Source organism: Eretmochelys imbricata, chromosome 10, assembly GCF_965152235.1.
Source record: "Eretmochelys imbricata isolate rEreImb1 chromosome 10, rEreImb1.hap1, whole genome shotgun sequence".
In the NCBI taxonomy this organism is placed as follows: Eukaryota; Metazoa; Chordata; order Testudines; family Cheloniidae; genus Eretmochelys; species Eretmochelys imbricata.
This window is the reverse complement of record NC_135581.1, coordinates 82,143,937-82,216,025: the sequence shown is the minus strand read 5'-3', so window position 1 is coordinate 82,216,025 and position 72,089 is coordinate 82,143,937.

The window sequence follows — 72,089 nt, the reverse complement described above, 5'->3', positions numbered from 1 at the left end:
TTGAGGGTTTCCCCGCTTGCCTCTGTCAAGGCCTATGGGAACTTTTGGGGAAGGGCTTTTCTCCGTTCCCCCAGGCTGAGTCCTCCCCCTGTCATCGGCACAAAGACTCAGCCAACCCATGTGGCCTCATGTTGAATAATGGAACCTAAATCTCACTGTACAGTAAGTTATATTTTGGGGAAGGAAGACATTTGTCAGTTAAAATCTGCAGATGCCCTTTGTCAGGACTTCTCAACCACCAGACTTACCATGGCTTCTGGAACAGACAGCATGTTACTGACTACCAAACGTGAACCAGCATCTGATGTACTATATCAGGGTTGTGTACCCAGGGTAGAGGCTTTTTTCCCCACCCTTGAGGAAGAAGAGATACAATCACTTAATTGCACTGAAGTTGTGGGCAAGCCCTAGAGGTATCACAGAAATCCAAGCTGACTGTGTCTAGAGTGACCTATTTTTCTGGTTCAGCTCAGTTTTCCTGCAGAACCTTGCAGGCTGCCTCCTGAGTGAATTTCAGCTAGCGTAGGTTACTGTGCGGCAGTGGTTCCATTCTGTGACCCCACGTTACAATAGGAAAATGTTTCAGGAACCGCTCCTATCCATTAGGAAAGGTAGGGTGGTCTCTTCTCCTTTGGATCTATACACACCTTCCCCGGGGGTCGCGACCCTCTGGTTGAGATCCCATACTCCATATCGATGCAAAATGTTGCTAATGATGCTTCTCCCTAGGCACTGCAGAAAAGTGTTTTAAAACAAAATATGCCCTACACTGCAGTGTGTGCTCTCCATTGTGTTTCTTCTGGCTGGAGGTGTCTTTTCAAAAACTGCAATGTCTTGAAGGTTCCTGGCTAGCTTAGTTTCAGGCTTAGCCAAAAGAGAGACTAGAATGGACACCGATTCAACAAAGGAACTGTAAACACCAAGGGAGAATTTCACTATTCTGCAGCCCTGGTGCAAAACCACTCCTGGGCCTACCACAGAGCTGGTAGGAGGAAGCGCACGTTTCCACTATTGTGTTCTCAGATGTGTGCATCTTCCTGATCTGTATGCAGGAATGCCCCTGTGCACTAAGTGTGGGGGTTTGCACAGGCAATGAATTTGCATGCACTGTCATGGGTTTGCCCATTGCACCAAAACTGCGTCAAATGATTGTTTTTCACTTGCTTGGGTCTGTGTGTGTGTGGCTGGGGGGAATGAGGGAAAGAACATCGCTCCGCTCCCCTCTGGAATCTGCTCAAGCATCCATGACTTTCAGCTCTGTCTCATAAAGATTCTTCCAAGGAGCTGATCTTTACTTTGCACCGGAGATTACATTTCCAGCTCTGTTCCCAGGAGGAGATACCTTCGAACAGCCCCACTCCCTTCACACTCTGCCAAAGTGGTGCTTAGTGGTGTGTTTTTGTTTTGGCCATATACAAAGTCCACATTTGTTTCTGGGGTTTTAAGATTTAAGCCAGAGAGAGAAAAAATTAGTCTGTTGATGCTGCACCACATTCCATGCTGCAGAGACATGACAAAGAGGGAGTGGAAAGGGCCTTTATCCCTTTGTTGATTTCATTGGGTTTGAAGTGCGCTCGAGGGCTGGTGTTCACAGCACTGCTCACATAATACAGGCTGGGGGTGACTTATGTTTACAGGGCAGGGAGGCCATTGCGGACATGACGGACAAATAGGCCCCAAACATTGCAGCAATGGCTGCTCCTTCCACCTTCGTTGGCTTGTTCTTATCTGTACTTGTAAGGATGCCCTGCTGGGAAGCGCTGATGAGTTACAGCCAGTTGTTTTGTGCAGCCTCTGAGCTCTTACCTTCATCCTCATCTGTGCGTTCAGCATCCCTCTTGGAGAGTCAGGTCTTTTGAATGCTGGAGAGGAAGTACAGCAGCCTTTAAAAATTACTCTGAAAGTGCGTAATACCCCCCAGTCTGGCAGTTGTCATAAGGGCAGATATCCGGAAAGGCTTTTGTTAAATCACACCACTTGCCGTTTTCTGTCTGATGCACACCTAGGAATGAACACGCACAAAGTCCAGTTCCCTCCTACTGCATGCCACAAAACATATTTTCACGTGAAGGCATTTCCTAGCAGCTGGTGTGCAAAGCCTCACCCAGGAGCGGGCAGAGGAGGCAAGCACCACAAAGCATCCCCTCCCCTCCGCCAAGTGTAACACAGGAAATCCGAACACATCGTAAATGGTACAAAGGGGATTCATCAGCAGCCTGCCTATTGTGCTCTATTAGTCCCGGGCACAGGAAGCCCTTCCTGACGCAGAGAACCTGGCCACAGAGGGAAATGGACCTCACATGGAACCAATGAAAGAGGGATGAGGAAACAGCAAGAAAAGGGTTGGCACAGCAGTGGCGTCTGCCAGCTATGGAGTTAAGCAAAAGGAAGAGAGGAAGGATGGTCCAGTGGCTATGGAGCTAGCCTGGTGTTTGGGAGACCAGAGCTCAGTTCTTGCTCTGCCACAGACTCCCCTTGTGTGACCCTGAGCAAGTCACTTAGTGTCTCTGGGCCTCAGTTTCCCCTGTGTACAGTGAACATAGTAGCTCTGTGTACAGTGGACATAATAGCCATAGCAGGTTGGGGGGCTGTGAGGATAAATCCATTAAAGATTGTGAGGTGGGCCAGAGAAGTACCTACAACAGGTTAAGAAACCAAAAGGTGTCTCAGCTCTCTAGCGAATATGGTTGCACACATGGGTGAGCGGCAGGGAGTCAGTCCTAATTGCAAAGTTCTCCCTGTGCAGAATGCAGCACAAGGCCTGTGTCCCATGTAGACTGAAAGGCTTTTCAGAACAGAGCTCCTCATGGCAACCACTCACTTGGGGGTTCAGGGCTTCAGAGGTGCCTGGCTTGGTGCCGGCCCGCTGCACAGAGGGGACTGTCACTCCAGTGGGTTCTGCCAGTAAGAATGGCTCCCTCCCCACTGATAATAATGCTTTGCTTTTCGGCAGCACCTTTCAGCTGAGGTTCCAAAAGTCCATTCCAAATATGAGTGAATTCTCCTCACAACCACCCTCAGAGGCAGGCCTAGCAGGGCAAGCATTCGTGCCTGTCTAGTATTAGATCAGGTCTTGCATGCTCTTGGACTTCAAGACACTGGCGCTGCTATGAAATTGTTGTGAGCATCCTGGGCGTCACGTTGGGGCTGATGTGCAGAGTTCCACACTTGATGTGGGCAAACCCTGTTCCGGTGTGTAAACGTACATGCTGGAGAGGGGAATGCACCCAGGGGTGGCAGGAGAGCGTGTTGAAGAAGGAAGAGCACTCCGTGTGTCTTTTTTGCATGCCAGTACCTTGCATATGCTTCCAGTGCTCAATGTCAGTATTTCTGAGCAGTGTTGGGTGCTGGGAGCAAACACAGAGGCTGAACACTGTGTGCGTGTGCGCATGCCTCTTTGACGTCCTTTCCCAGCAAATTCAAACATAAGAAAAGCAGTGATAGTATTGTGCCAAATCCACTGTCCATATAGGACTCACTGGTCAGTCTTCTGGCCACCTGAAATTTCAAAGTGTCTTTGGGGATAGAACTCAAACCTTCTAGCTCCAAAAGCACAGGCTGCCCTTTGTGTTCCAGGAGAATCTTGATTAGCATTAAGCAGTGTAGGGTCTATAGTGCACAGATGAACAGTTCTGATTTCACGCAGCAAAAAGCAGTGGATCACACACCCCATTAATATTATCGTTTCTGATATAGCACCAGGAATCTGAATGGAACTTTACTGAACACATACAAAGACAGGGTCCTGGCTCCCAAACGTTCACAGTTTCAAAGAGATAAATATGATACTTTGGACAATATTTCAGGCAAGGAGACAAGTGCAGGGACACTGTGTAAGATAAGGTCAGCTCTGAAGGGCTCTGCAAAAGACATGGGTTCCAAGGAGGCATTTGAAGGAAGAAAGGAAGGAAGCAATGGTTCTTTGCACATGGATAAGTGGAAGCTGTTCCAAACAGAGGAGGCTACATCAAAGATACAGCAACACCAGGAGAGGAAGGCGTCAAAGGGAGCCGTTAGGAAGAGTAACCGTATCAAGTTCTGTTTACTCAGGAATTATTCTCTAGCAGCATAACCACTTTCTTAGTCCTTCAGCTTTAGTTTTTAACCTTTCCAGTCCTGCTTATTCACATGAGTCTCGTCTCAGTGGATCTCTTACAGCAAGAGAAACTCTCACTACTCCAGCCGTTGCTAATGCCTGGTGTTGATCTTGATTGCAAGTGACACTCTTAATTTTCTTGAAGAGGGAATCCAGCACTATATACTTTGCTTAAAAAGACGCCTTTTGTATTTGTTATGTTTGCCTGCCTGCCTAGAGCAGGAATAGTTTAGTTTTGTCTCTTCCCTTCTGGACCATTTGGCAAGTCACAGACTGTGCATGAAAACACTTTCATAACATTTGTTTTGTCTCACAGAAATAAGACACAAATTCTTGGCTCTCTGTGTCAAATACAGCCTTCTCGTTGCAAATGTATGTAAACTAGCAGCTGAAAAATATTATGCACTCAGGTATGACTAGATAACAATTTAAAATGTTTCTTCTTCCTGTAGGTAGAACTTCAGATTTTTTCCCAGGGGTATTATGTTTTGTTTGTTGGTGGTTCTGTTCTGGTTTTTGTAGTACATTGGAGTAAGCTTTTTTAATTATTTTTAAGTAGCAGCCATTTAAATTGTTTCATAGTCTAATATCTCTGTGAAGCAGTCCTAGAAACTGAGCTAATTATTTACTGAGATCTATCAATGCCTTTAAAAGAAATCTTTTATATAAGATTTGCAGCTATTACACTGCAAGCTATTTGACAGGAAGAAAAACCATAGCCCATAAATTCCTATGCTGCCTTTGAATATCGGTTAAATTAAATTTTAAAAAAATATTATTTGGGGATTAAGCCTAAGTCTTACCTTGACGGAGTGCAGAGTTACCAGTGATGTAAATGGGACCGTTCACATACATGGATTGAGGAGGAATCGGAAAATCCCAGAGATGTGACTGAGATTTTCAAAAGTGACTAGTGATTTTGGGGTCCAACTTGAGATCACTTAACAGGACAACATTTTCAGAGGATGACTGCTCAGCACTTTCTGGTCAGGAACCTAGAAGGATATTTACCATCTTGACTACATGGTCAACTGGGGTTCATCTACGACGATCCATATTTGTAAACATGAGAAACCTGTCTTCAACTCCAAAAGCAATCAGGAAAAATGAGGTCCTTGCACAGTGGCAAGAGAAAGCATTCAACAGTGTTGAGTGGAGGTACCTTTCATACGGGATTTGAGGATATTTTGGAGGTTGGGTGCATACCTGGGACAGTGGCACAAAAATAATTATTTTACTGTGCCTACTTGTCCAAAGTGAGGAAATGCATCATGCAGCACTGGTACAAGGATTCTCTGCCAATGGCCCATTAACATCATAGGGTTTCATGCAGAAAGCATTTAACACCTATGCTTTAGAGTGTGCACGACCTTCCAGTGACTTTTCAGGTGAAGTTGAAAGTTTTGGTTTTGATCAGTAAATCCATGTGTGGAATCTTGAGACCGAATCTCGCTTTGTGCTTCACCCTGAGATTTGAGGTTACTTGAGGTTATAAACCCTAAATTTACTTATCTCAAGGCTATGACACTGTGTGAGCACTGGAAAGGTCAACTCTGGAAATTCCCTCAGCCTTAGGTCTGACAAGGTTGAATGTGCCAACTTGCAAAGACTCATCTAGTTACTCGAGTGATTTTTCTAAAGGGTCCAGCTGGAGGTCCTTGATGTGTTATCTTTTGACATGGTGTAAACAGAAATTATTAACAAGTGTGTTTTAAAACTGATTATGTCTGTGCCTTGGAAGATGGAGCTCAGCATCTTGTGTAAACTGGAAAAATAAAGGATACAAATAAATAAATCTTGTCAGGAGCAACTCAGCCTGTCAGCCGTCTCTGGTAGATAAGATGAGATCCATTAGAAACCTTAGTAATGAAGGACTGGTGTGGACATTAGAATGTCCTTGACCCAAATTTCCGTCTCCCTCCTCTGTTATTGATGGCCTCCACACCATAGATGGCTGCATTTTAATGGCAAAACTGCATGTATAAAGATTGTGAACCACTTTGGGATCCCACATAATGAAAAGTGCTCCAGAAAAACATTATTAGTATGAAGAAAAGGAGTACTTGTGGCACCTTAGAGACTAACCAATTTAATTGAGCATGAGCTTTCGTGAGCTACAGCTCACTTCATCAGATGCATCTGATGAAGTGAGCTGTAGCTCACGAAAGCTCATGCTCAAATAAATTGGTTAGTCTCTAAGGTGCCACAAGTACTCCTTTTCTTTTTGCGAATACAGACTAACACGGCTGTTACTCTGAAACCTGTCATTATTAGTATGAAAAACCTTGGTAGCTTCCAGGCTTAGTTATCATTTCAAGCTCAGGGCCAAGTCCTGATGTTGCTCCATGTGCAGAACTATTGTTTAAGCCAATGCCTTAGCAAAAGCAGAGTGGTGACGAACCTGGGTCCTTCCCAGGTGAATATGTCAGTGTGCAATTGTTTCTAAGAAAGAGAGTCAGCACAAGGTCACACTTAAGCCTTCAAAGTAGGGCATAAATTGTGCAGGCCTGCTTCATGGGGGAGAATTTAATCCCTAAAGAGCATTTCTTTCCCCCAACAAGTCACTACAGTGCTAGTTTGTATTCTTTAAAGCAGAATATGGTTTGCCCAGTTTCAAATAAAAAAAAGCTGTGAATAGTGAAGTAAAAAAAAGCTTGGATTCTGGTCTGAGGTGTGTCTTGTGCTTCTCCTCTGGAATTAATATAAACATCCCTTGGAAGTTTTCATTAATATCCAATTTAATATGGTGTGATTGGAAGTTCACTCAGGATGCCACCAGAATGTGTTGAAGTGCACGCTGCTGAAGTATTCTGGGCAGAAAACATGACCTTTTAATGTGGTATTGAGGTATGCACATTCTAATCTTATTAGGCTTAGGGGTTTGCAGTTTAGAAGTTTAATTCAAACCCACATTATTATGACTGACCCTTTATGTTCCCTTTACGAATGATGACTAATCCCTCAAAATAAAAACAACCTCAAATTTGCAATGTAGAAAAGAGGTAATAATCCATCCCCTGAAATAAATTAAAATTGGGGTTGAGAGCTGCTCCTTCCTGCTGGACCAGATCCTAAAATGCACGGAGGAATTATGTGCCTGTAACCTTTGAACTCAGGAGTTATATTTCAATCCTACAGTTGAATAATGTGACCAAAAGGTCTTTGCTGTTAAAAACCCCAACACAAACCGAAGTTAATTAGGTGGGATCGCCAAGAATATCTCCGTGTTTAATGGGGACCACTTCACAGACAATGTAGCTCTAGCTTTGCAATGTGAGACTCCAATCCTGCCCCGACTTATGCACATGCTCAACTTAATGAACGGTGCACAAGGCCATTGGTGTGACTGTGTACAAAGGTAAGCACATGTGTAAAGCTGTGTGGGATTTGGTTGTAAAGGTCTGATTCAAAGTCCATTGAAGTCAGTGGAAAGACTTCATTAGGTTTGGATCAGACCCTACATGAGGAACAACAAAGGGCTCGGTGGTACCAATGAGCCCAGGGGTATTTTTTAAAATTAGTGCTAGAAAATCATATTCTTTCTCAGCAGATTGAAGAAGGTCTGCAAAGATAAAGAGGTTCACTCCATTGTGATTCACATGGAATACGTGTAAAATAAATATGGCTTCACAAGCACTGCTGTCACCATACACTGGAATTTACACGAAGAGCAGTGGTCCCCATAACCTGGAACTCCTTGACTGGCATGCAGATCGAAGACAGAAGCTTTGAAACATTCACTGTAAGTACTGGGTATATCTGGCCATTTTTATGTAAATAGGGGTTCAGGAGTATAACGTGAGTTAACAACTATTAGGATAATTACTGTAATCTAATCTCATGCTTCAAGCCTTCAGCCAGTTTCCTGAAGGGGTCAGAAAGGATTTTTTTTCCTGATGCAAAATAGTATTTTTGTTGGTTTGTTTTTGCTGCCCTGTGAAGCAGGAGAGATCAACCACGTCTACAGGCAGGGTACTGGTTGGGGTGGAAAAGTGCTTTGGTACTGAACATCCTCTGTTTTAGATACCTGACTGGTTCTTGCTCAGTGTCAGACTGATCACCATATTCAGGACAGGGGCCTTGGGCACCAGTGCCCCTCAGTCTCTTCTGTTTGCTCAGTTTAGTTTCCTGAGGGCTGTAACTCTTCTAATAGTTAGGCTCGGTGTGTGGGTGCAGGGTGGTGTTTCATGGCCTGTGTTATACAGGAGGTCAGACTAGATGATCTAATGATGCATACTGGCCTTAAATACTATGAAACTTTGAACATTTTGGCCTAATCCTTGACTTCAATGGAGCTCTGTCGATTTATACCAGCTGAAGATCTGGCACAGTATGTGCAAAGTACAAAATGTTTTCATGGGGACAGATCCAAAGTGGAGTGGGAATGAGGGAAAAAATATGTCTCTACACTGGAAGATTTATTTCTGAGCATGTCGGTAATGGGAAAGCATTTTCAAAATAAATAGTTCACACTCTGCCCTGGAGATTTTTCTTGGGAGGATGGAGAGAGGGTGGAGAGCAAATTAGTCTTCGGGCGAACATTTCTCCAGGTGAATGCCGATATCACTGTGGTTCCGTGACATTTGTATGTTTTAATTGTGCTTGACAAGCTCTGAATAACCATATTGGCTCTTTCCAAATTAACTTTGAATCCCCAGGCAGAATATACTGTAAACTATTTACCATACAGCTGTCTGCAGACTGTCGGGGCTTCTTAGAGTTGATTACATTTCTTTTTATGGTGGAAAAAAGGGAGAGTTCAAAAACCTGTAGAGTTTCACAAGGCATAATCTCTATTGTACAATCAGCCATCAGCTCTGCAGCGCCTGGTCACTGCAGAAAATCAACAATATCCGTGGTTCTTCGGCTCTCATTCTAGCCAGACTGTGCATCCAGCTTTCTGAAAAGAATTGACACAATTCAGAGCTCTCGGGAAGCACCTTACCAAATGGGTGAGCTACTTTGTCCCTCTCACAGGGACAAATGCAGTTCAGAGGTGTCATTTTCATGGGCATTATTTGACACTAAAGTAATTCTCCTTTGCAGCTGCCACTTCCCATGGCTTCTGCTGAAACAAATCAGATTATGCTAGAGTTGTGTGCATTGGATTGGAGGGCTTTTGGAAAGGTCAGTTTGGGATCACCATTCCTCTTGCTTACAAAGTTCTCAAGTAACATTATTTCTTACCCTGCAGCAGCTACACCTTGGCTACAGACTTGGTAAATCCTATTATTGGTATTTTAACTACACTGCAGAGCCAGCAACAGTGTACAAAATCCTTCACTCTGGAGGACTGGATACGACGAGTGGAAAAGCCACATGCTCTGTAATGAGGGCACAGGTAGTGGAGTGGGGTGAATGTTATATCAACAGCCAGGCACTCTGTGTTTGCTTAGACAATGACATTTTGTCATTCTCGTCTCACTGTCAAGTTTCAGTTCTATGCTGGTGAGAGCTAGAGAAAAACCTGAGCTAGGTCAGTATGTTGTCCCCAATTGTGGGAACATATTTTTTGCTAAAAGGTTCCCCTCTTCCTCTGTTAACTTCCTGTGGCTTATCTGCTACAGAAGCACAACCTGGAATGTTAGATTGGAGCCATAGTGCGAACGTTGGCAGAAGTGCAATGCAAAGACTTAAAAGCACAGCACCGAACCTGAAAACAGCCTTTCTGCAGCATCTTAATCCAGTATAATACTTATTCAGTGTCAGCCTCTCAAACACGCTCTGGAGGCTGTTGAAGGCGTACAGTTTACAGGTTTGTTCTTTCTGACAACAGCATCAAACAGGAGGCCTGCCTAAGTCACCCTAACTGGAACAGACACTGTGAATAAATGAATCTCAATGCTTCAGCTCCAGTTTGTACAGCTAAGGTCACCACAGCAATGTGATGTGTTTTTTCAAGGTAGGTAGCAGATCAGTCTAGGGAGCTTGTCAGGGAAGGTTTCCTTCTCAATGTGCACAGCGAATGCTGACTGGGGAGACACCACCATGATCTGGAAACTAAAGGAGCATGAGGGTCATCAGGGCCCATTGAAAAGAATAGCTGTCTATCCGCCAGAAGTAGGACAGTTCCAGGCTGGTCCTCAAAGCTAGCTTTGGCTGTCTGGAGTCTGCCTTCAAAACCATTGTTCAAAGCTCTCTCAGACTGCAGAGACTCCATCTCACCAGGATCTGACCCGTATGTCCAGGGCCCAGCTCTGCCTTTTAGGGGGAGTCACTGAAATGATTCTTGGACCTCCCGACCCCAGATGTAGGGGTCTCATTTTATACAAAAAAAGCTTCTTCCATCGCGAGAGCAGTGGAACTCATGAGCTTGTGCTGGGCTCTCGGAATAGTTACCAGAATTTTATTCATTTAGCCTGGGACAAGTCTCTGAATGAGCCAGGGGCTGGGAGTGGTGAGGCCCCCGCCCACCAGAGGGCTCGGGGTACATTCAGCTGAGTACGAGGCCATTATCTCCAGTCTTTGAACCCCAGACTCTCTCCAGTGCACTCTCGACATAGTCCCATCCAAAGCCTTTCCTCCAAACTGGCAAACATGGAGGACGTCTGCCCATCAGGGACAATAGAGAACACACACTAGTGCTGAGATAAATAAGTGGCATTCACTCTTTTATCCAGTGTCTGGCCCATTTCCCATCCCTATTCCTTTATCATCTCATTTATCTCTCCTCAGCAGTCTCTTTTCCCTCTCACACTCTCTCCACAATCTTCTAGCTCTCTGCCATCTTTCAGTGACTCTTCTCCTTTGTTCCTTTTGCTCACTGTAGCCTTCTCTCTGCCCGCCTCCACCCCACGTAGTCCTGTCTCTCTCTGCCCTTCTCCCCCACCTCTCTAGACTAGTGATCCACATGGAAGCACCTACCTCCTAGCACAGCGCTTGATCATTCTCACCACACCCCTAGGAGAGGTGTTCACGTAGACAATAGAATTCAGGCCCGTGCTGAGGACTTCAGGTCTTGCTAGCTCTCATGCTACTGATCTGCCCCCTCCTGTTACTGGAGGCTGCATTGGCTGCCCAGAGATAAGCAGACCTAGGACCGCCAGTAGTATCCTAGGAGGCACTGCCCCACAGCCAGAAACTAGTATGGGCCCCCACTACATTACCCTGGCTTTCAGAGTCACCCTGGCTTGGACGCTGAGGAACATCCCCATCCCAGAGATCAGTTCACATTTCCAAGTTTATCTTGCAGGGAAAAGGCTAAAGATGCCCTTCCTTCCAATGAAAGATGTCCCAGAGCGGCCCAGCCCTGACAACACTGGCACATGGAGAGGATTTGCACTACCATCCTGGCTGCTCAGAAGGGGGCTTGCCCTTTGCCTTGGGTTGTGGGATGCTGGCTACAGGAGGAGTGCAGCCGCAGGCAGGAGAGCAATGTGCCTGGTGGAGAGAAGGGATTCAGAGAGGTCCAGCTGGGTCAGAGTTCCAGTGTGCCCCTCTCCAACCATTTCATTACCTCTCTCTGCACTTCCCCCTCCCTGAAGCACGGCGTGCCAGATTCAGCAGCTCTGCGGGTGCAGCTCCCATTGAAGTTGGAGCCAATGGGACTGGAGCCCATGTATCTGGAGGAAGAATTTGGCCCCATATGTTTTTCCTCTCTCTGAATTTGCTTTCCAGGAATGGATCAAAACCAAATAAAAACGGTGTCATGATGCCAGCTCATGCATCTGCCTTTGGAAACCCTCAGCTGTGGCCACTAACGTTGCCTAATCCCAGCCAGACAGCGTGGCTGATAAACAAGAGAAGAGCAGAGCGGTGGGTCTATGCAATGCTAATTCACCGCTCACGTCTGCTCCCATCAGTCTGTTTGCTGCAGGAAGAGATGTCTACGCACCTCCACCAAACTACCTCTTCAGGTTCCTTGGGGCTGGGGTTCAAGACTTGAGAAAAATCTCCTTTCCTCATAAATTCTTCAATGAAAAGAATTACTCATATGTCCAGGGAGAAACTAAAATATGCATCAAAAATGTTGAGGAAAAACCTAAAGCAAACATGAGCTTTCCAGATGATTTTAAACGTTGAAGATGGAATGATGGAAGTGCGTCTCGCAGAGGGCTAGTGTCTTCAGAAAACCTTAACAGCCAGTCAACCTGGAGTTGTGTCCTTTTCCAGGGAGTTCATGGAGAGGTCACCCCTTTATTTGAATCACTACAGTGTCAGCCAACATGTTTTGCTTTGATCAACAAGCTGGAGACCCACAGCAGCCTACCGTAATAGAAACCAAATTGAACTGAACTGGAAATGTTTAAGAAGAAACACACGGCGCAGGAGCCAAAAAATGGCCCTTAGCATCACAAGAACCATTAAGTGGCATTTAATTCTCAATCTCAGCCACTCTGGGGCTCTATTTTGAGAACTCCCAGAGTTGCCCTAGTGGGGAGTGGCCTGAGATAACTCTCCAACTGGTGACAGGACAAGAGCTGGGTGAAATTTTTCATCAAATAATCGTTTGGGCCAAAAAAAAAGTCTTTTTTTTTTAAGTCAGAATGTTTCGTTTTGACATATTTGTTTTGAAATGGTATTTCAAATTTAGATGTGGCCAATTTACAACCCCCCCCCCACAAAAACTGAAAAAAGGGTGAAAAAACACCCCAAAGTGGCCAAATTGAAACAAACAAGAATGTTTTGCGTCAACTGAAATATTTCTGTTGCCTTGCAAAAATTTTGATACAAAACTGCTCAGGATAGTTAAGACCCAGGCAGACTGCGAAGAGCTACAAAGGGATCTCTCAAAACTGGGTGACTGGGCAAGAAAATGGCAGATGAAATTCAATGTTGATAAATGCAAAGTAATGCACATTGGAAAACATCATCCCAACTATACATATGAAATGATGGGGTCTAAATTAGCTGTTACCACTCAAGAAAGAGCTCTTGGAGTCAGTGTGGATAGTTCTCTGAAAACATCCACTCAATGTGCAGCGGCTGTCAAAAAAAGTGAACAGAATGTTGGGAATCATTAAGAAAGGGACAGATAATAAGACAGAAAATATCATATTGCCTCTATATAAATCCATGGTACGCCCACACCTTGAATACTGCGTGCAGATGTGGTCACCCCATCTCAAAAAAGATATATTGGATTTGGAAAAGGTTCAGAAAAGGGCAACAAAAATGATTATGGGTATGGAACGGCTGCCATATGAGGAGAGATTAATAAGACTGGGACTTTTCAGCTTGGAAAAAAGACGACTAAGGGGGGATATGACCGAGGTCTATAAAATCATGACTGGTGTGGAGAAAGTAAATAAGGAAGTGTTATTTACTCCTTTTCATAACACAAGGACTAGGGGTCACCAAATGAAATTAATAGGCAGCAGGTTTAAAACAAACAAATTCCCACATTGCATAGTTGACCTGTGGAACTCCTTGCCAGAGGATGTTGTGAAAGCCAAGATTAAAACAAGGTTCAAAAAAGAACTAGATAAATTCATGGAGGATTAATGGCTATTAGGTAGGATGGGCAGGAATGGTGTCCCTAGCCTCTCTTTGCCAGAAGCTGGGAATGGGCGACAGGGGATGGATCACTTGATGATTACCTGTTCTGTTCATTCCCTCTGGGACACCTGGCATTGGCCACTGTTTGAAGACAGGATACTGGGCTTGATGGACCTTTGGTCTGACCCAGTCTGGCTGTTATTATGTTTTGTTTTGTTTTTTAGTTTTTGATTCAATGAAATAAAAAAAAAAAAAGGTTTTGGTTCAAATTGAACCAGGTTTCTTGTTTTTGATTTTTGTTTTGTTTTGGTCCCCCAAACTAAAAGTCCACTATTCATTCAGCTCTAGTTCTGACCAACTGGGAGCTGTTCGGCTATGCAGTGGTATGTACTCAAGACACCATGTAAATAAGGTAAAGTTAAGTTACCCCAAGTAGGCCTCTATGGAATCAGGAGCTCAGAGAATGTGTGGGGGTGGGACTGGGGCCAGGGAGCAAGACTGCCAGAGGCTCAGAGACAGGTTAAACTATTTTCCTCAGGCCCTGAACTATGAAACATTCGATGGCGCCTTAGGCCCCATGCTGGTTTTTCACTCAATGGACAGGCTGGATTTACATCTTGGGAAAATGACCTCTTGCTGTTTTCTGTTTATCCACAAATCCAGGGAGAATGTGAATTGGCACAGACTGACCAATAGGGAAAATGTTAATTGCAACCCAGCACATTTCTCTGGCCAGCATCTTTCTCCTCTTCTGCTCACAGGTGCTGTAAATACTCAGTCCACGCCCCCAGGCAGAAGACTACCTTGCCCCCTCCCAAAGTGCAGAGGGCCATCTGGCAGCAAGCTGGAGCTGTCCCATTGTGCAAAGGTTTGCAGGGGAGCAAGATTTGTGATGAGAACCCCTGAAACATGGGGTCTTTTGGGAGTGGCAGCACAGAAGGCCAATGCCAGGGGATCTCCCTCCTTTCCAGGGAGCAAGAGCGCGAATGCCCCTGATGTTGAGTGTCTTTGCTGGCACTCAGCAGCCAGGGTAGGGGAGAGGGGGGAAGGATTGTGTGAGACACTTATGGTGGGCACTGGATTTTCCCAAGTAGCAAATGGCATGGCACACAGTGCTGTGTACTGGAGGTAAAGTCTTGGTCACATACACAATAATTTATTGCAGCGAGAGGACTTGTCTGTGACTGCAGGTTTTATACATATTCTCTGCAACGAGTCATGAGAGCACGTGCACACACACTCTCCTTTCCACCTTCACAGGAGGTGTGTGGGTTACAGGAGGCCAAATCCGGACAAAACAAAGCACCTAAAATTAAGCACAATAAAACGTCTGGCTGTGTTGCAAAGTTGCTGGCCTGGGCAATTCTAAATGGACTTGGATCTACACACTAATGATACCTTAAAAAAAAAAAAAAAAAAAACCTGTGTAAATTTCACTGAGTCGTTTGGGGGCTTTTATGGGAATGGCCCTGATTTACAGCAGAAAAGGCTGCTCTGAAAGTGCAATCGCTCTCCAAATGGCAGGAAGCCAATGGAACATGCAGTTCATGAGCAACAATCCTGGGTTTTAAAAAGAAAACAAAAAATAATGAAGCCTAATGAACATGAGAACGCCTAAAGGGGTTGATGATCGGTTAGAGCCTTGAGTTCTTCCCAGACCGCTGAAATGAAAGGCTAAAGCTCAGGCTGAATAGAGGAGTACACAAAGGATGATAGCTGCAGCAACAGGCGTTTGGGAAAATCATTGGCCTCCAGTGAAAGTCCGCACAGTTCCATTTCCCCCACGGCCCCCACTCCCAAAACACAGGAGCAGCAGTGGAACTGAAAAGCAAGGTCTCATTTTATTTCCCCTTCTGCTTTTTGTCCTCTCCTCCAGCCAGCCAGGCTTACAGGCACATTTAAATGGAAGTCTATAAAGTAGCTGATTTTCTCTGGAGAATGTATATGGAAGAATCAGTCTGCCGGTGTGTGGTCAGTCTAAGATGAGGTGAACGTGTGCTGGAATACCTGGCTGCTTCGGCCCCCTGCAGTTTGTGATGCCTGGACAATGCCGTGCGCCCACACTCAACAGCTATACTAGACGTGTCATGAGTATCCGTTTTATTGCATGGTTGCAACAATTGGGTTCAGGCTCTCAGCTCAGATCTGGCTTTACCAGGGAGGTAATGATGATGATCCTTCCCCCGTGTGAAAAAAGAAATCGTAAGTAGTGACGTTCTCCAGTGGGTTCTCCAGATGCCGTCCCACAATGCATTGCCTCATATTTGGAAACTGGCCATGAGCCCCTTCTCCCAGTACTGGGCTGTATGGGATAAGTGCTTCAGGAATGCAGGAGAAGTGCATCAGACTCAGAATGCAATGATCCAGCTACGGCTGTGAGACACACCCTGTGGGGGATACACTACAGTCCTCTCTACAGTGTTGCTCTGTAGTGCACATGCGCCAAGGGAGAGGACTCATCATTTCATGCACCCCAGGCCATCACAAAGGCGTCTTCAGCTACTGCAGGCTCTTCCTGAGCAGCACATCGTGCAAGCGTACCTGTAAGCCAGCTGGGACGGCTTCCCCAGCTCAGGACGAGGCGTGGCTATTTGGTAACATCCACAGCCATTGTTTTGCTGCCTGAACTGCACGGCCAAATCTGCACTAGACACTTTGCTGGAATAGCTATGACGATTAGGGGGTGTGACTGTTTTTACTGGGACAGAAATGCCTCAAAAACCCTAGTGTACTTGCAATGATAGTGACATCAAAATGCTTTTGGCTGCATAGTTGATTTCAGTCTGGGACTCAGGATAAGCTATACCAGCAAAGCACTGTTTTGCTGGTACAAGTTGTTATCAGTATAGCTACACCTGCAAACCTTTTCTAGTGTAGACCAGCCCACAGGGGGAAGAAGAGAAGAGCCCCAGGACAGAGGGCTCAGCTGTCGTTTTCCTCCAGGAGTGTAATCAGGAGCTCCTGTCTGTGGTGTGCTCCACGCAGCTGCTGGCCCTGAGAGTTCCCACCCTGTCAGCAATGCTGCCCCAGACAGTGAGATTCATTTCGCTCCAGTTTATGTGTTATTGGCAGAGTCTCAGACCCTGAGACTGCAGCCTCTTTCCTTGCTCAGTTACTGATTATCAGATGCTTGCTCCTTGTTACGCCAGCTCAGCACCCCGAAGGACAATGACTCAGGAGCAAGCCATGACGTTCAGAAGTCTGGACTGACCGAAGAACAGAGCAGGGGACAGAACGAGCAGAAAGAGTCAAACGTAGTATCCAAGCACCTCACAACCATGAATGGCTTGTCTCCTCTACCCAGAAGGTGGGATTGTGCATTCATCCCCATTTTACAGCGGGGGAACCGAGGCAGAGGGAAGGAAGGGACTTGCCCAAGGTCACACAGGAAGTCTGTAGCTAAGCTGGGATTTGAACCCAAGTCTCAATTTCATCCTAGAACATTGGCTCTCAAACTTTTGTATTGGTGACCCCTTTCACACAGCAAGCCTCTGAGTGCGACCTCCCTTATAAATTAAAACAGTTTTTTTATGTTTAACACTATTATAAACGCTGGAGACAAAGAGGATTTGGGGGTGGAGGCTGGCAACTCACAACCTGCCGTGTAATAACCTCACAACCCCCAGTTTGAGAAACCCTGTCCTAGAACATCATACTAAGTCCGTCTAGTGATACTGCAGTGAGGGTCTATTGGCTAAGTCTATCTCTGAGATCTACTGAAGTGGCTCTTAACCTTTCCAGACTTCTGTACCCCTTTCAGGAGTCTGATTTGTCTTGTGTACCCCCAAGTTTTGCCTTACTTAAAAACTACTTGCTTACAAAATCAGACATAAAAATACAAAAGTGACATAGCACATTCTTACTGAAAAATTGCTGACTTTCTCATTTTTACCATATAATTATACAAACAATCAACTTGAATATAAATATTGCACTTACATGTCAGCCTATAGTATATAGACCATTGGTATATGAGTATATAAGTCATTGTCTCTATGAAATTTGAGTTTGTACTGACTTCGCTAATGCTTTTTGTGTAGCCTGTTGTAAATCTAGGCAAATAACCAGATAAGTTGATGTACCCCCTGGAAGATCTCTGTGTACCCCCATGGTATGTGTACCACTGGTCTACTGGAATCAGAACACCTCCACTACGTATCTGAAAACCTACATTGCACTAGGCCATAGAGATTCTGCTTTAACTCCACCCTTAGGGTCCTGTGCTTTTGAACAAGAAGAATCTGAGTTCTGTAGCTGCTACGTCCTCGGATTCCTGTGCGAACAGCTCCTGCCTGCGACACACAGCCACCAAGGGGCTACAGAACGTATGGGCTTGGGCTCCTCATCCTGCACCGTGCTGTATGTGTGGGGACTGCAGGCTCTGCCGCAATGGCACCTGGGTCTGCCCTGCTCCTGCTCGATCCTGCATGATGAAACATGCCCACCTGACTGGGCGCAGCCTGGCTTTCTTCCCCTCTGAGCAGCACCCTGCCTCAGAGCTGGGGAGCCATGCCCTGAGCTCAGGGAAGGGAGAGGCTGGATGCAGTGCGCAGCACAAGGGGGAGGAGAAGGGACAAGGAGCACAAGGCACAAGTAGGCCAAAAGGGAGAGGGGAAAGTGGGCTGAAAAGACAGAAATAAGGGGGACAAAGGGTGAGAAAGAAGAGGGAGCAATTGTGCTGTCTGATCAGAGGCTGCCTGGCGGGTGGCTTAGGAGGCCATCCCATGCTGTCCTTCCAGCTGGTGGCATGGCACAAGCTTGCCATGGAGGTTAGCCTGATGCTCTACAATTCTACAGGGCCACCATCTACCTTAACAAGCTTCGTTTAACTGTTTCACGGCAGTCCTCTATCTCCCGGGGTACTGCCGCCTTCTAGTGACATGCTATCGAAACAGACGGAACACCAGGCTCGGTCGTCTGTCTCACTGTCTTTCTTGCTCTCTCACCCAATTTAGCAGCACGGGGACACTGGCATGCTAAAAACTAAACTTATTACAAGTTAATTTCCTTCACTGTGTTACAAACAAATCACATTAGATTATTAAAAACCCAACGCTTCAGAAATCGAATGGACTTTTCAGCACTTGTTTACCTTTGCCATTTCTCTCAACTTGGACTACTGAAAACAAACCAGTCAGTTTCCCTTTAGTTTATAGTCAGTTTCACTGTCTGGTTCTCTGCGCTAGAGAAAAGCGCTGCAGGAGAATCTTGGTTGGTTAATATATATTTTATACTGCAATTTAAAAAAAATGGACTGATTTCTCTTTATCATCCCTTAAAAACAAAACCATCAAAGGAACAAAAACTCCCAAGACAAACAACAAAGACTTAGATTTGGTGCCATATTTCTATTCTATTCAGTCTCCATTGTTATGTGTCTGACCTCACAGAGTCCCTTTACAAATATACAGGCTGTCTGGAAAGTTGCAGTTAATAACAAACCCACCTTCATTTTTATTTACTTTGTTGCACACAATTTTTGGTACATGGCGCAGATAAATTTCTCAGATCTGAGCAAATCCAATAAGACTAACTGTTTCTTGGACAGTAACTATATTATTCAAACATCGGAACAAGTACATTATGTCACAGCAGCTGATCCCAAGTTAGTTGGCACATAAAAACACAGAGCACCTGAAAATGAGATCAGTTTGTGGTAGATTATAAAACTTGGAGCTGCAATGATTGTTAAGGCCTTCAGTTCTCAAATCCATCGCTCAATATGTTGTTGCCCAACCATGGAACAAGAGAGATTAAAAAGACAAAGTAACCAAATGCAAAATTCCTACAGGTCCTTGGACACAGTGCTCATGAAAGTTGACAGATTTACATCTCTGTCCATGCTCTTCAGCAGAATGTGTGTAAGCAGACAGTTGTCAAAGGCACTAATCTGTTAAAAGCACAAATGTCCTATTGATCTAGAGGCCAGATATAATGAAAGTTTTGAGTTGTTGCGTGCATTAAGGCTGAGTGGAAATGGGCACGCAAAGACTTTTCACTGCTGTTTTAGATTTTCTCCCAGTAAATGTCAAGAATATTAGCCAATCAGCAGGGAACAGGAATATTGGAATGCTCTGCGTAATCCCGAGGTGCAAGGGGGCCTTTTTTTTTTCATTAAAACTGTTCCTGAGAATATTAAGGCATTAGTGCTAGCTGTAGGGCTGACCTTTTGCTAATTCATTTGGAAAGGGTACCCTATAGTCAAGACAAGAAAAAAAAGTTTACTGTTTACAATTTCCCCCCCCCACTAATCTCTCTCAGAAAATCTGATTTGGGATGTAATTTGCATAGCATGTCTCATGATTTCATTTAATCTGCTCAATCCTCTTACAGATCAGAACAGCATAAGTTATCACAGGCAATGTGGCTGCTTAGGGACCGTAAATCCACCCATCCATCTATCCCAACAAACCATTAACTGTTTATTTAATCCTACTGTATAAAATGTATAGCAACAGCCAATAAATCCACCCTTCCAGTATAAGAAGCATCTAGATTTTGCTAATACAGACTATTGTACAGTTCTGTATGGCTTCCACAAGGAAGCACCACCCAGTTGGAGTGGTATGCACTCTCCAAAGCTCTTTTCATGCATCTTCTGACCAGATGCATCTTTGTCAAATCACTAAAGAACTGCCTAGCCAGACTGTTCCTTGTGTGTCTCGGTTCACGGAGCAGAGCAGCTGTGGGGAAATGCAACACTTACTCCAGAACACCTGAGGTAGCTTAGAGAGAGTCTCATGAGAGGGAGAAGTGAGATGATGGAAAAGACTGTAACATATTGAGAGTTAGCATAAATAAGGAATCCAGCTGAGCCTCTGGGCTCCCCACCTTTTGCAGAGAAAACACAACGCTATTTAATTTCTAGAGCTGTAATAAAAAAAAATTTTTTAACAAAAAATTCATCTAGTATTTTGCCATTATAATTTGACATTTCTATGAACATTTTCACTCTCATTTGGAAAACTGAAATTTTTGGACCAGCGATGATTCTCTTCTCACTTACACTGAATAGCTTCACTGAAATCCAGAGGCTTATAGTGGTGTCAATGAAAGGAGAATCCAATTCACTGTGTTTACAAAAATGTTTTTATTACATTCTAGGTAACTTTGCGAAACACCTGGAAGATTTCTGACAAGCAGCAAAGGGTTCCACATAGCCTGTAACTTCTTCTCTGGACACAGCTTCTCCTGCAAAGGAGCAGGCCCCAGCCTGAGGCCAAACCAACCAGGGTGATATGTTTCCCCCCACCTCCTGAGACTCCCTGGTTCCCCATTGAATTATCGGTGGATCACACACACCAGCCAGGAGAGCGGAGGAGCATGCTTTTGAGGCTACAGAGTCGTTGAGAGCCGCTCGTGCTGCTATTACCCTCCTTGCTCTGGCTCACGTGCATCACTTCATGGAGAACAAAAGCCCTTTTGTCAAGGAGGGAGGGCATTCCGCCCTCGCTGTTCCTCATGTTCTCCATCCTTCTCTGTTACTCCTCACCTGAAGCACTGAGTCACTCCCTCTCTTTCTATTTAAGCTCTGGCAGTCTCTGGGTGGACAGGAAGTGTCAAGCATGGCAGCTGCCAGGGCCAAATCAACCCTCCGGACAACATCCCACAATTGTAGTGCTTCCAATTTGGAAGCTACCCAGAAGTCCCTGCTCCACTAACAATGCTGGGCATTATGAGGGAGGTACTTCAGGACATGCCCCCCTCCCCCAACCCTGCCCTGCTGCTTTCCCTCCTCCCCCTTAATTTATTCTTGGTTCTCTTTGGGAAACATTCCGACAATCTCTTTCTGTCTGGGGCTAGGCTGCTGGATCACACTCGAATGTTCCCTGGTCTGGCTGGGGACTTTCTGGTGCAGGAACAAGCTTCTCATTTGATTTGTGAATTGTCAGAATTAGAGCTGTGATGTTTTACTTAACCCCCGCCAGGGGTAGGTCACTGGTGGCCAGCCTCGCGGCTAGTGCCAGAATCAGACATTAGGAATTGGAGTCAATCGATCGATCCGGGGTCAGGAACCAGAAGCAGGAGACAAGCTGAGTCAGAAACCATGCATCAGTGCCAGGAGGTAAAGCCAGGTCAGGAACCAGAGGTCAGGAACAGCATGAGGAAGCAGAGTCTGTAGCAGCAGCTAGCTGGTGTTCCACCTAGCTGCACAGACAAATTTCCTATAGCTTCCCCAGGCTTAAAGAGTATGCCTGGGTAAATCGGGAGTGGGGAACGTCCTGATTGGCCCAGGCCTACTGACAGAGTGATTCTGATTCTGGCAAGAAATGGGGGAACCCTGGAAGAACTGGAGCTTCAGGTCAGATAAGTATTTAGTGGCCTGGGTTTCCTTTGACCCTCTAAAGCCATCATATTGCTCCAGAAATCTCATGAGAAGGTGCTCTCTCACTAAGTTACCCAGTATTTCTGTCTTGGCTCGAAATGTTGCGAGAACGCCCTCTCTCATGACACATCCACCACCTCTTCCCACCATAGTCAGTCTCTGGAGGAGCTAGGAGGAGCAGAGGAACAAAATAGTTAATTTTCTCAAACCTCAGAAAAGTTTGATTGAAATTCTAAAGGACAGTTTGAGTCGGTTCTTTCCTTTGAACCAGTTTGCCTAACCCTAGATCCTAGTAGGAACATAGATACAAATGTAACCAGCCCGCTAAAAATACACATTCAGACAGATCTTATTGCAAAATTAATTTAACCCAAAATATCCTTGCACCATACAACCCATGTACGATTCTACCCAAACAGCAAAATGATCAGAATCTCGCTTTTTATTTCATACAGTGTCTAAGAAACACCATTATTCCTCATCTCTGATTTCAACATGTGGTTATAGGGGAAACCTTATCCTTTTTAGCAATCAGATACCTAACTGATGAAACAATCAGTGTCACAACCAATTTCTCTATTAACTCTTAATAGTTTCCCTTTTATTTTTTTAAAAGCAAAATACTTTTAAATGATATGTTGTGATCAAATCACTCCCCAAAATACCACAAAGTATTAAAATCCCTATTTCAATATCCTTTATCCTTTAAGGTTCTTTATAATTCAATAAACAGGATTTCAAATCCTCCCCAAACTAGAGTGGACTCGTTCTGCTTTGCTGTTCCAGGCCACTCTTCTAATGCATACTCTTATTAAGCTGTGCAAGCTTACAGCTCTTTAATCTTTTTGAACACATGTTGAGAAGAATAAAAGCAATTTTGTTTAGGAAATGGAAGGCCATGTTCAGCTGGAAATAAGCTTTTTCTATAATCTCACCTCTTGCTTTGTGAAGCTGAGTACATGGCTGTTACACAGCAAACCATGAAAGGCACTGCATCAGTCCACTCATTTTCTTTTTATCCTGGGGGGTGGGGGGAGAATTAAGAGAGAATCCTAATTTTGACTTTTCTGCTCTGAATCCGTACGATTCTATAATTTCTGCTCTCAAAATAATCTCAGATCTGGGCTCCTTTTGGATCAGAGCTAAACTGGATGTAATTCCCCTATCTCACTCAGTGCCCTTGGCAACACATAAATACAGATTAGAGGGTTACATAAATGTAATTTTCTAATTAATCATTTTAGATCCAGCTACTGCATTTTTGTATGGCAACAAACATATGGAAAGATAAAGTTTAACTATTGGTGGGGACAGGTTTTCCGGAGTTGCAGGGGTTTTGTTTTGTTTTTGTTTTTAAATCGCCTGCTGTCTGTTCGGCCTGACCTTAGCTAAACTCCCTGAAAACTCTGAGACAACAATAACGAATCCATCTCCTTGCAGCTGGCCTGCTGTCTCCATATGTTCTCAGCAATGATCTTCGTTTAATGACACTTTACTGTTGCCCAATAGGTAAGGAGGCTAGGCAGCAGGGATGGGGATGCAAGTTCCAATTTTGCAGTGACCCAACCTTTTGAACTTGTTAGGCCTACGACATTGGTTAGTAATGCAGTCCGTTTCCGAGAGCCTAAAATCTCAGCCTGGGAAGGGCCTATCACTAACCTAACTGTAACATGTTACTGCCTGGAATTTTCCGCTTAAATCAAGAGGCCTGAGAGAACCCTACAGTTATCCAAGCCTCATGTAGACTTTGCTGGCTGAATCTTTTTGCCCGCATAGGCAAACTCCAGGCTGTATGCCTTCCTTTCTTCTTCCCTCAGTACAAACACCCTGGGAATTAACTTTCAATGTTGCTGGCCAATTGTCCCCTTTTTTCTAAGATTCAAGTTTCCACATTTAAAAGAGTCCTCGTAGAACCCAGACATGTTTCTAGGTAATCCCAAATTCCAAGGAGTTTGGATCAGGATGAAATCCCTTGATCCAATTTGGTAGCCAGGTTCAATCTCTGGGCCTGAGGTGGAAACTGTGAGAGGACTGGGTCACTGGATCTACCATGTGAGAAATGAAATAATCTAGTAATTCAAGTTTTCCATGTATGAACTCACTGGCAATAGCAATGGCTGCTTTGCCTAGTTTGTGTGTGTGTCATTGGAGGGACAGTTCTTATTATGCAGCATGGATATGAAATAAGGTCCTAAAGCAGGCTGTTTCCATGAACATAAGAATGGCCATAATGGGCCAGACCAATGGTCCATCTGGCCTAGTATCCTGTCTTCTGACAGTGACCAGTGCCAGGTGCTTCAGAAGGAATGAACAGAAAAGGCAATTTATTGGGCGATCCATTTCCTTCAGTCAGAGGTTTAAGGACACCCAGAGCATGGGATTGCATCCCTGACCATCTTGGCTAATAGCCGTTGATTAACCTAATCTCCATGAATTTATCTAATTCTTTTATGAACCCAGTTATACTTTTGGCCTTCACAACATCCCCTGGCAACGAGTTTCACAGATTGACTGTGTGTTGTGTGAAGAACTACTTCCTTTTGTTTGTTTTAAACCTATCACCTATTAATTTCATTGGGTGACTCCTGGTTCTTCTGTTACATGAAGGAGTAAACAGCACTTCCTTATTCACTTTCTCTACATCATTCATGAGTTTATGCAGCCAGGTGGTTGCTCGCTGGGGACTGGAGGCTAGCCTGGCTGCTCCGCCTGCAAGTCTCTGTTCACTATGCTCCTTGGTTTAGAAACCTGTTCCCAGCCCCTCTCCTCTCCTGGAGAGGAGAACTTTCCATTTAGCCCTGTTCCTAAGTTTTCACTCCTGGCTTTCAGCCTAACCAGGCACAGATGCTCCCTGCTCTGCCTTCACCTCCTATCAGATCAACTTCTCTTCTTCCTACAATAGTTACAGCTAAATAACAGACACAGAGGCTCTTTGCACAAAATCAGCCTTGGCAGGCACCAACGGACCTTTCTTTCATTCCCCTTCCCTTCCCAACCTCCCCTCCTGGCTTTCTTTTGTCAGCTGATTTCTTTTGTAGATGGCCACAGTTAATGTGGTATTTCATATAGCGTTTGAAGCTGTGAGCCCAAAGGAGGTTTCTTCTGTTCTCTTAGGTGGCTGCTGAGCCATTTGAAGATCATTTGCAGACATCTTAGCCTCCTGCACAGCACGGAATCAAAGTCCTCTTTCAACTTTCCCTTGAAGGAGATGATTTGCTTACCTCCATACTGCAGGGGCAGAGCTTTCCCCCCGTGTGCAAATCAACTTTGGGGGAAAATGGGAACATCGACATGCTCAGAGAGCGGCAAAGAGTCCTGGGGCACCTTATAGACTAGCAGACGTAGTGGAGCATGAGCTTTTGTGGGTGAATACCCACTTCTTCAGATGCATCATGCTCAGAAACTGTTCTGGAAGATTTTTGTCCCACACCTCCTTTAAGTAAAAGAATCTTGTTTTCTCTGGGCATCACCAGGAAAATATCCGCACTGTCACTTTAAAAATAAAATGAAGTGTTCATTAGCTGGCCTATTTTTTCAGGTGTGTTCTAATTGTGCTAATTAACTCTCAGGTAGATTTTAGCACTTCAGCCTCCCTTTCTGCCTTCAAATGCCAAAACAAATCTTGCCATAATTACCAGCAATCCTTTTCATTACCGGCTGCCTAATTATCCTATTAATAGCACATCCTAAGAGACTATATTTGCTTGGCAGGCAAATATTTGTTTTTAAATTAGCAAACACAAAGACAAACTGCTCTGTTTGCTAAAGGATTTTGAAACGCGAAATGGTTTATATTCGTGGAAAAAAATATCATCCAAGTAAAACCAAATGCTTAATCCATTTCAAGCATTTGAATCTTTTTAGTGTGATCATCTAGGGGGAGGATAACTGAGCCACAAGAGATAGCCTTAAATATGTGTGTAATAATGTCTCTGTATCTACACAGGGGTTTGTGTTAGTTTTATCGCTGGGGAAAGATGATGGCTGGCAAACAACTGGAAAAATGGAACCTCACAGTAAATTATAAGTCTCAAAACCATCTCACTTTGGGAAATAATGAAAAGAAAGATTTTGAAGTATCTCCCTAGCTGGTTAAATTTAAAGCAGAAACTGTGAAGCTACTTTTAAATATCACCCACAGCATATTGACAGCAACATGATTTGGGGTCTCATAAATAAATTTGATGCATATATTTTTCTTCTTCTTTTGTCACTTATTTAGCAATTTATTTGTTTTCTACAGAGCAGTCCATATCATTGGAGCTTTTTTCCACAGTAATAAACTGAAACACATCTGCATGGTATTTTAATATACTTTTATAAAACCTTTCCTGGGATGGAATTAAAGTGTACTAAAAATGAAGCGGTTGGCAGTTTTGCACTGTGGACATATCTATGTTTGCTTAATACAGACAATGAAAAGTTTGCCAGCTGGTGCTGTGGAAACCTGGGTTCAAAATCCAGCTTAAGTTACTGTCAAGGTTCCTTCCCCACTCTGAACTCTAGGGTACAGATGTGGGGACCTGCATGAAAAACCCCCTAAGCTTATTTTTACCAGCTTAGGTTAAAACTTCCCCAAGGTACAAACTATTTTACCTTTTGCCCCTGGATTTATTGCTGCCACCACCAAGCATCTAACAAATATATAACCGGGAAAGAGCCCGCTTGGAAACGTCTTTCCCCCCAAAATCCTCCCAAACCCTACACCCCCTTTACTGGGGAAGGCTTGATAAAAATCCTCACCAATTTGCATAGGTGAACACAGACCCAAACCCTTGGATCTTAAGAACAATGAAAAAGCAATCAGGTTCTTAAAAGAAGAATTTTAATTGAAGAAAAAGTAAAAGAATCACCTCTGTAAAATCAGTATGGTAAATACCTTACAGCGTAATCAGATTCAAAACATAGAGAACCCTCTAGGCAAAACCTTAAGTTACAAAAAGACACAAAAACAGGAATATACATTCCATTCAGCACAACTTATTTTATCAGCCATTTAAACAAAACAAAATCTAACGCATATCTAACTAGATTGCTTATTAGCCCTTTACAGGAGTTCTGACCTGCATTCCTGCTCTGGTCCTGGCAAAAGCAACACACAGACAGAGAGAACCCTTTGTTTCCTGCCCCCCTCCCCCCCCCCCACAGCTTTGAAAGTATCTTGTCTCCTCATTGGTCATTTTGGTCAGGTGCCAGCAAGGTTATCTTTAGCTTCTTAACCCTTTACAGGTGAAAGGTTTTTTTCCTCTGGCCAGGAGGGATTTAAAGGTGGTTAGCCTTCCCTTTATATTTATGACAGTCACAAATAAAAATGTGATAAATAATTTCAGCCGCATCTTCATTTGCACCCAGAAGGGGCCAAAGAGATGCTCAGGCCAGGCTGGGACGTCAGGACTGGACCACACTGGCATTGAGAGAGCTGTGTCAGGAAGTTTACATAGCATTGACCTGCACTGTGGGCCTTATCTAAACCCCACTGAAATCAACTGGCGTACTTATGGGAGATTTGTGGGAAGTTTTGCTGCTCAAAAGAAGAAAATTGTAGATTTTGAAATGTGGTGCTGGTGAAGACTCTTGTGTGTTTCTTGGATGGAAAAATAGTCAAATGCCTATGTTAGAGATATTATTGGAGAGACGCAGATTCTGATGTTGGAAGTCAACAGACACAAACATATGTACTTTGGTCACATTAGGTGTAGAGATGGAAATAACCTTGAGAAAATTATTATGGAAGGAACGGTGGAGGGTCATCGTAGTAGGAGATGCCCAGGGAAGAGGTGGATGGATGGTATGTGGCTGGTCAGCTGCTGAGTGCTTGTAGTTAATGATGGATTGTGAAGGCTTCACAAAATTCTGCTATGATGTGATTGATATTCAGACATGAAAAAATGGATTTACTTACTTCATGTGTATTCCCACTGACTTCAGAGGGCATTGGTCAAGCGCTATGCCTTGCTCCAGCCAGTTCTATCATTTGCTTGCTTTCACCAGCATTGAATTCACTCATGCCAATTTTTAAAAATCCAAACATCTAGGTTCTGTCTGCCATACAGTTCCCTGTTTAGATTTTATAAACGAGATAAGTGGCCTTCTGTGGATCTTGCCTCGTCACTGGCTCTGAGAGAACTCTGTTGGCCAATGGCTCTTACTTGTTCTCTAGCTGGGAGAAAAGTAGCTCAGAGCAGCTAGATCCTAGCTTGCGCCCTTTTCCCAGGATCACAGCCATCCTGTTCATAGTGTGCACCGCCCAGTGACCTAGAAAACCTGCCCTGGTTCTGTCTCCAGTATATAGCCCTGTTACAGCAAAAATGCTGCACACACAAACTTCTATAAAGATGCACTTGATAGATTAAAGTGCTTTTCTCCATAAAGAAAACACCTTAAGGCCACATTCTACAGGCTCTGTCAGAATAGACCACAGGGACAGTCTATTTATTCCAGGCTTGTAAAGCATATAGCTCAGTGGGGAACTGGCCCATGACTAGGACAACTGAGCTCTATGGAAATACAATTACTAATAAAGTCCCATAAGTTTACAGGATCACCATTTCAGTAGACAGATAATATCTGAGCACAGTAGCACCTGCAATGAATGCCACTCAAACAGTGAAGGTCAGAAAGCCCTTTATATATTCAGAGTGGTTGTCTGAACCCCTGGAGGCTGCCTATAGTAGGAATTTTCTGCTACTTTGCTACTTTCTGGTTGAACTACATTGATGGTAGCAGTAATGGAGGTGCTAAAGTAGACAGGTCTTCAGATGTCCGCTATGTAAGCACCCCACTGTCCAGCCATAGAATGTCAACACCTAGCCGTGCTTTGTCTAGACAAGGGCTCTCACCTAGAGCTGGTAAAATAATTGATTATGTTTTGGGCTGCACCAGAAACAAAATTTAAAATATTTTTGATGAATTGAAAAGTTGAAAAAAAACCGCTTTGGGTTAAACTGAACATTTTCTTTTGATTTTGACCATTTTTAATTTAAAAATAAATAAATTTAAAGGACCTTTGAAATGAAAAATCATTTAAAACCAAAACCCTAAAATCTTTCATTTTGAAAAGGTCAAAGCCAAATGTGACGTTGGGATTTTTTCCTCCGGAAATGAACCATTTAGAAAAAAATCTATATGAATTCATGAAACACTTTGATGTTGCTAATTTGGCATTTTTCACCTTCCCCCTGGGAGCTCTTTTTCCCCCACAGCATTGCCATTGGCTCTGGTTGAAATTTTTGGAAGGCAAAATTTTTTTTCCTGACTTTTCCCACAAAAAAGGCAACATTTTTTACTTTTTCAAGATTATTTTTTAAACTAAAATTTAAAATTGAAATTTTTATCAAAATGATTTCTGGCAAACAAAAATGCCCATAACTACTTTTGTTAAAATAGTAACAACGTATTGTGAAAAAATTGTGAGAAACGCTTCCACTTTTAACAAAAACAACTTTGAAATTTCATTTTTTTTTTTTTTTTTGCAAAAGCTTCCCTGTGATGCACACACTTTGATCAGCTCTAATTACTGCCACTGGTGAAGCATCACATTGCATGAACAAAAAGAAAAGGAGGACTTGTGGCACCTTAGAGACTAACCAATTTATTTGAGCATGAGCTTTCGTGAGCTACAGCTCACTTCATCGGATGCATCCTATTTACTTCTATGTTTATTAAAAGTCTTCTTGTAAGAAAACTGAATGCTTTTTAATTGTTCTCAGATCCAAGGGTTTGGGTCTGTGGTCACCTATGCAAATTGGTGAGGCTTTTTATCCAACATTTCCCAGGAAAGGGGGGGTACAAGTGTTGGGAGGACTGTTCATTGTTCTTAAGATCCAAAGGTCTGGGTCTCTAGTCACCTAGGCAAATTGGTGAGGCTTTTTACCAAACCTTGTCCAGGAAGTGGGGTGCAAGGTTTTGGGAAGTATTTTGGGGGGAAAGACGCATCCAAACAGCTCTTCCCCAGTAACCAGTATTAGTTTGGTGGTGGTAGCGGCCAATCCAAGGACAAAGGGTGGAATATTTTGTACCTTGGGGAAGTTTTGACCTAAGCTGGTAAAGATAAGCTTAGGAGGTTTTTCATGCAGGTCCCCACATCTGTACCCTAGAGTTCAGAGTGGGGGAGGAACCTTGACATCGGATGCATCCGATGAAGTGAGCTGTAGCTCACGAAAGCTCATGCTAAAATAAATTGGTTAGTCTCTAAGGTGCCACAAGTCCTCCTTTTCTTTTTGCGAACACAGACTAACACGGCTGTTACTCTGAAACCTGTCTTTAATCTCTAGAAGCCCTACTGGGCTGCAAGAGGCAATGATACAATATGTTGGGACTGTTTTTAATATTTAAAGCGGGAAGCAGAGGTGCTCCATTACAAGGTATGCAGTGTATAAAACCTGAGAGCCATTAGTCAGAAAAGTGAATTATTCATCATATAGTTAAGGAGAAAAGTGATAAATGACTTAAACTATAAGCCTTTTAGTACACGGCTAACACTATTAAATGGCTATAGATGGGTTTGCCAATTTCTGTCCCCTAACACGGAGATGTGATGATTCCATATGCAGAAGAAGCAACTATATTCATCAGACCTGCTTTTCACAGGCCAACTCAAGAACTGCCTATTCGTTGAGGTTGGGCGATTTGCATAGGTCCATGGAAACCCAAGATATTTTTCTGTCTAAGAGGCGATTAATCTAATTTTTATAGGAAAAAGTAAAAGTGCACGGATGCTATCAAACTTCATCCGTAAAAAGCAAGGTGAGGTCCTTCTAATCTAAAGCAAATCACTTGTGTTTCAATCACATGTAATTTCAATACATAACTAACAGGCTTAAAAGTGGTGACTTAAGGCTTCCAAGGTTGATCCTGGATCAAATCACTACATTTATTTGCTTACATTTTTCCACCTTTAAATGCTCAAAGTACAAACCATGGAATGGAAAGCCCTACATTTCAGTTTGGGCTGAAATTCAGCCATGAGCAGACAGCCAGCACAAGGCATCTGCACCCCATAACGTATTAACGTAATGTATCATTTAAGTCCCACTTAAACCCTATTTTTAGAATTTAAGTGGATTTTGGTGGTGGATAGGCCTTGTACTGTCTCTTTGCATGGGGCTGAATTGGTGCCATTTTTAAAAACAACAACAAAAGAGGCCAGCTGATACATTTACCTCCATATGAAGTAGCCCATACATCCTCTGGACATAGTCTTCAGTTCCATGCTGACCTTGAAGGCACAGAAGAATGGTGTTACAGGTGTCAGTGCTGTCTAGAGTAACAGGTCACTTTTCAGTTGGGTCGTAGAAAGGCAGTAACCAAAACGGCTGTAAAATATTGATGAAGAAGGGAACAAATTTGGGGTAATGGAATGCTCCCACTCTCTTTTCAGGAAGGCTGTAGGTGCTCTGGATGTAAATCATAGTGTAGGAAGCACGTCTTAGATGGGGATTCAAAACAAACAGAGCAATAGATTTATCTGCAGGAGAGGAGCGCCTCAGACACGTCTATAGTGTAGTTTAGAGGTGCTGAATTATTTATGGATCGAGAGGGGTTTTTCCCCCCCTAGGCTTTGGCTGCTTCTGCCTTTACAGATACAATTACAGAATGCTGCTGCTGAAAACCAATACGTTTAAAAAAAATGAACTAGTTCTTTCCTTCACTATAACAAGAGAAATACAATCGAATCTCACCAGCCACGGAGATGAGAGAGAGAGACATGGGCAGCGTTTTGCAGCTGTGTGGTTCTACAAATGCAGTGGGTAAAAGTAAGCGACGTGGTTAAGAAAGCCAGCGCTCCCTGGAGTAAAGGCAGGAGGGTCACCCGCAAGGATGCAGGCCTTTTCTCTGAAGCCATGCTCACTGAATCTCATCAGATGCTGATGCGTGCTGACCTATAACTTCTTTAAAATATACATGGGTGCGGCAGAGGTTAAAATGCCACGTGGCCTTCCCTTAAAGCAGCAAGGGTATAGCAGCCTGGGAAAATCCATGACAGCGGAAGCGAGACACGACACTTCCCTGTGCATGGGGTGTGAGTCTCTCTGCCGCTCTCTAGGTTAGTCCCCTCTATCTAGAACAGCAGTCGAGCCCTTTGCATATAATGCTGCCAAGAAGCTTATGGGGAGTTTATTAGGGATTAGAGGGTGAAGCAATAGGGCCAATCAGCTGCTCTTGAGTTGCATAAGCCTGAGTATTAATTAATTAATGCAGAACACAGAGAATGACTTACTCTTGCAGCAGCAGAAAATTACAGAGTGCTGTGAGGAGCAAACTGTTCCGCACAACCATTGCTTTGCTCAAACCGTTTAAATAGACGGGGAACGCTGTGCAAACTCCCCACTTGTATGTCTGAGAGGGAAAGAGCTTACATAATTTATACAGGTTTCAGAGTAGCAGCCGTGTTAGTCTGCATCCTCAAAAAGAACAGGAGGACTTGTGGCACCTTAGAGACTAACCCATTTATTGGAGCATAAGCTTTGGTGAGCTACAGGGCCTCAGGTACGGGAGCCACATCCCGTCAGCATTCAACCCCACTCTGCCAGAACTGAACAAATGTAGTTACAGAAGAAAGTCTGTCAAAGGGTCGATATTCAAGTAGGGCTCAAGATGTCTTGTCACCTGCCCAGCGTGGGCTTGGCCCACTGCACCGAAAGGAGAATGTGAGTTCCAGGTGTGGAAAATATGATTCTAAGTTATATGCAAAGAGCGTTACCTTGGATTATTTGAATCACTTAGATCCAAAATAAAGAGTTAGCCACACCAACCATAGAAGTAAAAAGCCACCAATCCGTCACCCCAGAACAGAATCCTGGATGAAACCACAGTCTGAAGCAACAACAGCAAGCAAAGCATTTCCATTTCAGACAAACCCCTCCCCCGCTTCTTTTGTTCATTTTACTGTGTCAACTTCTTTTCAGATTCCAGTGCCAGGCCAGCAATTTGAATAATCACTGCTGGAGGATTAACACACAGCAAGACACCACCACTGTGGCCAACCCCAAGCACTGAAAATCATGAATCAGCCCCTCCCCGCGACGAGATTGGCTTAAAAATCATAAGATTTTAACAAATCAGTTAACATGTTGGGTTCTTTTTATTTGCCCTTTTGTTTCTGAGCCTGTGTTTCTGAGCTTTTCTCCACAACCATGAGGCCTAGAAACTGACTTGCTCTTTGAAATGAAAGCTGAGATTCTCATGTAATTACACGACTCTGGGAGCTTTGACTTTTTAAGAAAAACTCCAAATATTGGGAGACTCAGGACAAAATTTCCACACTTAGATACTTGGGCTGAAGTGGATGTAGGCCACTTTCCATCATCACCCACTATCAAATATAGTTAGGGCAGATGCCCATGCTTGTACAGAATCCATCTGAAGTCAATACCCCTATACACATGCAAGGGTTGGCTTGCTTAGATCATCTCGCAGGATCAGGGTCTTAGCTTGTGACCATGAACTTCTAAAGGTTTGTACACAGAGCTCAGAGTTGCTACTGAACACCTCGGTCCCTCGATTATTTCAGGCCGTTTTATAACAACCGAGCTATGTTGACCCTATGAGCTGGGGATGTGACATAGCCTATGAAAAAAGGGGGACCAGATTTGGGATTCAGCACATCTCAGCTGATTTTTGGACCCAATTCTGACCCCACACAGGTTTCACATCACTGGTTACTCCTGATTTACACTGGTGAAGGGTTTTTTTTTTATTTTTGATATCACATTAGTGCCTAGGAGTCTCAGCCAAGACCAGGGCCCCATTGTGCTAGGTACTGTACAAAGACATAGTGAAAGACATTCCCTACTCTGAAAATGTTCCAGTTTAAGACTTAGAGAAACAGGGACTTGCTCCAAGTCACACAAAAGATCAGAGGCAGGAACAGAACCCTGGTCTCGTGAGTCTTGTTGCAGAGTCCTAGCCACTGGGCCACTGTCTGGCTAAATAAAATTAGAAATGAGCCTTGCAATTTTATGCACCCTTCTGTTACGTCAAGTGGCAACACACACTACGGCCACGTTGTGAGATGTGGTAAAGCTGCCACATGAAGCGTTCAGATCAAGCAGCTGTTCTCCTCTAGCATCTTGTCTACTCTGAGAGGGGTTTTTGTGTGATCTGCCGTCAGCTCAGACCCTTGGATTGCTCCCTGCACATACACATCCACGTCAAGTCTGAGTGAAGTGTCTTAAAATAACAGCAGAGCCTTCACAGGAACTCATTTGCATGCAAGTAATTTGAATAAATAATTGACATCAGGCAGCAATGCACATGCACTCTTGACTATGGCAGTGACTGCCTACAGAGCAAAGTAGGGGTCAGTGACACCTTATTTTGGGGGGCTTTTTATTTCACCATTTTAATAAGCAGCCAAATGTGACATGCTATTGTTGGGAAAAACAAGTAATAACTTGATGTCTACACCTGAGCCATGACAAATTGTACAACAGTATGTCATGTTGACACTGACTGACAAATGCCTTTGGGAGACTGACAAAAATCACAGCTGTGCTTGTATCCTCTGATTAGTAGCAGCAAGCTGTGCATCACTGGTAAAGCTGGTTAAGGCTGCCATGGTCTTATGATTAGATCACGAACTAGGAGGAAGTTCTGAATGTGAGAGTCTCCAAAAGAAATTCAGAGTCTGCAAAGCAAAGGAAAATCACCAACTTCACAGCAAAAGAACGGCGTAACTTAAGAGCCTTCTTCAACCCTATGCAGAGGGCCCAAACAAAGCCTTGGCATCACTTAAGTCCCAATCAAGCCTAGATTGGTAGATTTTATGGCAAGAAGGGACAATTATGATCCTCTAACCTGACCTCCTGCGTGGACACCAGATCTGTACACAATATCACAATAATGATCTCACTATTGCCATGTATGAAGGTAACACCATCTCCTACTTCTATTTCATATTCCCCTGTTTATACATCCAAAAATCACATTCATCCTCTTCGCTACAGCATCACATGGGGAGTTCGTGTTCAGTTGGCTATCTGCCATGACCCTTCAGTCCTTTACATGACATTGCCTGTCTCTCATCTTGTCAATGTGACCTACATTCTTTGTTACTAGATGTGTGACTTTAATTTCACTGTATTCAAACACATCTTTTTCAGATGAGCCCACCTTACCAAGAGATCCAGGTTGGCCTGTATAACTGACCTGTCCTTATTGTTATTTATCACTCCACCGATTTGTGTCATCTGTAAATTTTACCAGTAATGATTTTATACCTCCAGATCACTGATCAACATCTTGAATAGCACTGGGCTGAGAACACAGCCTTATAGGACCCCCTCTAGAAATACGCCCATTGACGATGCACCATTTACAATTACTTTTTGTATTATATCAGTTAACCAGTTTTTAATCCATTTAATATGAGCTACTTTGACAGTGCTCATGTTTTGATCAGATGCTAAAAGGTGGCTTAGCGCAGAAGGAGCTATATGTAGTTTTCTGATGACCAGTCATCAGGTTCGCTAACATTTCTCTGTGTCGGGACTAGGGGTAATAGGCCTTTTGGAAGAGGAATGTGAAAAAAGACATGGTGGAAATTGGGCCGACTAGGAGAGGCAAGGAAATTCCAGGTTTATTTAGGTCACTTACAGTTTTTCTTCCTCCTCCTTACAGTGCAGAAGACTCCTCCCTTTATTATTCTCTACATTCCACCCTCAGTGCATCACATTTTGGCCACCAGCCCGTTCGGCCAAATAGGACTGGACAGACCTCTCTCTGGAACATGGCACTATGGAACACATTTGCAGCACAGTAGCTGAACGGCGCATCAGACTGGCTCACGTGTGTGTCGTAAGCTCGAATGCTGCTACCGCTGAAGGAGATTTTCCCTTAGCTCAGCTACCAGCAGCCCTTGTTTGCAGAGGAGAAGGATCTGAATTCTCACCCCTACGATGACCATGAAGTCCTGCCATGTCTGTTTAAGAAAAAGTACTGTGGGCGGGAAGGGGGGGGGAGAATGAGGTGGGGGCTTGTGGCTACTACTTGTTTGGTGTCCTCCTCAGAGAAACAACAGCCCATGAAGACAGAATAGAAACAATCTCACTTGCAGCAGGGAACCTACCAAAAAGGTCTCAACACACCAACAGGAAGGTCCCTAGTGACTTGCGGGCTCTCCTAAAGAGGGTGTAAGTAGTAACCAGCACAGACAAGTAGTAACATGCAGACTGGCCACCCTGTGGTTAACACGCAACCTGCAGGGAGTCCTTCAATGCCCAGCCCTTCCTCGCTCACTGCTGGGGAAGGAGGTGCAGGGCTGCATTGCTCTCCTCAAGGGCTCTGCTTTCACGGTGAATAGTTCAAGGATTCAAGACAGGAGTTAGGAGGGAGGGTGTGATGAGTCCATAGAACTTCAAAGGTTTTTTCCTCTTCCAGATGTGTTCAATTTTATATTACGTGTCTGGCACCAGCAGGCGGGCCAGGAAGGACAGGTTTTCAGCAACTGAAAAAGGACAGCGAGGATTATTTATCTGCCTTGCAGTTGCGAGGTGGGGCCTCAGTGAGGGATCGCAGCCCCAGTGTGCTGGGGGCTGCACGAAAACGAAATAAAAAGACAGTTCCTCTCCCCAAAAGGGTTTTGTGAGAAAACACAACAGGTGGGTGTCACAGACCAGAGGCTGGGGAGGGCGAGGGAGCAGTGAAATGAGCAAGCGTTGCACACCAAACCAGCATTTTTAAGGCAATTTCTCCGTCTGTCTTAGAATTAAGCTCACCCTAGGCTGTTGAGCTGGGGCACATTAAAAGCCATTAGAAAGAGAAAAAGAGAAAGCTGGGTTTGCCTGCCGGCTTTTTTCAAAGCTCACTCAGCTTTGATTAGGACTGAAAATCGAGTCAATGTGACACAAGTGCGTGAATAAATGCTGCAGCCTCAACAAGTACGCACACCCACCCGCACCCGCATGCGCACCATGCGACTGAAGAACTCCTTTACACAGCAAGAGTTTCCTTTGAGTTCCTTTATAGCCCCCTCCTGATTGTATTCGTTACTCAGACTAGCATTATTAGCTTTTATCAGGCTTCCGAAATTTATCCTGATTCTAGAAGAACTCAAACCCCTTTGAAGTAGAGATTTGCTCTATCTACTGAGCGGTGTCTAATTTTCCCAGTGGAACCAAGTGGATTAATAGCACTCAAGTGTATACAGTTTAATCAAGCCTTGCGTTGCCTAGGAGTCCATGTGGAGGCCACAGGGTCACCAACTAAGGAATAATCTCCTCAGGAAAGAGAAGTGCCTACCTACAGCGGCTGTCTGCTTTATCAATCCCTTTCCTGAGGCATCAGGGCTTTTGTAGTGAAACACTGGCAGCCTTTGCCGCATCAGCTCCATTTAATGACACAGAGAAAGAGATCACTTCTCTGGGAATTCTGCTCAATAAACCTTATTCTGCCCATCAGCAGCCTCCAGTCAGGTGTGTACTGACAGCAGCAAGTGTGAAGGGAGTGCAGTGGGCATGGGGAATGGAAGCAGAGAGATCATTACCATATTTGACAGGCTACATGAAGCAATTCATGAGCTTCCCAGAGTTCTCATTGCTAAGGACGTTCTGATTGTTCAATTATGATTTTCTTTCCTCCTCTCCAGCTCCCCCTCACCCCACCATGTCCCTACCTTATTTTAGGCTAAAATCACAACTATTTCACATTTAATTGTTTGAGCAATAGGAGAGGCAATTCTTATACCTCCTCCAGCATATCAATTAACGTGTACCACATTTCCTGCACATCATCTCCTGCAAGTGCTGTGCTTAAACGGTCTCTACTCAAGGGGTAAAAAACAATTAGAAATGACATTTTTTAAATGCTAGTTTCATTTTTTTTTTTTGCCCTAATTTCAGGGGAGACATGTCAGGCACATATCTGGGTGGTTTGGCAGCCAACACGAACATGAATCAGGCAGCTCATAGGGTAGAGGCAGCTGTGAAGAATCATATCTGTTACTGGAACCAAGCATATGTCCAAATATGACTAATCACGTCAACACAGACACTAAGGCCCCGATCTTGCAAATGAAAGCATGTGGGTGGGGGGATTGCTTCGCCCCCATTGCCAGTCTTACTGAAATCAGTGGGGCCATATGCAGGCCAAGGGGTTCACCAGCACACTGTAAATGGCAGGATCAGGGCCATAACTATAAAAGAACCAGGCTAGTAAGTGACTGACAGAGACACTTACAGCACCACTGAGATACTTGTCTACAAGGAACACCAGGCCAGATTCTCAGCTGGTCATTAGAGCTATTCTCATATACACCAGCTGAGCAACAAGGAACAAATCTAGTCTTCTGGAGCCCATGAAATCTAAATCACATGTAAACACAAAAGTAGAGCAAGATCTTGATTTAAAATATGTCCCGCACTAGCAAGGTGTGCATGTGGTGTGTATGTTTCATGAACACAACTAGACTAGACATGTATCCCACAATTCGCCGAGGTTTGTTTTCACAAACTACTCTGTGGTAAGCCAGATGGCCTGTCTAGGGATGGCTCATGCCCATGGGTACCGGTCGTTTTTGTTTTTGATGAGCTATGCACATGTGAAACCCTAACATCTGGAGCCACCATGTGGTGCTTACAGTAGGCCAGCCCATGTAACCAATCGCAAGGCCCCTTGCATCCAAAGCTTCTAAACAGCGATGAACTAAACAAGATAAATTATTCATGACTGAGTTATTTGTGGTGCAAAGGGTCCATCAGTGACTTTGATTAAAAATCCAATGAGTAATGAATATGCAAAAGCAAGTGACTGCTTGGAGGAACAGAATTGTCAAATTGTCCATACTTCATCCAGATAAAGAAAAATCTCAAGAGGTCCTGAAATTGAAAAACTTACCATCAAATCACAGCATTATCTTAATTTTTAAATCCCTCTGCCAGGCGGATACCTCACATGCATCTGAATAGGAAAATACTGGTACCCTAAATCTGAAGTAAGGACAGCGAGGAGAGAGGAACACACACAAGAGGAAATGTGATTTTAATTCACATTGTGACTCCACAGCCATTTAATTATTTTAATTAGGCTTAATTAGTGGTAAATTTACAATGATATGCTTGATACCTGGCATTAAATCTTTCATGCATAAATGTTTTGTTAAAATGAGAAAAAAAGGCAAGTGGCATTTTGCCAGCAATTAGTGCTGAATGTTCTAATGAAAGATTACTGTTCTGCCATGATTCATTATGACAGGCATTGCAGGAAAATGGTTTCTGTTATACTGGGTAGTGAATAACTCAGTCACTGTTACCTGCATCCTTGTCATTTTAATACACGTCCATTTTTATCAAGGTGCAGCTAATTGTAGTACTGGATCTGGTGGTAAGTTTGCTCTGGGGTTCGTTCGTGTGGGATGTCACAGCACTGATGCCTGATACTGAGATTTTCTCTATTGATGCTTTTCTCCTACCGCCTGTTTCACAGACCAAGGCTCTGTGAGAGCCACAAGGGCAGGGATTTTTAATATTTATTATTTATATCATGGTAGCGCCTAGACAGACAAACCGAGATCAGGGACTCCCCATGCTAGGCACTGCACAAACACCGAATAAGAGACAGGCTGGGCGCTAAACAGACAAAACAGACACGGGGTGGGAGGAAGGAAGTGCTATCATCTTCTTAATTTTAGATAATGAATGAAGTTCTTTCTACCTGATTCTGCAGGAGGTTTAATCCGCCGCTGCAGGAATGCAGCAAATGTTCTTAACTCAAAGTGTTGCTCCAGCACAAAGTTAAGTTTCTCCAGTATATGGTCATGGGGGGATAAATGAGGAAGTTAGTCAGGGTCTAATCTAAACGCAGATATAAAAACAAATGTGAATACCTGACCTCCTGGGACAAGCTTCCTACCAATGGGTAGGAAAGCTGAGAGGCCATGGGGGTCTAGTGAACAGGGCACTGCTCTAGTTCTATTCCTTGCTGTGTGACCTGGGACAAGTCATTTCTTCTTCCACCTATTGTTTTTCTGCTCTGTTTAGCTGTACATTCTCTGGGGCACGCTCCACCAGCCTCACTATCTGTTTGTGCCTTGTCTGCTTGTCTAACGCATCAGGACTTACACCTGCAACTTTAACAGCAACACTAGACCCTCTGTTTTGGCCAGCCTCCTGCCCTCCAACGGTCTTTGAAAATCTTTTTGCTGCCTTTCCATTTCAATGACCATTCCTGTGGCTGCCCAGTGTAATGCTGCCCCCCCTCCCACCGAGGTTACCCCCCTCACATGCTCATCATTGCTGAGTTCCCCACTGTCCTGTCGCAGTTTGGGGGCAAGGGGGGCACGTGGAGGGGAGAGGTTCTGTGGCTCTGGAACAAAAGAGACCAAACAGGTAGCAGCCACCTAACATTTACATCTCCCACATCTTCATGATCCTAATTAAACCAGCCACTGTGTTTACAAGACAGGTTATAAATCAATCATTTCATAACTAGCGACTGCCTCGTATTTGGTCTCTGAAGTGCCCAGCATACTGCCCACACTGTATAAATCATAAACAACAACTAAGGAAATACCCGGACAGCTTAATCACTGGATGTGCTATAAACCGAACTGTTGCCTTCTTTCCCAAGGCCATTACTGCCTTTGTCAAGTAGCTCTCAAGTCTGTGCTCACAAACAGTCCATGGGATCTGATCCTGCTATTTTTAATCTGCCTTCCCCGCTCCCGCCCCCCGCAATGGGAGAATTCTCTGTACTGAAGTTTCAATTAATTTCTCTCTCTCTGTCACATCACAGATTTTTCTGACAACTCATTTCAAAACTGCCAGTCTTCTCACACCTTCTGCTCTCTTAGACACAATGTCTGCTCTACAAACTAAGCCTGCATACCACACTCCCTAGCTACTTATGCAGCCTTCTTCATAATCAGCACTTGACCTTCCATCAACTTGCCTCTCTAGCTACTATCAACTTGTTGTAATATCTTCATCAGAACTGCTATTGCCAGATACTAAAAACCATGAACTCAGTTTAACTATTGAACTTGATTTAGCTATTTCCTAGCCAAGATTTAATTTAATGTTCTCTAATGCAGTTTAGCATACGAATCACTGCTGTATATAGACAAATACCAGGCTTCGTTTCCTGCCTTATGCTTTCATCATCTCTAATTTTTCCTGCCCCTTTTTCCTTCACTCATTTGCACCAATCAGCTTCTTGACATTGTCTCATATTCAGTCCACTTGCCATACAACAATGGCGTTAGCACTGATCCTTAAGGTAAACCAATAATGACAGCTAAACCGCATGTCAGTCTTCAACAAGCTCTCATTTTCATTGAGATCTCTGTCCATTACAGTTACCAACTGGCTCAGTTCAGGAGCAGCTTCCTACCTGCTTATCTTCAGACCATCATAGCAACAGATGAACTTTATAAATCCCCTGGACAAGAAGAGCGGACAACTTCGGGGAATGGAAGGGGCTAGCGAGCTTTTCCTCTCTGGATTGCAGGTTCAGATCTAGACCAGCTTGGAAGCTATTGAAAGTTGTTAATGTGATGATTGTTTGGTGGCCTACATGAAATTGGATGGCAGCATTCACAGTTCAGTTCAAGTGGACACGCTGCAAAAAGCACCACCACAACCGACACCCTAATCATCAGTCTCAGGAGAGACTCAGAGGCTCAAAGACTAATGGAGACAACTCTGAGCTCTCAATTCAAATATTGGTTCCTCTAGATCGAGGTTTGGGTGGAGAGCTGAGACAGGCTCTGCCATTGCTTGGGCTATAGCTATTTCACTGATGAATCCAAGACCTTTGCTTTCCTGCAGTTTCAATTTGGCACCTTTCAGAAGAAATAAATTCAACCTAAAAACAAAACCCTCTCACACAATCACCAGCTGCCCCTCTAGTTTTGTGCTGCATAAAGAACGGATTGCTTCACTTTGATACCATCTCTATTTATAGTCATGTTCTTACAACTCTTTTTAAAAAACTGATCTAAGATATTAGGGAAAGTACAACTCCACAAGGACGTTTTATGAGCGCAACCTGCACTTGAAAAAAAATTAAATTAAAATGAAAAATCCTACCTCATTTAATAATAACAGAGCACTACTGATTTAGAGTGGAACTTCCAAAAAGTGCCTAAGAAATTTAGGAGCACAAGTTCCAATGAAAATCCCATCCCTGTTTTCTATCAGTGCACAAGGGTCTGCACAGGAGATATCACGAGTAATCAACATATTGGTCAAATTGGAAAGAAGTGAAGAATTTATAGAATCTAATGTAGCATCATCTCCGTTTTTATGCATTCCACTGGAGGAAATTCCCCAGCTGACATGACATGCACCCGAACTGTTTATTGAATAATTGACCGTATGTGATAGACCTTAGACTAGCATCAGTCTTAATAGGGATGTTGTGACTAGAGCTGATCAGAAAATGGAATTTCTGTCCCATGGAAATTCCAACATTTTGGGAAAAAAATTGGTTTGAATTGACATGAAAATGTGAAATCTGACAATATTTTTTTGGAAGCGTAATTCTGACGTATTTCAATTTGGAAACGCAAATCTTATCAAAATGTTCTGGTCATGTCAAAACACCATATGTCATATAAAATATTAACTATAACATAATAATACATTTTTAAACCTGAGCGGTCAAAATAAGGGCTGGTCAAAATTTTCCGCTGAAAGTGGTTTTCAATGGAAAATTAAGGTTTCAGTGACACAATTTTTGTGTATGAAAAGTGTTTGCCTTTTGTGGGAAATTTCAGTATTTTGTCAAAACCCCCCAATGCCCGCAACCTGAAATATTTTGGCTTAAAACTGATCTTTTTAAAAACGTTGGTGTTTCAGTGAAAAGTTGAAATTTTTAACGGAAAAGTTCAATGGCTTTTTTTTTTCTTGATTCTTGGACCAGGTTTACCACTGTACTAGATTAAAGAAACTCTTCCCACCCCAAAAAATTGAAATGTGACTTTGTATCCCTTGATTCTTGGGATGGACTCAGATATAATATAAAAACTAGAGGAACTTTGGGAACTTCCAGAAGAAATCCTGTTGCTTTTAGGTCTGACACAGAATAAAGGCTGGTTTATACTAGACATGTGTTTGACATTCTGTCTTATCCCTATCAGCTTGGGTCATTACTGAGTAATAATGTTATGTTTATATACTAGCATACAATATTACACTAAGAGACATATTTTTAAAGGTATTTAGATGCCTAACTCCCACTGAATAAAAAGGGAATTGGGCGGTTACATACCTTTAAAGTCTGGGCCTAAATGCATTATACCCAGGGGTCATTGTATGAAAAAAGAATTAAAAGCGGTAATACAGAAAGATTAAATTTCTTTTGGCAGCAAATAGCAAATAGCTGCTATGGATCTCAACAGAGACATCCCACTCAGATCTGAGCAGTGCGACTACAGGTACATCAAGCTGTTTGCAAACCGTGTCAATGTGCCAGGACAGGTGACAGTTTAGGAAGATCTCCGAGAATCAGCATCAGAAGTACGCAGGTTAAAAATCTGGAAGGTTCTGCCTTAATGATTAACAGAGTTATCACCTCTCCTTACTCTCAGACCAGCAGGTGGGATTGCATGAGTTCAGAGAAGCCATTTTGCTGCCAGAAAATTTGCTGCTGACCTTTGAGAATGGGGAGATTCCCGGGCTATCGCTTTTCATCTCCATTATAATCCATGTGATCTGGAGATAGGGTAGAAGGCTGAAATACAGACAGCCCTTTGCTGAATGGCTAGATAACTCAGCAGCCTGGACATGGAACACACAGCCTTTTACCGCCAGTTGGTTGGTTTCAATCCAGCCCAGTTTGGCAGTGACCAAAAGTTATCAGCTGCTAGGTATAAATGGATGACTCCGCTCTTCAGGGCTACCAACAGTGTAAATATCAGAAATACCTGTGTCAGAATTTGCTTCCAGAAGCCAAATCTGACATTAGACATCATTTGATGTCCCTCCTTTTCAAAAATCTTCACATTAGGGTAGCTGTTAAATCTATACTGGGTGCTGACTGTAAATATGTCTTGACCCCCCTCAACTGCCATCCCCAACTCTTTTTTGTTTCCGCAGGGTCATGAGCTCTTCTTCAAAGACACATCTCCAGCCTCAAAAACTGAGAATTTCCACTAAGTGGCAAGAGTGTTTTCTGGGCATCTTTAGGCCTCTTAGTTTCCCAGTCAGTAAAAGAGGGATGATACTGCTGACCTACCTCTTGAGGAGAGGGGCAATGAGCATTTAGGCTGTAATCCAGCATTGTCAAAAGTGCCTAGAATTTTGGATCTCCAACCTAAGAGAGCAGCCTAGGAGGTGCCGCATTCAGCTGGAGCTGGGATCCTGGATGCCTCCAGCTGGGAACCTAGAATTTGAGGCAACCAATATAAATGGGCCCCCTTGAAAATGCTGGCTTTAATGCATGCAGTATTGCACTCTAAACATACAAATACTATAGACGTAGGGCTGTGCAGAAAATACCAGGGCTTTTACTGGGGGGGAGGGGATTGGGGGGGAAGAAATGCCTTTAAATTTTTTTTTTTCAAAATTTCCCACAAAAACGTATTTATGCTTTTTTCAATTATAAAACAAAACCAAAATAAAGTAAAGCAAAATACATGTTCTGAAAATTGTTTGCATTAAAAAAATGTGGTTCTTGGTGAAAATTTTCAGGTTTTTCAAAAACAAAAACAAAAATATTAACCAAAAGTTTCAGTTTTGGGTTTCTGGGTTTGTTTTCTTTTTTTCTGGTCAAACCCCAGAACATTTCAACCAAACAGAATTTTTTTATATGGGTTATAAAGCTGTTTTTTTAATAGAAAAAACAACCACCATTGAGCTAAAAACATTTTGATCAGCTCCAAATAGAAGTGCTAAGTGTTGCTGCTACAGCACAGAGGGAGAGAACGAATCGAGTCTCGGTCTAGTCCTGACATTTAAAAAAGGAGCTGAAGGTGAGTCAGTAATAATAATGCTGCCTAGCGTTTAAACAGCACTGCTCAACAGTAGAACTAAAAGCACTCTGCAAAGGAGTTAAGTGTCATTATCCCCTTTGCACACAGAGGGAAACTGAGGCACAGAGCAGGGGCGTGATTTGCTGAAGGTCCTCCAGCAGGCCAAGGGCAGAGCTGTGACTAGAGCCCGGGTTTATTTCTTAATAGTTCCCTCCTGTAGCATTACATTCTTATTTTATGAAACATGGGGGAAACGGCCCCCCAACCTTTTGTTTCTAATAATTGGAAGAGTATCCTCAGCTGGTGTAAACCGGATTTCAATGGGCCTACAGCCATATACACTGGCTGAGGGTCTGGCCCATATATGCTTTAACTGGGGAAGACCATGTTTTCTTAAGTCCATATTCTTCTTACAGCATAACGAGATGACTAACATAAAACCATTACTATAATACACACAGCTCACAGACAAACTAAGTACATGTCCCTCTCAATATACAGACATTCCAATTGTAATGGGAGTAAGCGACTTGCATCAATGGGCGAATAGCCACCTGAGAGACTGAGGTATTGCATCGACAAGGGTAAGACTGCTCTCCCCGGAAAGATGTTTTCATTAAGGTTTGTAAAGTCCCGTGAAGACATGAGGGAAGGACAGTCTGCTGGCTAAGGCACTAGCCTAGGACTTGGGACCGGGGGCTTACCTCCCTACTCTGTCACAGAGTTCCTGTGTGAGGGCAGGCAAGTCACTTAGTCACTCCGTGCCTCAGTTTACCACCTGTAAGATGGGAATACTAGCACTGTCCTGCCTCACCAGGGTGTTGTGAGGAGAAATCCACTAGAGACAGCGAAGAGCTCAATACTACAGTAATGTGGGCATATGAATACAATAGACTGACAGGAGTGTTATTATGCACATCAAAGTGCCAACCAGACTGAATGACTGAAGGTTGCCTTAGAAATTTTATAAGTAGCTTCTGAAAATCAGGGCTTGTAACACTAGCGCTGCTGGACACACCCTTGACTACAACCGAACATGACCCCCAGTGTGACGCTGTGGCCAAAAAAGCTAACACAATCCTGGGAGGCATAAACAGGGGAATCTTGAGTAGGAGTTGAGGGGTTATTTTACCTCGGTATTTGGTGTAACCGCTGTTGGAATACTGTGTCCAGTTCTGATGCCTACAGTTCAAGAAGGTTGTTGAAAAATTGGAGAGGGTTCAGAGAAGACTCATGAGAATGATTAAAGGATTAGAAAACACCTCTAGTGACAGATTCAAAGAGCTCCATCTATTTAGCTGAACAAAGAGAAGGTTAGCAGGTGACTTGTTTAAATAAGGAACATCATTTACTAATTGGCTGTTCGACCTAGCGGGGAAAGGTAGAACACCATCCAATGGCTGGAAATTGAAGCTAGACAAATTCAGACAGGAAATAAAGTGTGAATTTTTAACAGTGAGAGTAATTAAATCATTGGAACAATTTGCCAAGGGTCATGGTGGATTCTCCATCACTGACAATTTGTAAATCAAGACGGGATGTTTTTTCTAAAAGCTCTGCCCTAGGAATTACTCTGGGGAAGTTCTCTGGCCTGTGTTACACAGGTCAGCCTAGATGATCACAACAGTCCCCTCTGGCTTTGGAATCTATGAATCTGTGAATCGCAAACCCCATCTCAAGGCCAGAATGTGTGCACAAATAGATGTGCATCCCAGCTGGAAGCTGCACCTGCATACACACACACACACACACACAAAAAGCTGCAGAGCAAATGCAGACTCACTGCATCTGTGTGTGCAATTTATCTTCATGAACAACCCTTACATTTAAATTGTAAATTTGTCCTTCGGGCTGTGTAGCCACCTAATACTAAGTGTTACCATATAAAACGAGGAGTTGACATCTTGACCAATGGATGCACAAAAGAAAGCCAAATAGCATTATAAAAGATTGTAGAAATTAGTTTAAAACCTGGCACACTCACATTGCCATAGTTACCAATGAAGTCTGTGAATGCTGACCCCTTGAAACCCTGATCCATGACCGTGGCCAGGAACTAGATGACTCTCTTGCCAGCACTGGTGAATATCAGACTTTGATTGCATGCACAAAGTGCGATTATTAAGAAATATAGGGAAAGCAGTTTGGGGGGCAATATTTCAGAGCTGTTTTCTAATTGCCTCCCAGCATGGGCGTGTGTGCGTCTGTGGTTTATTAGGAAAATGTGATTGTGTCGTTTTAATGGTATAACAGCAAGACCTCTGAGGGAATTAAATGTGCAGCTGATCGATACACACGCCTTTCACTCAGAATGAAGCGACTGAAAATCCTTTCACTCTTACAGCTATTAAAGGTCACAAGCTGAATGTTTCAAGAAAGTCTCTGTCTCTATCATAGGGAACCACCAGCACTTAGGACCCACGTCAATCAACATATCTGAGAAGCTGTCAAACTCACAATGTGTGGGGAAATGTATTTTTGTTGGGCTACCACAAAGGAAAGCTGAGACAAGCTGAGAGGCTGCAGAGACATTGTAATTCACTTTACCTGTATGTGGTTGCCTAGCACTACAACTACATTTGAAATTTATGATGAATGAAGTTTTTGTTTTGAAGCTGATTGCATAGTATTCCCACATTAGCCTGTAGAAATAGGATAAGTCTTGTTACTGAGCAAATGGAATGGCAAAGCTCTTTAGGAAAACAATTTGATTTGCATCTTTGCTACCAGAATAGGGTATTTTGAATCTTGAAAATGCAAATGAAACACAAAGTACCGTGTACACCTGGCATGCCAATAAAGAGCCTGTGTATTGTGCATAACAACTGATCCATCAGGAAACTGTCAACTTGTTTCTGGGGCACATAAAATTAGGGCTCGGAGGGAAACTATTTTCCCATCCTGCAAAAATTTTCAAGGTATCAATTTTTTTCCACATCCTGAATTGGGACAGAAAGGCAAAATCTTGAAAATTTACACAAACCAATAAATGAAAAAAAAATTCAGTTCAGGTCAGTTGAAATGTTTTGTTCTGATCATTTCATTTTGTTTCAGAATTTGACTGCCTCCTTTTTTAACCTTTTTGTATAAATTAAATTAAATTTTGAAACAAAATTTGTTTCAAACTGAAAAACCACAACATTTCACTTAGAAAGTGACAAGCTGGTCATGTACCATCTAGAAACTTTTGTCCAACATTTTTCAAGTTGAAAAATTAATCAGAATCAATCCTTTCTCATGAACAGTTTGAGTTTTAACACTTTGACGTTTGTTGTTGAAAAAACATTTTGTCGAACAAATCCCTCCCAGCGCTACATAAAACGTGAGTGACGGTCTCCTGGAAGAGAAATGGTGATATCATTGTTACCTTCGGTAGGTCATCTTGGGAAAAGATTACTTAAAAATGAACCTTAAAAAGGGATGTTTTGGGAGAGATCAGCAATACCATTAGGGTTGCATGGCAAGAAAAACGAAGCGTGTTCCAGGATTAAAAGCCAGCAAGGGTCAGGAAAGTTTGACAGAAGGTTCACCTCTGCATGGATGTGTCCAGCCTTTGATCTGGTCTGAAGGTTCACCTCTGCATGGATGTGTCCAGCCTTTGATCTGGTCTGCTGTCGGCGAGGAAAGGCCCGGGAACGCAAGCGTGAGCGGTGCAGAGAACGGTCTGCGTGGTCTGCGCTGCAGTCAGAGGTGTGGCTGCAGCACGTGTAGAGATGCCTGTGCTAACTTGGCTCCAGCTGGCGCCAACAACAAAGAGCCACAGGTGGCAGCATGGGCTGAGCGCAGGAGTCGCTGGGTAGCCGGCAGGCCGGTACAGTCCGTGCCGCTGTGGCTTCACTGCTGTTACCTGAGTTGGCTAGATCAAAGCTAGCCCAGGTGTCTACACAGTCACACCTCTGATGGCACTACAGTCAGACCCAATAGCTTACACACTGGCTGTGTGTGTAATGGGCACACGATGTTGCCATTTGGTGGCTGGTCCATGGCGGGAGGGATCTACTGCTGCGGCCTGTGCACGGAGAGATGTTTATGTGCCAGCCCAGGTGCTGAAATATCTCTGCTCTCTAGATAAAGCTCAGCTCGAAAAGCGGTGATGTCAGGAGGACAATTTGCATCATCCAGCTGACCCAAAGGAATGACAGTGCAAAGGGAATACTGGGAAGAGGCTTGTAATACCTTCTTGTTTAGCACGCTTGTGGAGCCTGGGAAAACTTCCTTACTATTTACTCTAGCAGTGATCCATGGCTTGCCTGGAGAAACAAGCACAAGTGGAGATACATACCAAGGCCTGGAAGCAGAGGCACAAATGACAGCGGCCGAGCCATGTGCGTTGAGTGTCTCCTTATCACCACAAAGTCTGAGAGAGCTGAGACATGTTCATATCTGGAGGCTCGGTTTGAGGGCAGGGCAGAGGCTTGAGCTGGTTCTTGATTTGCTTGAAGCGGTTTGAAAATGACATAGCCTCGGTGCAGGGCATGAGGATACCAACAGCACGTGCGTGGGCCAAACGGACACTGCTAATGCAAATCTCCAATCAAGAGTGGAGCACCTATAGGGGAACACAGCTCGCAGAACTTCAGTTACTGCACAAGGTAAGAAACCTCTGTTTATTCACAGAATCACAAGTTATATATCGAAGAACAAAGAATGTAAGTCACATTTACAGGACACAATCCTACAACCTATGAGTGTGACTAACTTTGTTTGTTCCTACTCGTATAACCTTTCATTATTATTCATTAGCACGTACACATTGTCTGAAGTAGGTTGTAACTAGGTTGGGAATAGAGAGACAGATTCTGAGATGCACTACAAATGGCCCGCAGGGAATTTCCTGCTGGAGTAGATGTCATGGAGCTAGGCCCTGCACTAGCCACACCCAACCACCTCTTTGTTGCAGGGAGCATGTTGGGGGACAAAGGGACTCCCCAATGCCCATCCCACCCTGCATCAAGCAAGAACTAGTTATCTCAGGAGATTGCTGGTAATTCCAGCTGCCAAAGAAGCTGGAAATACTAGAGAGTGGTATTTCAGCACCTCTGCTTCAACGGGAAGCAGGAGCTGTCAAAATGTGTGAAAATAAGAAAAAATGATGGTGGTGAGGGGGAAGTTTTAGCAGAAATTTTCTGGACCTGAAGAAAAAAAGATTGAAATTTTCAGTGAAAATTCAGATCTGTTCTTATTTTTAACCACATTGAATTGTCCGTCCCTGTTTTTCTCTCCTAATTTTCATGCGGGTCAATATGTAGGCAAGCAACTAATCTCTTATTGTGTTGCTAAAATATCTATAATAAAAATTAATTCCTTAAAAAAACCCTGTAACAACAAAGCCCACGATACAGGTGTCTAATGTTTCAATTACAAACCTGCTAAAAATCACAGGAAGATGAATTTTATTATTTGCTAACTACAGTCAAGTGCACCATGAGGATATTAACTGTCTGTATGGTCTATTGATCTTTGCGTCTCCTGCTACCACTGGAAACAATTAGAGGTCAATAAGCAACATGAGATGAAATTTACAGCTGTGATAAAACCATTTAGAAATCTCTCCTTGCCCTTTCACATCAGCAGTTCTGTCAACACTGTAATCAAATATTTTTTATGGAAAAGAAACTATATTTTTTTAAAAAACAATCTGCTCTATTAGATGGGTTGGGAATACAGCATGTGAACACAGAGTTCAGATTTGGCCGATATCAAATATTAAAACAAAATCTACCTTACCAATAATAAGACTTTGTGTTTCAGTAGCGCCATCAACCTAAGGATCTCATTAATGTATTGATCTTCCCAATGAGCCTGTGAAGTAGAAATAATTCTTCTTCTTCCCATTCTACAGGTGTGGAAACTGAGGCACAGTTTCTGGGCCTGATTCTCTAAATGACACCTGCACAATAAACTCAATCGTGTACACAGTTGGGAAACTGCATTTATGAATGGGCATTTAGCTGCATGCTTGTCATTTGCCTTCACAAATACTGTAATTGATTACATACACAAACTTATGCGGGGAGTTGTATATTCATCTGCATATGTGCTGTGTAGCCAGTCAGGCCCTAAGTGAAATGAGGTCATACAATATAGCATGGATTTCTCTTTCTTCATTGGGATAGCATGGATTTCTGCATTATTTGCTAACAGTGGGACTCATCTGCAGGCGCACTATGACCGTGAGTTTGCCACTCTGCAGGTGCAAGGGCCATACAGCTGACATACCAGCATACCTGTGGATTCCCCCTGCATAATTAAGATGGGTTTATGGCTTGTGTGCATGCCCAGAGCAGTGCAAAGCAAAGGAGCTGTGAATCTGGCTCTTAATCTTTAACTGGATCTGTGGTTTAGTGCTGGCCAGATACACGGATAGCCCTTCTCCCCTCCAGCCCTGACCCAGTCCACTTCCTTTCCACATGCAGACACCCAGCCCTACAGAGAAATTACTGCGGGGTCTGAAGCATGTACAGAAATACTCCAGCCGTGGCAACACCCCTGGCTGCACCCCGAGGCCGGATGCCCAGGGTTAGAGCTAAGAAATGGAATCTTATTTTGCTTACTGTGAGAGATGCTCAACTTGGGGAAAGCTACAGCTATTAAGTAAGAAAGCTCATAAAGCCTATACACACATGACAGATTTACTAAAGATGCAATTCACCACAGTGCCGTCAAGCAACTGTACATACAGCTCAATTTTCCAAGGAATCATTCATGGTACATTTAGTAAGGATCCAGGATGAATGGTTTCTAGCATTCTTTTGCTATTTATCTCCTATTTTCCTCGCTTTTTAACTCCTCCTCTTCTTGCTCAGCTTCATTTCACTCCCGTCCCCTGACCCACTGAACAGGCATTGCTAAACGGTAAACGGATCTCTCTGACGAGGCACCTGATGCCCTAAGCTACTTTGGAGTCACTCAGGTCAGACTGAGGGCATTCCAGCCCAGCCAGCAAACAGGGGGACAGAGGAGTGGGATAGTCAGCGCTATTTTTAGTACTAATGCTGATCTATTTGACCCTTTTTAGATGGCAACTATGGGAAAGCCTGGCTCCCTCCTAAAAGGAAAAGCCATTTGCAAAGGCTGAGATTCTGGAGGGTGGGCTCAGAGGAGGGCTCTGTCTTTATTCTTAGAAGAGGAGATGGAGCCCAACATCTGAAAAAGGCAAATGTTTGCTTTGTTTGGGGCATCCACTCTTGTAGATCCTTCCATGAAGAGCCGCAGAATGCACTAGCTTGCTGCAGCAGGCAGCCTGAGATGCCCACGGTAACCAGTTTCCAGGAAAAAATATTCCAGCAACTATGGCCATCTCCTTCCCCCGGTCTGCAGTCACAGCCATGCCGTCCGAGACCATTCACCCCCTCCCTGAAACTGCACCCCCTGTATTTGCATTTTCTGGAAATTTTGCTATTCGACTCCACTGGGTGCTATACTTCTGTTAGTAAAACACCATAGTCACCCTGCCGGTTTCTTTGCCTGGCAGTGTCATCTCTTTGGAAGAACCAAAATGCCCTCAGACTTTGGAACCTGGGACTGCATGTTGCCACTTGAGCTCACCTCACCTGGAACAGCTTCCCACTTCTTGTCTGCCAAACTGCCATCTGTGGCTCCATCAACCCCTCCTCAGCAACCACCCCTTCCAACACCTATCGCCTTCACTATCTTCTTATGCTGTGCTGTTTCCCATCTACTGTACCTGCTAGCTCCTCAGTCCCGATCATCAATGGACTTTTTGATCCTAATGATCCATTCTGGCCTTAACGTCAGGGAATCTATGCATTTGTAATGAGCTCTGGACATTGACAATGATCCATAGTAATAAATACCAACAAACCCTCTTTCTAAATTCGTCTGCTCCTTCACCTGAAATTGCTCTTTTTGTGTGTGTTGCATCAGTGTTATTTGCTGGGGAAATTGTGTCATCATAAGAAGAGAATTATAGGACTAAGTTGAAGGCTTCATTTCTCAGAAGTAGGATCCATTTTCCATGCAAAAGCTCTCATTGATAAACGAAGGGAAGAGAACTATAGGGAATTATATTTTATATATAACTAGAACTGCATCTGAACAGAAAATGTGCCAGAATTTGAAAGACATCAGCTGGTTGTTGACTAATTAAATGATCTAGCTCATTTCTCACATCCAGTATTTGACAACTGGACTTTAGTATTTAGTTCACGGCTACAGTTTAAACAATGTCAGAACAAGAGAGACATATATCTTATTTCTGGAGGCCAAAACGCTCAGAAGCACATTTCTGGAAGAACAGTTTCTGTGTCACATGGCACCACTGCTTAGGGATACTGACTGCTCTCTCTCTCCACATGGCTATCTTGACACATGCTGATGGAACAAGCTAGGTGGCCCAGCCTGGGAATAAAAAGGAATGAAATGTACCTGAATTGTATATAAAACTTCATGTGTTTCAGTCTGAAAGGTTCAGTACGATCCTCAGCCTCAAAATATTGGATTTTGAAATATTTCTTACATGAAGTTACTGTTCAAAAGAATAACATCTCCATCTCCTGACCCCTCACCCTCCTCAGGGGAAATACACATCCCAGTTTATTCAAGTTGTGCTTTAATGTTTAAAAAGTGGATTTAGTGTGTATGAAAGGTGCTGGATTTACAGCTCCGGAGACTCAAATCCTTGATATTCTAGGGCCAAGTTTAGTAATGCCAGCTACCCGTCCAACCAGACCATCCCCAAGTCTAAGCTCTAGGGATGGGAAAGGAGTTTAAGCTATTTCTATTCCATCCATGGCTTCTCTGATGAACCAACCAAACAAGATGGTACTAACTGTAGTTTTTGCAGTTTGGATACCTTTCCAGCAGGAACACAACTGAGGCACTCACTCATTAAAGGTATTCTGTTTTTAAATGAATTCTGGGCATGAATCCTAGCTAAATGATATTTGTGCCTTCTGATTTCACCCTTGTAATACCCTGAATTTTGACAGAGAGGAAGAGATGCATCTGTGCATATTTAAGTTCCAGTGGGAACAATTTTGTCAATAGCACTTTAACACCCAAGTGATTCTCATCACAGCTGGTACTAGGTGCTCTGGGAACTGCTATAAAAATAGGTTTATTAAATAAATTATCTAGCATTTGCATATACTGTGCATACAAACATACACTCAGATACTGAAATCCAAACACTCCAAGGGTCCAGTGCTAGACAGATAGTAACACTGAGAATAATAAATAGTGAAAGGACCCACTATCTTTCATTTACAACAGATGGCAAAGTCGAGATGGAGTGAAAATGTAGCACTTCTTAATTAGATATGATCTAACTTTCGAATCCAATCTGATATTAATTTTATGAACAAAATACTGTGTTTCCTTGGAACATGTGGGTAAACCAGATTTCCCCAAGGAGACTAAACTCCTCTATCTTGGTAGCATATGATAAAAAAAGACTGCTCTGTTCGATCCTTAATACATAATCTCTGAGGACCATCATCTGTATACAAACCTGGGTATGGATGTGTTTACATCCACTGCGGCTAATGGAGGAGGGAGATGCAGGTGAAATACTTCTATCGTCTACTGACTGACCCAGAAAGAGTACGGTATAAATATTATTGTCTGCTGCAGGTACAGCAGTGACCATGAAAAGGTCAGCATTTGATATTCAGGATGGCCCAGGTATTTCCTGTGCTGAGAATATTCTGTACCTAGTTACTGTGGGGGGAGCACTGTGAAGGTTAGCTTGTGAATGATGGCCACACGGTTCTGAAGCATGTTGTGATGATGCGAGTAAACTTACCGAAGCATTCCTGATGTAGGCATTGCTAATAGAGCTGAAAGGTGGACTCAACAGCACACTACACATACACAAGAGAGTACAGAACATCTTTTGCTAAAACTCTGATAAAACCCCCAGTTTATTATATCCTGGGAGAGACAACCCCAAAATAACCAAGATCTTCATTTGGAATACAAGGAGATGTGCCAGCCTGCTATGGCTCACAAGAGAAAACCCCACATGTATAACAGGAATAAACAAAATACGAAAATTATGAGACATGGAACAGATCACAGCTCAGTGGTTCTCAAACTTTTGCATTGGTGACCCTTTCACACAGCAAACCTCAGAGTGTGCCCCCCCCTTTATAAATTGAAAACACTTTTTTTTTATGTTCAACACTATTAGAAATGCTGGAGGCGAAGCAGGGTTTGGGGGTGGAGGCTGGCAGCTCATGATGCCCCACATAATATCCTCTTGACCCCCTGAGGGGTCACGAATCCCAATTTGAGAACCTCTGAGTTAGACACTCCCTAGACTCATCTGAGGAGTGTTGAGCTACAATAAGCTACTTGTAAAGTGCAAGAAACAAAGGCAAAGGATGACCCCAAGTTAACGCTAGATGACGCATAGTTAGGAAGATGTCAACTGATCATGTGCAGACAGCCAAATACTGGGACTTCCACTGAAGCCAACAAGCCAAATCCTGAAGTCCTTAGTTAGTTCCCCCTGTTCCTCCTGGCCACAACTCCAACACTGGGGGCCAGTCTAAATGCCTGTGTGGTAGCTCTCATAGGTGCCAACTCCATGGGTGCCCTGTGGCTCAAGGACCCCCCCCCCCCCAGAAAAAAATAGTGGTCATTCAGCACCTACAGGGCCAGATTAATCTTCTATGAGTCACGGCACCCAGACCATAACCTCACCCCTGGCACCATCTGCATTCACCTGGAGGCCCTGCCCCTGCTCAGACTCTTCCCCCGAGGCCCCGCCCACCTGCCCGCCCAGAGGCCCCACCTCCACCCAGCCTCTTCCCCCGGAGACCCCACTCACGCTCTGCCCCAAAACTCTGCCCCCACGTGGCCTCTTCCCCCTGAGGCCCTGCCCACCACTCGCATGTGGGGAGGAGGTGAAGAGGAGCGAGCACCCACCGGCGGAAGCAAAAGTCCATGTCTGAGGCAGCTCTACACCAAATGGAGATTCCTATATGTGGAGGATATCCTCCACTGGCCTGTTCAGCCTGCATCATACAGGCAGTCCAGTGCTCAGGATCTGTCCCTTCTGCTCTGTACTTTGCGTCACGTATATCTTCAAACCGTAGAAGGCGACGCACATTGTAGGTGGGCGTAAACATCTCTCAGACAGGCCAGAGCACAGGCAGAATGTGCAGCATTGTCCCAGATCAGCCGTTACCAGGTACTGAGCCAACACTCAGGGACGCAGAGTTGTGTGTGCAAGTTTGCTGAGCAGGCGTCTTTGATGTGACAGTGCGCCAGGGTTGCTCCCTGCAAAGCTAGGCGAGAGCTTTTACACAGGCAGAACAAATAAGGAGTGATTAAAACAAATCTGCTAACTCTGATGAATAAACCTTAAGAGAAAATCATCAGTCAGGTCTCAAATCTAAGCAGCACAATTCAGAAACCTCTAAATTTAGCCTCTCAGTGGTTGGGTCCCGAAGGGAAATTCTACCCTAGTTACACCTCTGCAACCCTGTTGAAGTCAGCTGGATTTCATGATTTAACTGAGAGTAAAAGTTCTTTCCCTCTGTTTCGAAGGGCCCACATTTCCAGTGTCTGACTTGGTACATCGCTACACAAGAGTAAACAAACAGAAAATAGAGACACTCTTTCACGGATATTGGAAATAAACTTTCCCAGCAACATATTTACAAGGGGCGGGAGGCTTGCTGTATGGCGGAGTGCTGAGGTCAGGTAGCACCCAGGGGTGGCAGGTTTGTAGAAATTTTGGTGGTGCCCAGAACCCGCCCCCCCCAAACTCCACCCCCCACCAGCCTAAGGCTCTGGGAGGGAGTTTGGGTGAGGGAGAGGGACTAGGGTGCAGGCTCTGGGAGGGAGTTTGGGTGCTGGGTGCAGGCTCCGGGCTGGGGCAGGGGGTGGGGGTGCAGGAGGGGATGAGGGGTGCAGGCTCTGGGCTGGGGCAAGGGGTGGGGGTTCAGGCTCTGGGAGGGAGTTTGGGTGGGGGAGGGGGTCTGGGGTGCAGGCTCTGGGACGGAGTTTGGGTGCAGGCTCTGGGCTGGGGGTGGGGGAGGGGGGAGGGGTGCAGGCTTTGGGAGGGAGTTTGGGGGTGGGAGGGGGTGCAGGGGTGAGGGCTGTGGGGCTGAGGATGAGAGGTTTGGGGTGTGGGAGGGGCTCAGGGTTGGGATAGAGGATTAGGGTGCGGGAGGATGAGGGCTCTGTCTGGGGCTGGGGTCGAGGGAGTTGGGGCGTTGGAGAGGCTCAGGGCTAGGGTAAAGGCAGCCTGCCCTGCCCTTAGTAAATGGGGGCACTAGGACCCTGTGGCGGCAGTTGATGCAGGGAGCCAGCAGAGCAGAGTCAGCATGAGCTGGAGGCTCCAGGGCTGGGGGAGGTGAGCGGGGGCAGCAAGTGGGGTCCGGGGGACACTTGGGGGAGGTGCAGGGGGAGGGGCGGCAGGCGGGGCCGGGGGAGAGACCCAGCCCCAAACATAGGTGGAGCTGGGCCCTCGAGCCCTGAATATTGCTGGAGCCCGGGCACCCCGAGTGTATATAACTCGCCGCTCCTGGTCGCACCAGTTTAACTATGCTACGTTACAGTGAGACAGCTGCAGCCAGAGTTAGACCAACTGGCAAGGAGAAGGCTATCCTCCAGATGGAATATAGAGGTCCAAGAATATGTAAGGCATGCCACAAACACCGAGGGATCCTCAGAGCCAAGCCACACTTGGGCATGGGGCAGGTCTTCATAGTCACAGGAAAGAAACTGGCCTCCAGCCACGAGTAAAGAGAAGCCACGAAGGGAGAGAACTTGCGGCTTTGGTCCAGAAGGATGAATTATCAAGCAGAGGAAATGCTCTAAAAAGGACAGAGCATTTACTTTCTCAGCTACAAAACACGGGGACTGCCAAGGGGGTGTTGGCCTCTGCAAGCAAGATGCAATGCATTGTGGGTTGTCATCTGCACACAAATAATGTGGATAGATAACATCGGGGTTAAACCAACAACACTGAAATATTCAGAGTCAAGGCTGAAATGCAGCTGTTATCACAGCTGACCATCCCTGTTCACCTCACCAGGAAGGTGGTTTGTCAAAGGGCTCCTGGTATTTATCAAAACACTGGGAGACTGCCAGCATCTCAGCGCAGGACTGCTCCCTAATGCTCAATAGAGCACATCCACTTCCAGTCGTGAACGATCCATGCATTGTGCAGCATGGGCAGCCCAGACCACAGATCAAGGCCAGGCTCTCTGATAGGCGTAGGCGGAGCCCCACTGACATCAGCAGAACTGTAATTTAGGTGTATTCAGTTATTCATTTAATTTACAATTTATTTAAACTGCCAGGGAAGAGACGGTCTCTGACTCTGTTTTTTCCCAGTGCTTAGTAGGTGCTATCGTAATACTAACAAATATTACATAACCATAATAAGACTTCTGTGCATAGCAGCTTGCAGGACTGGGGCCAAAATGGTCCCCATCCAATGCCTGCCTCTGGCTCAGTGCAAACTAACAATACCAGAGAAAGCTATGCAATAGTTTGGTAAGGCCTGAAACATATTTCCACCCTTTCTCGCACACAGAGCCTGGCACCCAGGGCTAGTTTACACAGCCCACGCCAGCAAGACTCAGAGCCCATGTCGACAGACGCAAGCTGGTGGGGCTCGTGCTCTGGTGCTAAAAATAGCCGTGTAGACATGTAGCTCCCGCTGCGGCCGGGGCTCTGAAGCCTAGGGAGGGGGCGGTTTCAACTCCCAAGTTCCTGCCCGAGCTGCCCTGTCTACACAGCTAGTGCCGTAACGCAAGTCCCCAGTCTGTTGAGCCAGGCTCCAAGGTTCGCTGCTGCGGACAGCCACTTGCTGTGTAGACAGGCCCCTAGGAAGGTCTCCCAGACAAGACAGCGCAGGCTGCTGTGAACGGCACATGGCTGTGGCTGAAGGACTTGAACCAGCCTGGAGCTCTGCATCCCGGAGGGAATTCACCCCGTGGAGGAACATGCCCTGCTGCTACTACCTGCCTCTCGGGCTCTCCAATTCAGAGGGAGAACTGAGCTTGTGCATCTCTAGCTGCTCCTGCCACCCCCTCTATGGCCAGCACTGCGCACTGTTTGAGCTGAACGGACCCTGGTTGCTCCCCGGGAGAGGGGATGCTGCACCAATGCTGCACCTCACTTCTGGGGGACTTTGTGCCACCGGGGGGTCATTCACCAGAAACTAATACAGGGCCCAATCCAACGCCCACCAAAGTTAATGGGAGTCTTTCCATTAGCGTCTGTAGTGCTGGCTCAGAGCAAGGCTGGGAGTGACGCTGGGTTAAAGAGCAGAGAGACTGAGGGAGTGCTTTGACACCATTTGGAAAGCCACTTACTGGGTGCTCTCTTTGCATGCCTCTGTGTGAGCATCTAAAAAAGACCATTGACGTCAGTCAGAGGAAACAGTAATGTTTGAAGTATAATACACACTGGGAATTGGGCTGTGGCTACAAAAACAGAGCATCTAGAATGAGGTTTACTTGCACTGGACAGAACAGACCCTGATTTATACCACTTCTTCCTTTCTTGTTTAATCTAAACCATAAAATGCCAAGTGAAAATTGTCCTCATTTTAGGTCAGTAATATAATTTCTTTACAAAAATCTGTACCGGTGATCCATCGAAGTGCTAACAGCCTGTGAGTATCTCATAGATCATCTGCTTTTTTCATTATTAAAGGACTGTGTGTGTATTTTGGAAGGCTGGATAGGAGAGAGCCATAACACACCTGCTTTTACCTTAAGGCTCCGGGGTGTTTAGAGTTGCTGTACCAGACAAGATGAAAGTTAACACAAAAATATTCTCATCTGGGTGTTCTACATTGTCGAGGGCATTATTTATTTCAGATTGTCCCATTTCTCTTTCTATTCTATTCTGTGCCAGCAAAAAGAAGAGAACTGTTTAGATATTTTGGAACGCTGTCATACAACAAAATATGTAGGCTAAGCGATAACTGAATAATTATTAATAATAATTAAAAAATTATTTAAATTACCTTAGTGCCTATGAACTCCCATCAGGGACCACTGTGCTAGGTGTTGTACCAACATAGAAGAAAACAGATGGTCCCATCCTGACCAAAAGAGTTGATCATTTAAATAAATTAAAGTAATCTAAGATAACTTAGTTCTGTACTGCGGTAACGAGCTGTTATCACAAAGCAGATAAAATCATTTGAATTGTGGAGATTCAAGTTCCAATCCTGATCAGTCACCAGTGAAAACTGCCTGTTGGTATCAATCCAGACTTTCATAGAAGTTTATCAACTTAACCAAACACTGAGTCTTCGTCCAGGAAAAGGCTCAATAATTGCACACAGGGCTGTGTAAGGATGCTTGGAGACACTTTTATGGTATATGTAATATGCATTCACAAAGCTACATGGTCTTTCATTTTCTGGATATACATCCTGAGAGAGCACAAGAGTTGAGGAGAAACATTTTAAAAATATGGAACATTATAACTATTGTACACTAACGTCATCCCAGAAATTCTGTGTAGATGTTAAGCCCCTTCAGTTGGTTTTAGCCAAATGTCACCATTTCAGTGGGGGAAACCCTTATTTGAGCAATAACTTCTTGCTAAATCTTTTCAATTTTGAAAATCAACTCACTGCCAGATTTCAATATGAGACTAACAATCCTCCCAGATATAATGGATGCTAGTTTCAGATACAGAGAATTTTTTTCCAGCTTTGCAGGCTAAATATTTTATCCATATGAGACAACCTGTTGAAGACTACATGTGTTTATAAGAATTGGAAAAGGAGAACTAAATGCAGAACGTACATTCTCAGGAACCCAGAAGGAATGCAGAACCTGGGTGCAGTAGGATTTATAACTGATTGAATGTCAAACGTTCTAAATTTGGACATCAGAAGGGGCAGAATCAAACCTGACTCCCCTGTCCCCACACCTCCACCCAGACCCAACCTAATTATTATCAAGCCACATAGTTGAGGACAAACCTGAAACACCAGGAATTTTCCATCTTTCAGAACTTCTAGGTAGACAGGATGTTATTTAAAGAAAAAGAGAAATTCGCTATCAAGAGGGAATGTCAACCTGGAGGGCCAGGCATATGAAAGACACTGATTTGTTCCCATTTCTGAACCGGACTAGAGAATTTAAAGGCGATTTAAGATGCACCAGCTCATTACTTATATTGGGAAGCATCTGGCTTCCGATTTGACTCTCCATATTTGCCATAGCCCTAATGGACCCCGGTAAGGCAGCAGTCGTTATCTCATCGTGACCATCAAATGCTGCATGCTGTCCCTGTTGCCATTTTACTCTGCTTGGGAACGTTTGTGGTTGACTGTTTGCTATTGTTTTAGGGACTACCAGAAGCTCCAGACACCTGATGCTCAGAGTGTCCAGTTATTGCCACTATCAGTAAATGTAGCTTGCAGAGCACAGTTATAATTGGATTCCCAATTTTTTACTGTTGTTATTGTTCCTGTTTGGATCCACAGTGCTGTATTTGACTGGTATAACAGGTACTCTGTGCATACGTCTCTGGGTGGGGTGTAGCCATTACAGCACTCGGGGGGAGGGGCGGGGTATTTTTCCTCTAATGGCATCAAGGTGGTATGTTTTCACTGACGATGAGCTGTAGCTTGTGCTATTTGTTTCCACAAGGGACGGCAGGCTACCTTTGCCTGAGGGAGTTCACAGCACACTAATGCCCTCTAGGATATGTTGCATTTCTAAATGGATTGGAATTCAGACAGCCTATTTCCTAGAGTCCCATACTAATAAGTCAGAACATGCAAAGTTAGGCCCTTACCCTGCTACGGGATCCGGGAGAGCGGACCCTTGTACTCATGCCAATTTGATTGCAGTGTCAGGACTGCAGAGCGGAATCAGGAAGAACAGGCTCCCCACATTCCCAATCTCAAGGGGAGAAGGGATTGTGATTTTCCATTATGCCACTCCTCCCAGAACTGGCTGTAGGGCCCTGGCTGGGAAGTCGGTGGACAAACCCTGATTCCAGAATCCTGTAAGTGTCAAGATTAATTCCAGCTTTCATTAAAAAGCTGGTCTCTCGCCCTTTCCATTGCAGATTAGTAAAAGCTGGTCAGGACAGGACAATTGTCTCTGATTTTCTTATTCCTGAAACTCAGTGCTTTCTCCAGTTCCCCTGCTTCTGCCTGGGGCTGGTCTTCCTGGCCTGTGAAACCCATGGCTGTGCTTCCCTCAGTATGTGTGTGGGCTACCCAGGACAGAGTTAGGGTTGCTACCTGCTCCCTTCCAGCTTGCAGACAACTGCTTGCCACTGAGCTGTTTGCATGGGCCCTGATTCAGCAATACACTTAAGAATATGCATCCACTCCATAACAGAAGAGATGCCTCAACAAGGACAGCAACCCCATGGTAAACCAGCAGACTATCCCATAAACTTGATTAATAAAGACCTAAAGAAGGTCAATATAATTAACGCAAATCAACATGGGTTTATGGAAAATAGATCCTGTCAGACTAACTGGATATATTTTCTCGATGAGATTACGAGTTTGGTTGATACAGGTAAGGTTGCTGATGTAATATACTTGGACTTCAGTAAGGCGTTTGACATGATACCACATGGCCATTTTGATTAAAAAATTTGAACAATATAAAATGAACACAGCACGCATTAAATGGATTAAAAACTGGTTAACAAATAGATCTCAGAATGTAGCTGTAAATGGGAAATCATGAATGGGTCTGTTTCCAGTGGGATCCCTTAGGGATCAGGTCTTGGCCCTATGCTATTTAATATTTTTATCAATGATCAGGAAGAAAACATTAAATCATTGCTGATAAAATTTGCAGATGACACACAAATTGGGGGAGTGGTAAATAATGAAGAGGACAGGTCACTGATTCAGAGTGATATGGATCACTTGGCAAACTGGGTGCAAACAATATGTGTTTTAAGATGGCTACATGTAAATGTATACATCTAGGAACAAAGAATATAGGCCATACTTACAGGATGGGGGACACTATCCTGGGAAGCAGAGACTCTGAAAAAGATTTTGGGGTTGTAGTGAATAGTCAGCTGAAAATGAGCTCCTAGTCTGATGCTGTGGCCAAAAGAGCTACTACAATCCTGGGATACCTAAACAGGGGAATCTTGAGTAGGAGTAGAGAGAATATTTCACTTCTGTATTTGGCAGTGGTGTAACTGCGGCTGGAATCCTGTGTCCAGTTCTGGTGCCCACAGTTCAAGAAGGATGTTGCTAAATTGGAGAAGAGAAGAGCCAAGAGAATGATTAAAAGGATTAGAAAACCTACACTGAGGAGCAAAATCTATGTAGCGTAACAAAGTGATGGTTAAGGGGTGACTTGATTATAGTCTATAAGTATCTACATGGAGAACGAATATTTATTAATGGGCTCTTCAATCTAGGAGAGAAAAGTATAACATGATATAATGGCTGGAAGTTGAAGTTAGACAAATTCAGACTGGAAGTAAGGCGTACATTTTTAACACTGAGAGTAATTAACCATTGGAACAATTTATCAAGGGTTGTGGTGGATTCTCCATCACTGACAATTTTTAAGTCAAGCTAAAAAGTTGTTTCTAAAAGCTCTGCTCTAGGAATTATTGTGGGGCAGTTCTCTGGCCTGTGTTATGCAGCAGGTCAGACTAGATGGTCACAAGGGTCCCTTCTGGCTTTGGAATCTATAGATCTATAAATAAAGTCTTTTCAGCTGATGGCCTTCTTAGCGCAGAGCTATGATATATCCAGTTACAGGCCCCAGCAGGAGTGGATTGACACTCCACAGGGCCCAGATCCACCATATCTCTGCACCCATTACACACTCAACATTCATTTTCCGTCCTGCTAGAAGAGTCAGTGTCACATGATTGCCCCTCCTTCCCGTGGGTCACATGGAGCTGTCATCCTTGTACGCGAATGGATGGTGCATCTTCTCTACCTTAGTGTCTGCACTTGCAGCCATCAGTTATATGCTGCACCACCTGCTCGTGGCCCACTCCCGTTTCAGGCCCTGGGTCCTAAGACCCTGCCATAATCCAACCCCGCTTCCCAGTCTCCATCATTTCTATGCACTTGATTTAAAGAAAGTGGATGCTTTTCTGAAACAGGAGGGCCTCTAGCTGTAAGGACACTGCAGGGCATTCTACTCACCCACCAAGGAGCTGGGGCCTCATAGCACCCAAGGGAGAATGGAGGGAAACCAGGACTGTACAGACTATTATTGCTATTATTGGTATGGGATTTTAGCTCTAGGTAAGTTTGCTCCTGGTCCTACAGACCCTGCAAGACCTGGGCCTGGTGTATTTCCATCACCAGGCAAGACGGGATGTGGGAGAGAGGCTCCAGTTCACATGCAGCAAAAATCCTTGATAACAAAAACTGCTTTTTGGAACCGGTGAAACCTTGAGTGATGCTCCACCCCCGGCAACTCCTCAGGAGCCGCTCATGGGGAGAAGCCAAACTCCAGCAGCTTTGCCAGGGCTGCTAAACTCTCATCCCAGCTCTGCTTACATGCCCCTACAAGGTGCTGAGCAATCCTGTGGGGGTGCTGAGCCCCCTGCCACCCTACCAACTCAACAAGAGCAGAGGGCTCACAGCACCAGGCAGGTCTGGACCCTCTGGCAGGCACAGGGTTAACAATGTCCCAGTCAAAGGCTTTTGAAAAGATTATTTACAGCTCCTTCCTCCTCAAGGGTAAATTTGCAGTCACCTCATTAAGCACAGACACAAGCCTTTAAACAGGCTCAGGCAGGGATATTTACAGCCCTGTGTTGCTGAATTTGGGGTGGAGACCTAAATTCACAACATGAAAGCAAAACCTCCAAGTGCAGTTGCAAGCTGTCCTGCTGGCGTTCTGGTGAACAGCTGTGTCCCCCAGAAGAGATTCGCCCTCCACAGACACGAGAGGTGGAGCTGCCCTCAGCCACCACTGTGCGTTTGCAATGACACTGAGACCTATTAGCAGCCTTGCTGGGAGAAGCCCATTAGTTGAAAGGGAGGCAGGGCCATAAATACGAACACGCATCCTTCCTCTATGCCAGCGCTGCTATGCTATTTCCCCTCTCGGCCCATTCTGCATCGTTCTGTTCCTCGCACTATTTCCATTATTGATCCTTTTATTAGCTTTTCTGGCTGTATAAATCATAGGTAATATTTAAAGCGTTGCACAAGCCCTGTGGAGCAGCCTGCTGATTTTAATGGGGGCCCAACGAAATTAAGCAGTAATGGTGGAAGGGGGCTAGGCAGCTCCTGATTAACATGATCTTTTGGGGGATAATTCCTAACAGTAATTGATGCCCACTTACCAGATGGAATAAACTGGCACTTTCTTTAATGGGTGCCGAAAATGAATATCCTTCCAATAGGATTTTATCCCAGGCACGTTTCCCATTACACTGGGCAAACATGCCAGCATGATGTAAACATAAAACCTTTTATGGGCTTCATTTGGGGGCCCAACTGGGACTGATACTGAATGGATCTAAGCAAAATGAGTCCTCATTTCTCTGGGTGGAGTCTCATTCCACAACACAAAATACCACTTGCTTGCCAAATGTGCTCTACCATGGAATGGTTACACCCTGGCTTGAGGGGCTGAGCAAAGAAGAATTCCAGTGCCCCTCTGTCACCGACAATGGATCTTGGCTGTTTTCACCTTGGTTATATAGAATAGGAAAGATCGGTTGTGCACTGCTACATTTGCCAGCTATGAAATGCTAAATGATTTGGGAAGAGCAATCAAGTATCAATATGCAGCATTCTCTATCATTGCTGATAAGACCGTCCCATCCTGAGTCTTTCCCTTGGGGAAAACAAGGGTTTCCATTCAACAGCAGCACACAGCATGGGGATAAGTTTGATTTAATTTGGACAGATCATGGAAATAGCCAGTAACGACAGAATCAGGGCCTAGGTCTCTGTTTGCCCATTAAGTCCTTGTCAGGAATACCAAAGCCTGACCTTGATAGAGCACACATCCTACGGGTTATGGATCCCTGCAGAGCGGGATCAGTGAGCCAAAGAAAAAGAGAGAGTCCCGGGGGACTCACGGAACTACTGGAAAACAGGAGAGTGACTAAGAGTCTGATTCTTCTCCCACTTTCAGTGATGGGAATGGAGCCATATCGGTGTTAAGGGCAGGAGCACCAGGCCTGACAGGGGTGAGGTCGGGAAATTAGGTACCACTGGCAGAAGTACAGAGAGTGGGGGTGAGGGTTAGAAGAGGAGCTCTTTCTGGAGTGCTAGTCGAGACTCAGGCAGAAGCCTTAGCCACAATGTCAGGGCACGGGACTGCACCTGAATGCCATGGCAGATTGTTGACTGACTGGGTGAGAAAGCTCTGTGGGTGCCATTCAAGGCAACAATGTTCTTGGACAGCCCCCTCCAAAGCCCAGCTACTTTCACATGTCTCGGGGAAGCCACAGGCATATGCATATGCAAGTGTGCAGGAGGAGGTATATGTGCCTTGCCTTCTAGAGACTGGAGGAGGCCAATGCTATGATTAGTCTAGCCCAGAATGATCTGGGCATAGTTATAGATCTGGGCGTAAAGTGAAAGTTTGTAAGGCTGTAAGAACATAAGAATGGCTGTACTGCGTCAGACCAGTATCTAATCTTCTGACAGTAGCTGGTGTCCAATACTTCAGAGGGAATGAACAGAACAGAGCAATGTATTGGGTGATCCATCCCCTGTCGTCCAGCCCCAGCTTCTAGCAGTTGGAGGTTTAGGGACACCCAGAGCACAGGATTGAGTCTCTGACTGTCTTGGCTAATAGCCATTGATGGACCTATCCTCCATGAACTTATCTAGTTCTTTTTTGAGCCCAGTTATACTTTTGGCCTTCACAACATCCCCTGGCAGTGCATTCCACAAGTTGACTGTGCATTGTGTGAAGAAGCACTTCCTTATGTTTGTTTTAAAGCTGCTGTCTATTAATTTCATTGGTTCTTGTTTCAGAGTAACAGCCATGTTAGTCTGTATTCGCAAAAAGAAAAGGAGTACTTGTGGCACCTTAGAGACTAACCAATTTATTTGAGCATGAGCTTTCGTGAGCTACAGCTCACTTCATCGGATGCATACCGTAGAAACTGCAGTAGACTTTATATATACACAGAGATCATGAAACAATACCTCCTCCCACCCCACTGTCCTGCTGGTAATAGCTAATCTAAAGTGATCATCAAGTTGGGCCATTTCCAGCACAAATCCAGGTTTTCTCACCCTCCGCCTCCCCCCACACAAACTCACTCTCCTGCTGGTAATAGCCCATCCAAAGTGACCACTCTCTTCACAATGTGTATAGTAATCAAGGTGGGCCATTTCCTGCACAAATCCAGGTTCTCTCACCCGCCTCCAAAAACCACACACACAAACTCACTCTCCTGCTGGTAATAGCTCATCCAAAGTGACCAGTCTCCCTACTATGTGCATGGTAATCAAGGTGGGCCATTTCCAGCACAAATCCAGGTTCTCTCACCCCCCCCCCCCACCCCTTTCCCGGGAACACACACACACACACACACACACACACACTCAGCAGGAGAGTGAGTTTGTGTGTGCATGGGGGTGGGGGGGTGAGAAAACCTGGATTTGTGCTGGAAATGGCCCACCTTGATTACCATACACATTGTAGGGAGAGTGGTCACTTTGGATGAGCTGTTACCAGCAGAGGAGTGAGTTTGTGTGTGTGGTTTTTAGAGGGGGGTGAGGGGGTGAGAGAACCGGGATTTGTGCAGGAAATGGCCCACCTTGATTATCATAGAATATCAGGGTTGGAAGGGACCTCAGGAGATCATCTAGTCCAACCCCCTGCTCAAAGCAGGACCAATCCTCAATTTTTGTCCCAGATCCGTAAATGGCTCCCTCAAGGATTGAACTTACAACCCTGGGTTTAGCAGGCCAATGCTCAAACCACTGAGCTATCATACACATTGTGAAGAGAGTGGTCACTTTGGATGGGCTATTACCAGCAGGAGAGTGAGTTTGGGGGGGGGGGGGGCGGAGGGTGAGAAAACCTGGATTTGTGCTGGAAATGGCCCAACTTGATGATCACTTTAGATAAGCTATTACCAGCAGGACAGTGGGGTGGGAGGAGGTATTGTTTCATGATCTCTGTGTGTATATAATGTCTTCTGCAGTTTCCACGGTATGCATCCGATGAAGTGAGCTGTAGCTCACGAAAGCTCATGCTCAAATAAATTGGTTAGTCTCTAAGGTGCCACAAGTCCTCCTTTTCTTGTTGGTTCTTGTGTTATGCAAAGAGGTAAATAACATTTCCTGATTCACTTTCTCCACACCATTCATGACTTTATAGACCCCTACCACAGTCATCTCTTTCCCAAGATTAACAGTCCCAGTTTTAAGAACAGGAGGACTTGTGGCACCTTAGAGACTAACCAATTTATTTGAGCATGAGCTTTCGTGGGTTAAAACCCACTTCATCGGATGCATGCAGTGGAAAATAGAGTAGGAAGATCTGTGTGTATATATATATATATATACACAGAGAACATGAAACAATGGGTGTTACCATTCACACTGTAACGAGAGTGATCAGTTAAGGTGAGCTATTACCAGCAGGAGAGAGAAAACAAAACAAAACAAAAAAACTAACCTTTTGTAGTGATTATCACTACAAAAGGTTTTCTCTCTTTCTCTCTCTCTCTCTCTCTCTCTCATGCTGGTAATAGCTCAACTTAACTGATCACTCTTGTTATAGTGTATATGGTAACACCCATTGTTTCATGTTCTCTGTAAATATATATATCTTCCTACTGTAGTTTCCACTGCATGCATCCAATGAAGTGAGCTGTAGCTCACAAAAGCTTATGCTCAAATAAATTTGTTAGTCTCTAAGGTGCCACAAGTCCTCCTGTTCTTTTTGCGGATACAGACTAACACGGCTGCTGCTCTGAGTCCCAGGTTTATCATCGCTCCTCAGATGGAAGCTGTCCCATATTGCTAATAATTTTTGTTACCCTTCTCTGTACTTCTTCCAATGCTAATATATCTTTTTTGAGATGAGGGGACCAGAACTGCATGCAGTATTCAAGGCGTGGGTGTACCATGTATGTATAGTTGTGATTATGTTTTCCAATGTGCATTACTTTGAATTTATCAGCACTGAATTTCATCTGCCATTTTATTTGAGCATGAGCTTTTGTGAGCTACAGCTCACTTCATCGGCTAACTAACACGGCTGTTACTCTGAAATCTGCCATTTTGTTGCCAAGTCATCCCGTTTTGTGAGATCCCTTTGTAACTCTTCACAGTCTGCTTTGGACTTAACTATCTTGAGTAATTTTGTATCATATGCAAAATTCTCCTCCTTTTTCCAGATCATTTATGAATATGTTGAACAGCTCTAGTCCCAATACATATTCTTGGGGGACCCTTCTATTTATCTCTCTCCACTGTGAAAACTGACCATTTATTCCTACCCTTTGTTTCCTATCTGTTAACAAGTCACTGATCAATGGATGAGAGGACCTTCCCTCTTGTTCCATGACTGTTTAGTTTGCTTAAGGGCCTTTGGTGAGGGTTCTTCAAAGACTTTCTGAAAGTCCAAGTATACTAGATCCACTGGATCGCTCTTGTCCACGTTTGCTGCCCCCTCAAAGAATTCTAGAAGATTGGTGAGGCATGGTTTCCCTTTACAGAAGCCGTGTTGACGCTTCCCCAACATAGCGTGTTCATCTGTCTGAACACATCCTTCTGTTCTTTACTATAGTTTCAACTACTTTGGCAGGTACCGAAGTCAGGCTTACAGGCCTGTAATTGCCAGGACCGCCCCTGGAGCCTTTTAAAAACATCAGCGTCACCGTAGCTCTCCTTCAGTCACCTGGTGCAGAGGTTGTAACTGGCGGTGCAGGGCATGCTGAACTCCGTGGAGGGCTGCGCTGACGTCCTCATGCCTGGGTGCCCTCTCCATTTCCCAGGAACGATGATGGCAAATCTCTAGGATGCCGGTGTGTAAATAAAAACAGTTAATGCCTTACTCATCCATCAGGAGCACTGTGAATATTCAGCTCTAGGGATGGGGCTGGTCATCGTCCCATCTCAGCATGATCAAAATAACTATGCTTTATCACTTGACTTTGGGTCTCTGGGCCAGATCCCCGCCAGTTCTTTGCCATCAGCCACTCACAGAGAGGTGTGCTGTTCACATGCCATGGGCAGGAGGGAGCATACCCGCACCATGCTGTGCTCTGGCAATCCTTTGCCAAGGCCATTGCCTGTGATGCAAGTAAGAATAGCCCTCAGGTTGCTCTGAATTGTGCCAGGGGCCAAACCGACCCCCATTTAGAGTCAGAACCTGGAGGAAAAGGGGTGGAAAGGTGGCACAAAACCCAGCATAACTCCACCAATGGACCTGAAAATCAAGCCCTACTTGTTGCTTTAAGATGGGCTCTCTCCTTCCACCTTTCTTTGATGCGTTCTTTTCCCTAAGGTACTTGGAATGCTAATTGTTAGTTCATTATATAAGCAGGCAAATTTGCATCTCCATGTAAAATGATGCACTTCTCGAGTTCCTCTTAATTCTTGTGTTCGACCTTCATAGTCTAATCAAGTTAGTGTGGTTCTGAGCCCGAGCAAGCCCCAGCTCCCTGCACATACAGTAATTGAATAACAGCCTGAGAAGCGAGATCCTCAGATGCTTACATTGTCATGGAATCCATGAAACAAGATTAATCAGGGCAGAAGAAAAGAAAGTGAGAAATCAGAGACTATTTAGGGATGATCAGAGAAGGTGGGGAGAGATTTTTCATAGAATGCCAATAATATGCTCATTTGGGGATCCCCAAGCATTTTAAAACACTCAGGGATAGATTTTACTTCCCTTACTTAGGCCGAGTAAAACATTAGTCCATGAGTAGCCTCATGAGGCTGCACACAGAGTAAGGGGCTACTCATGGCAGGTATGGGGATCAGAAAATGACCTAAACTGATTAACCTTTGTATTGTCCTTGTTAGATCCTATAGGTCAGAATCATTACCTTCACTTGACAGGTGGGTGGACTGAGGCTCAGAAATTACTTGCAACTTGTCCAGACTCCCACAGCTAGTCAGTGGCAAGAATGGGAATAAAACCCAGGAGTTCTGACTGTCAGTGCCCTGCTCAAATCATTAGGACACACCACCTCAATTAACTGCATTACCAGAGCGGATTAGGGAGGGGCAGGGAAGGGGGTGGTGGGAAGGGCTATAAATCTCCTGAGGGGGAAAAAAGAAAATAATGCTTGGGCTGATTTGAAATGATCAGAGTACAGTTGGGTACCAGGAGTCCATCAATCTCGTTGCATTTGAAAGACTGAGGCATGCTGCCTGCACCCAGAAAGTACTCTTCCTTTTTAGTTAATGAAGCAGCCTTGATTTGTCTGTGGTCACCTCATCTACTGCAAAGACTCTCTGCTCCCCAAATCCAAAGACCATGCTCAGTAACGAGGTCCCCCACAGGCACACACAGCAGATCCACTATCTAGAGCCCTGTATTTCCTCAGGAGAATATTGTACTCCAAGTAAGGGCTCAATGACTCAGAAAAATCCCACTTTAGTGCTCAGTGAAAACACCCCCCAGGACCCACTTCGGGTTCTGTGAGCTCTGTCTGTCACCTCGGGGGTGCAAATGGATTTACAAAGCATGCTGTGGACAGCTTCCCAAAGCTGGACTTCCAGTCCTGACCCCCGATCTGAGCCAACACCCGCAGGAATCCAGGGAAAAGCTCCTACTGACTTAAAAGGACATAGAATTAGGCCCAGGATGCTTTCCCACCATCAAAAGGGACATACTGATCTATTACCCTGAGGTCACACACTTCTTATTTTTCATATTCATTATCGGGAAAAAAATGATTCCCTGTTAAAAAGATGCTGTTCTGAAACACAGGTGAAACCGTGGTAAACAATAAAAGGGACTTTTTAAAAATAAACCAAAATTGTGACGATCCCATTTAAATGTGGTCTTTATGCTGTAACTAAAAGCCAGTTCTTTTCCTCTAACTGAGTGTGACAAGGGCATTCTGTCTTGAATCAAGCAGCATACTCTTTGCATGGCTACACAGCTGACAGCTAGATGGGGGCTAGACTTTATCTTTTACTCACCTAGAAAATTAACTCAATGGGCTGGATTCATTAGAGAGCAGGGCAGGTGGATCATTTTTATTCTTTGCAGTTTGCTGACTGAATTTGCCATTCCCTAGCCATTCTTCATCTACTTTCCCACATTTTGAATGAATAGCTGTAGATGTCAGTTTTCGCTGCTGATATTTTAGACAGCAGGCTTCTTTTGGGGAAGAAACCATCACCCTGTAGCTTTGAGAAAGGACCATTTCCCCAGCATGAAGCAGAGAGTAGGACTTAACACAAG